Source organism: Elephas maximus, chromosome 8, assembly GCF_024166365.1.
Source record: "Elephas maximus indicus isolate mEleMax1 chromosome 8, mEleMax1 primary haplotype, whole genome shotgun sequence".
Classification (NCBI taxonomy): domain Eukaryota; kingdom Metazoa; phylum Chordata; class Mammalia; order Proboscidea; family Elephantidae; genus Elephas; species Elephas maximus.
The window spans coordinates 64,318,186-64,390,274 of record NC_064826.1 but is presented as its reverse complement, the minus strand read 5'-3'; the positions used below and the strand labels follow the sequence as shown (position 1 = coordinate 64,390,274).

At 38.6% G+C, this 72,089-nt stretch overlaps 1 protein-coding gene across 1 annotated transcript; it reads right to left on the bottom strand.

Moving 5' to 3' along the window:
• Positions 1-21,001: 21,001 nt before the first annotated feature.
• On the bottom strand, positions 21,002-57,851 carry COL1A2 (collagen type I alpha 2 chain). Its single transcript, XM_049893601.1, has 52 exons — positions 57,462-57,851; positions 54,902-54,912; positions 54,326-54,340; positions 53,620-53,655; positions 52,170-52,262; positions 50,864-50,917; positions 47,676-47,720; positions 47,518-47,571; positions 47,343-47,396; positions 46,982-47,035; positions 46,497-46,550; positions 45,919-45,972; positions 44,196-44,240; positions 43,852-43,905; positions 43,716-43,760; positions 43,253-43,306; positions 42,621-42,719; positions 42,449-42,493; positions 42,240-42,338; positions 41,752-41,805; positions 41,513-41,620; positions 41,085-41,138; positions 40,890-40,988; positions 39,919-39,972; positions 39,360-39,458; positions 38,713-38,766; positions 38,174-38,227; positions 37,970-38,023; positions 37,664-37,717; positions 36,662-36,706; positions 35,191-35,289; positions 33,867-33,974; positions 33,150-33,203; positions 32,160-32,213; positions 31,379-31,432; positions 31,226-31,279; positions 31,022-31,129; positions 30,604-30,657; positions 29,710-29,763; positions 28,542-28,703; positions 27,742-27,849; positions 26,965-27,072; positions 26,527-26,580; positions 26,334-26,441; positions 26,134-26,187; positions 25,640-25,747; positions 25,103-25,156; positions 24,869-24,976; positions 24,281-24,539; positions 23,654-23,838; positions 22,717-22,959; positions 21,002-21,999 (listed from the first exon to the last, which is right to left on the bottom strand). Exons 1-52 carry the CDS (start codon positions 57,529-57,531, stop codon positions 21,853-21,855), a joined length of 4,101 nt encoding a protein of 1,366 aa, XP_049749558.1. The 5' UTR covers positions 57,532-57,851; the 3' UTR covers positions 21,002-21,852.
• Between the last annotated feature and the right edge of the window lie 14,238 nt (positions 57,852-72,089).

The window sequence follows — 72,089 nt, the reverse complement described above, 5'->3', positions numbered from 1 at the left end:
TGTCTCCCTGAATCTGGATTGGGGGTAGTTACTATGAAGAGTCACCACACTTTCCTTAGAAACCCATTCTCTTTCAGCTACTATGGCTTTGTTTCTTGGTCAGCTTTCTTGTCTTTGTACTTTTATTTGCCTAAGAAGTTATCCTAGAGGGAGTATTCACTCAGATGAGCTTCCTGTGGGACTGTCTCTGCATTGCTGAACCCTGAGTCAAGCTCACCTTACATCGCCCTCCCCCATGTTCAGTAGTCTCTAGCACAGTGGAAAAGAAATGGTGGGAAATGGGAAATAACAAATTGTAGGTAGCCAAGGGGTCAGGAATTTATGGTCAGCAAGAGGCAGCTGGATTGGACGGGGTGGATTCAAAGCCTTGCAGTGTCTAGGAGAGTGCATGTGGTTTGCACGTGAACAAACTATAACTTTGCTGCTAACCATACTGTTTAATATTTTAAATTTCCCTGCACTTTGAAGGTTCTTCTTCTCAGGTGACTTCGCTATTTAGTTCATTTTAAATTACCAGTACTGGAAACAGCATGGTTTACACCATCAAAAATGCCACATTTATACCATACTTGCTTTGGGGATTGAGTACGGAATGAGATCAAAACTTAATTATTAGTGAAAGCACCAAAAGCTGCTTTCATGATCAGATGAAATCACACCGAGTTTTGTGCTTAAAAAACCAATTACTTTGATTTTTATTATGTTCATATTTACTTCTAAAACAGGAGATAAGGGCAGTGTCGGAGTGTTGTTTACAAACACTTCCCCAAATGGAGTCTCCTGCCCTTATACCCAGCCTTCTACTACACTGGCTGCCTTTAACTGTAACAGCTCAGCTGTGTGTTGTGGAGGCTTCGCTAACACTTCAAATCTGCTGTTTTCCAGTCACAACTACATTCCCTGGTACTTACTGTTTTGCTTTTTAGCAATAGTCATAATTCATGTAATTATAGGAAATTTGTTTGTAGAAAAATTTTAGTCCTATCTGGAAATATTTAAAACACTGTTCAGGGGTGGGTGGCGGGGCGGGGGGCACATATGAGGAATATGTTTTAACTTGTAGCTTTTATTTTCACCAAATCCACACTGAGGCTAGCTAGTACTGTTCCACATAAAATGTTGTGTGGCATTCTCATTTGTGATTATTACTGCAGCTTTCTTTTTCCTTTGTAACGACAGAACTAAAGCAGCAGCTGCTGGAGTTACGGTTGTCAGACATTTTAGGTAGTTTTCTCCTTTGCGTGAAACAGTTCTGTTGACAATACCAAGCTGTGTATATGTGGAGGTTGCCACCCGCTGGTGACTATAGAACATTTCCATTTTAATGAGGACGAAAACGTATTTGTTTTCAGAGTATATAATTTATACAGTTAGGTTCTTTAAAAAATATATTTCAAGTCCTACTAGAAGAATAAAAAAACTCACTATTTTGAAACAATGTAAAGCTCCACAAGAAGGCTAAAAAACATCATTATGAAACCATTCAAAAATCTTTATTTACATCTCTTGTAGCCTCTACAAAAGAGGAAAAAAAAACCCAGACTTGGAATTAAATATGCCACAGTGTTATTGCTGGTTGCTGCTGAGTACAAGATTAAGAGCAAGTAAAATAATTTTTGTTGCTTCTTTACACTTTTATTTAGTTCCTTTTTTTTCTACAAATAGCTTGTCTTGCTCAAAAAAGAATATAAATATGAAGAGGAAAAATAAATATATACATGTATATGTCTACAAATCAGTTGAAATATAGGTCTTCAATAATGGCAATTTATGGAGTGTTAAAAAAAAACCAAAACCCAAAAAACCCTAAATCACTGACAGATTTAACTAAACAAATACAAAAGGAACAAAAGCCGGAAGATTGAACTGCAGCTTTCATCACTCTGCTAGCACAAATTTTAAATTCAAATGTATACAGAGGAATGTATTCTGTGATAAAGATGCCATTTCAAATCCACGTGTAAGGATGCTTGGTTACCTCACATCATATACTAAACACATTCCAAATGTGACAAACTAAAACTATAAAATAAAATCAAATTTAAAATATAGGAATGAGTATTTAACCTAAGCAAAAATGCAAGAAAAAAAAAAAAAGACAAAGGAAAATGTTGAAAACGTCCATGTATCAAAAACCACTCCAAAAGCAAATGATAAATTGGGAAAAAATATTTATAACACTTAGAACAGACAAAATAAATAACACGATGTTTTAAATGGCCTATAAGCATTTAAAAAAAAACTAACCTCATGACTCCTTAAAGGATTGCAAAATTTAAAAACAATGGAAATTTTAGCTATAGAATGGGCCAAAACTTTGAAAAAATTATTATATTCAATGTTGTCAAGGGTACCCATATTATAGGCCTATTCTGCTGTTTGGAATTATTCCTTAAGGTATTTAATAACACAGAAAAATGCTAATATCAAATACAGATTAAAGATAGGATCTCAATAATAATGCAATTTTATCTATATCTATCCAGAAGGGTATTGTTCCAAAGTTTTAATAGTGTTTATCTGCATTACTAAGGTTATAGGTGATAATTTGTTTCTTTATTTATTTTTGTATTTTTTAACTTTTTGAAAATAAAAAATTGCAAATGTATAAAATGCTCATTACAAATCCCTTTAAAATAGTGTACAAAATAATAATGCAGTTTGATTACTATTTTAATAAAAGTAAAAGCATGTGTGTATACACATTTATCTATATATTTTAATTCATATCTGTAGATTAAAATATTTTTTAGAGTTTTAATAGCGATAATTTGCAGTACTATGATTATAGGCAGTTTTCATTTGTGTAATTATTTTACTATCGATAAGAAAAAACGTGCCTGATATATATGTATATATTCAGATCATCTTTAGGCACATATTTAATGACTTGGAAAAGTGTTCATGAAAAATTTAATTGAAAAGAGGAAAAAGTACAATGTAACATGTGCAGTTTGTTCACAATTTAACAGAAATAAAAATGCACATCTATTTCATTCACATATGTATAAAATTGATTAAAAAGCTTGGAAGGCACATCCTAAAGTTTTAATTGTGATTATCTCTAGTACTATGCATATTTGTTGTTGTTGTTGTTAGGTGCCATTGAGTCAATTCTAACTCATAGCAACCCAGTCATGATAGAAAACACTGCCTGGTCCTGTGCAATCCTCACAATTGTTGCTATGTTTGAGTCCATTTTTGCAGCCCCTGTGTCAATCCATCTCGTTGAGGGTCTCTCTCTTTTTCGCTGACCCTCTACCAAGCATGATGTCCTTCTCAAGGATGGGTCCCTCCTGATAACATGTCCAAAGTACATGAGACAAAGTCTCACCATCCTGGCTTCTAAGGAGCATTCTAGCTGTACTTCTTCCAAGACAGATTTGTTCATTCTTCTGGCAGTCTATGGTATATTCACTATTCTTTGCCAACACTATAATTCAAAGTCATCGGTTCTTCTTCAGTCTTCCTTATTTGTTGTCCAGCTTTCAAATGCATATGAGGTGATTGAAAATACCAGGGCTTGGGTCAGGTACATCTTAGATATAGTTGATAATTTTCTTCTTTTATTCAGTTCTAACTTTTAAACTTGGTATATAAGTGGTTTTTTCTTTTTTTTTTTTTCTCTTTTCTACTTCTATATTTTAAAAACTCATAGAATATTTCTCAATCTATGAAATTTTTTAATGGAGTAAGATACAAAATTATAAAAAAAGAAACAAAACCAAAAAGAATATACAAAACAAAATCAGTTTATTTTGGTTGTAGTGGTAGTTTCATAATGTCAAAACTTATCAAGTTGTATACTTTAAATATGTGCACCTTATTGTGTGTCCTTATACATCAATAAAGTGGTTAAAAATATATATATAGTCTAAAACTGTTGCCCAATAAAAAAAAAACTCTCATCTTTTCTTTCTAAAAGAGAAAAATGTATACTTAAAAAATAGTTGTTCACTTTTTTGCTAGCTCAGTGCTCATTTCATTTAAAATATTATAAAACTTTTCTTTGTTGGCATCTGGCCTGGTAATGAATCTACATTTTAAACCAGTTTACACAAATTCTCTGCAGGAGTGGGGAAGTGGAATGGTGGGATAGAATATTTCTACTTGTCAAGATATGTTATTCTGTAAAAGGAAATGGATATCATGCCCAAGGAGCTAACTGCGTTTGGAAACATTCAACTACTTTTTTTTTTAATCAAAAGAAGATGACTTCTTATGATTAACAGATTTAAGCAAGCAAGCATGCATAATGTAAGTTTTCAAAAGGAAACCACTTACTCAGATATTAGAGTCTCTTATTAACACATTCTGTACTTCAGCAGTAATTTTATTGATTATGTGAACTGTTAAATAGTCTACCTGCAATGCAAATGTAACTTTAAAGTAAAAAACCTGACATCAATTTATTTTCCTCAAGGAATTTCAGAACTAGATGAAATAAAACCCTTGATTTGAGGCAGCCAGTCTTTTCTGACAAAGCTTTCAAATATCCGGCATGTTAAAAAAATGTGTCACTAAGTACATGAAAGATGATACTAGACAAAGAATGACACTGTCTCAATCATTTTTTAATAAAGGAAAATATACAGCTCTCCTGTGTAGCTGCACACTGCCTGACTGGCAGACAATACTAATATGTGCTCAGAGATATAATGATGTATCTGCTAGTCTGGGCTGTGTGGAGACCTCTTGCACAGAGGCTCGCATATGACAGCTGGCTGTGTAGTCCGTTCTGCCTCACTTGCAAGGCTCACACTCTAAAATCCAAGCAGCTCATTTTTAAATAATAATGCATGGCACAGGCCTAAAGGGTGAATAAAAATGATCATCCCCGAGGCAGGTGATGAGTTGATTATAATAAAAAGTGCTTAATTATTTATTGGCAGTTGCTTTAAAAATTACTCAATCTGGTTTTGCTGGGGAGTGGGGGTATAAACTGTGAGATGGGAGAGAAAAGCTAGAAAGGTGAAATAGTCAGGGGACACTGGGGTTGAGGGTTTCATATACCACACAGATACCTTTTGCCTTTACCCTGTAAGCGCTGTGGAAACACAGAAATCTTTGAACAGGAGATTGAACGGTCAGGTTTGTGTTTTAGAAGGGTGATTGGTTATGGTGTGCAAGACAGATTTGAGGGGAACAGGAAAGGAGGCAGGTAGTATTTAAGACGAAAGACTATGAAGGCCTGACAAGTGAAAGTACAGGGAGAAAAGAGGGAAGGAAGTCCCAAAATATTTAGAAGGTAAAGCATATAGGAAAAACATTGAGGAGAATTTGATAATTGATTGGTTATGGGGGGCAGAAGTAAAGAATTGTGTTTTCTGCTTTGTATAACTAGGTCGATAGTCATGCCCTTAACTGATAGAGAAATCTCAGGTGCTGATGCAGATTAGAAGGGAGGTGTAAGTGGCTGACGGACCTACTTTCCTAGTGGATATATGCAGTCACAGAAATTTTACAAGAGACATTGTATGGACAACCACACAATAAACAATGGCAGTAAAATTACAAACAAAGCTCTCTAACTAAATCACAAAAGGCCAGGAAAACATGAAAACCTTTCTATGAAGCTGAGGTCAGGGATGTGGACAAAGACGGAACAATTAGAATGCATGAATTGCATTTGTTATGTTGCAAGGAGAATGGTTTTACTTGCTGTAATAATGAGCTCTGCTACAATGGGCATTCTCCTTGTACCTCACCTATTCATTGATTAGAATGAGGTTCTGTTTTTTCCTCTTCCAAAGTAAATACACAATAAGATCAAATAAATTTTGATGGTAGCCAACAGATGGTGAGGGGCTCAATCTCAGGACCATCTGATCTTTTGCTTTTCAGTCCTTTCCCGCTGCTCTTTCTACTTAATTACCTTCCCCTCACTTCCTAATCCCTTCCATGTAATTCTACACCAAGATTGGGTCTAGCACTCTCTATTAATTTTCCACAGCCTACACTGCTTTCTGATAAGACAGTCTGTCTTTGTAGCTGTGCTGCTAATGGATCTAAACAGTCTGTTTTTAGCAGAACATTTCCATTCTACTTGAACCAGGTCTTTGCTCAATTTACTAATTCAGTTTAATGCTGAGAATTTAAAACTCACTCTTACAATTTAATCTCATTTCACATCTGACACAATGAATCAACCAGCAGTGATTTTACATAACCAAAGAACTGTTTTAACTGACCTGTGTTTTAAATTCTTCTCATACGAGGCATTTATATTTTCCCATCATTAAAACAGACTTAATAGAGTAATATATGTTTCACTAAGAAATTTCCTTTATTGCATGAATGCATGTACACGTTTTTACGAATAAAGTAGAGAAAGTATTGCTTACTGAGGTGGACTAATAGAATTTTGTTGATTGAAAAATCCCAAGTTACGGATGTGTTCTCATGTTTCTATTGTGTTTAGCAGTAGCTTGTTTAACCAAGCAATTGTTCTTTTGATCCAGAAATTGTACACCAACAACTTCATATTTAATCTTAAAAATAAATACCACCTACGTTGTGTGAGTGCCACTTAAAAATAACCACTATATGGGCATCTTCTTACACTGACGTGTTTCTAACGGCAAAAATACATTATTTTCTTTTTCTTACAACATGATCTAAACTTCAGCCAACTACGAAGGTGCTCAATCATGGAAACAGCTACCTATTCTAATGCTGAAAGAAAAACTGTGTTGAAATTGGGATATTTGGTCTCTAACCTGAAGATTTTCAAGGGAACATGGACTATAGGAGATTTTTGCGTCATGTGCTGATTTAAAAACCTAACTCTGTGTGAGATGCAACTCCACTGTAATCCTTTTCTTTATTTTAGTATATAGTGATCATTTTTCCCCGTAAGATTAAGTATTCCTTGAGAATATGGTTTTTAATGATTGAGTTGCAATCTTTCCTATAATGTGCCATATCTGTTGTAACCAACCTAGTATTATTAGACATTTGGTTAATTTCTAATGTTTTGTTATAAATAAGGCAAGGGATGACAGTCGTTGGACCTGAGGTATGATGTGAGGGTCAGGTGGCGTTATTTTTGCACATGTATTTACTGCTGCTGTGGTTTCTCCTTCACAGGCTTTACCATTCTCGTGCTGATACGGTAGAGGAAGGAGAGGGAAGTTAACTTTATATTAAGTACTTAGGGATTGCCTTCAGTGGAAGAGAAGGCAGGAAAGCATGCATTTTTAAAACAACCTTTTCGTGTTTTGGCAGACTGCTTTCTGTGGCGTCTCCTGTTCAGAGGGTTGGGTTGGTGCTCAGTCGTGTGAGACAATTTAAAGAGTGTATTTGCTGTGGCTGTTTTCAGAGCTGTGGTGTCCTGGTTCCTTCTGGCAGCATCCTGCTGCAAATAGCTGTGGAATTTTCCGAAGTTAGAAGACTTCTGTGATCCATGTGTTTGTCCTTCAGACCTGCATAGCTCTCCCTCCAAGCTTAGGTTGCCCTGGACAGCTGCACTGAAGGGCAAATATGCGCTTGGACTAGGACTTGAGCAGTGGAAGGAAAACCAGGGCCACACAGCTTTCTGAGAAACTAAACTTGGTTCCTCCTTGTTCAGAAGTCTTTAGAAAAATCAATGGTTCATTTCCTAGGATACATTTCTACATGTGGAATAATAACTTGTCAAAAGGGTAAACATTTTAAGGCCTTTGATATTACCAATAAATTGCTTTCCAGAAACGTTGTACCAATTTATACTCCTATCAACTGTATAGAAGCCCTGATGGTGCAGTGCTTAAGCGCTCAGCTTCCAACTCAAAGGTTGGCAGTTCTAATCCACCAGCTGCTCCTTAGAAACCCTGTGGGGCAGTTCTACTCTGTCCTATAGGGTCTCTATGGGTCAGAATCCACTCCATGGCAACAGGTTTCTTTGGTTTATCGACTGCATATGAGCGAACTTTTCACTAAACCCTCACTGACACTATATACTATTATATTTAAAGAAGCACAGCCATAGATGAGTCGAAGTTTTACCTTGTATTTCTTTAGTTACTAGTGGAGTTAGACATATTTTGGATGCTTAATGGTTTTTTGTCTTTTAATTTTTATTTGTATTTTTACCTCTCCAGCCCACCCCTTCTTTGGTACAAGCATCTTATTTATTTTGGTGTTTAAAAGGGCTCTTTGTATTTTATATTCTATGTCCTTATTTGTAGACAAAATGCTCAAACCATATAAAGTATGTATTTTTCAGGAGAAAAAAGTGATGGGAAGAGGGTGAGAAGGGTAAATAGGTAGAAGACATACAAGATATTTGGGTGAAATTAAGTTTCCATTTTATTCAGAAGGTTATGACTTTTGGGGTATAGGTTGTAAGGGATATGCTACTTACTGCCTTTCATGCCCGTGCCCCCTTTTAAAGTTGCCCCACTTATAGCTTCTGGTGCCTAGGAGGCCACGTTTTATACCCCACAGCTCCGGTGACCGCAGTTGATGGGACACCCTCTTTAAGGTCACCTGCTAATAGGCTGCCCAGGGATTTGTGAATTGCCCCAGCACCTATCTCAGGAACCAGAACAGCAAGAAAAGGAAACAATATTGCCAATTAATAGCAGAAATGAAAGAACAAACATGCAGAATGTGAATAACCCAAACTCCTACTCCTGATACCCTTGTCGCCACCTTAACGAGAGTGTCACATTCCTGCTTTAGCAAGGCTTCACCTGTTTCCCTCATGCTTGTTATTCCTCTCTGTACGCCCCAGCCTCTTGAGCTTGCTTGAGTGTATCCGTTATTTGCAACTAAAAGAAACAAGGTGGTTCTAATGAAAAGTACCTCTAATACAGATTTTAAAGTATTTTAGTTAATACGACTCTATACATCTCCCAGCAGAGCCATTTTTATAGTTAGTTCTTCCACTCGACCATTTGTTCAACATAAAATCACTGAGCATACAGTACCAGAATAGGTGGCGAAGGGGATGCAGAGATGAATCAGATTATCATCTAGAAGAATATAGCTCAATCACACTTTTCTACATAGCTTGTCTTTCATTATTGCAGATTGCCAGATCAATGATGACCAACTAGTTGCTAGGCAACATGAAAGACAGGCATATAGAGCTGGCGCAGCTTCATTCTGACAGGAATTCTTCTTTGAAATGTTTGTCAAGAACTGTGAAGGATCTCATTTTTTTTCTACTTGGAAGTTCAGATGGTAACCTGCCACAGTTTCACAGATGCTGGCAGAAGACAGGCTACTCCCAGGTCAGTGAAAAAGGACTTTTTTCCTCATGGGACAGCAGCAGCATGAGCTTCAGGTTTCATTCAGTTCTCTCTGCCCCCAAATCCCATGGGGCAGCGCAGAGTGACCCAGGTGGATATGTCACAGGTGAGGAACACCAAGCATAGGGAACTCAGATCTTTTTAAATGGGCTGCAAGCAAACCTGCCTTGGAAGGAGACATTACCTTTAAAATACCAGGCAAACTTGATGCTGTGGAGTAGATTCCGACTCGTAGCGACCCTATAGGAAAGAGTAGAACTGCCCCATAGGGTTCCCAAGGAGCAGTCACTGGATTTGAACTGCCAACCTTTTGGTTTGCAGCTGAACTCTTAACTGCTATGACACGGGGCAGTAAAAAAAAAAAAATCTGCTCTCTGCTTTGGAGGGCAACGCTATCTTTCTCTTCCAAGGCTGTTCACTATCACTATACAAACATCCTTGAAAAGATAGCCCAGAACAAAGGCAACAGTGCCTCTGCTTTCAACACAGGCAGAAACACCAGAAACCCAACAATCTCCTTTCTTGAAGTACTTTTTTAAAAACTGTCAAATTTTTGGCTCTTATTTCTATTTACTAAGTATCACTGATTGTCTGGTATCTTTTCTGTCATATCTGGTTTGCTAGGTGTATTAAGTAAAAAAAAAAAAAAAAAAGGTAAAATTTGTTTTTGTTTTACGTGAAAGAAACCAACTTTTTCTACCTTTAGCAAAAAAGAAAGTTATTGGAAGGATAATAGATTATTTCATAAATTCAAGAACAATCAAAAGTCTAGTACCACCTAGGACCTCTTTTACAGAAGTTCATGGCTGTCTCTAGAGTGCTGTTATTAGCATGTCTCAACTTCAGTGGCTCCCAATCTCTGTTTCTCTCCACTCCGAGTTTCCAATTCTCAAAAGAGAGGAGTTGAATGGCCCAGCTTGGCTAAAACACTTACTCCAAGATTTTCAGTTATTCCCAGGAGGGAAGGACCATGAAAAAACAGACCTAGAAAATCTCAGCTATTCCCAAAGAAATGGAGGGATAATTTCTTGGGAGGCTTAGGTACCTTCCCAATTGCTTTCGACTATACCCACGTTTGTTTAGATTGATATTTCATTGCTCATAAGAAAAATACAGTTAGTCTTTTAAAAACTATTTCATTTTAGCTTTTTTGTTATCAGTTAGGTACAGTTCTGCTTTATGTGCCATTTTCTTGGCCATTTCTACTCATTACCCACATGTTGTGGAATCATTTTGTGAACTTATCTAAGCTAATTTGGTGATTGAACAGTTTTTGGTATAAGTAGGCTTTGGTGGTTGAAGACAGATGGGTTTATTCTTTTCATGTCAATCTTGCAACTAAGTGGTATGATACAAGTAGGGCAAGGCTTAGACCAAACTTTGTTAATGTTAAATATTTATTAGCTAGCCGTATGTCTTCAAGGCCACCATTTAAACAGCGAGAAAATTATTTTTAACCTCTTTTATGCTAATTAACACATTCTCTGATGTAGATTGCAATAATGCCATTTGAAATGCCCAAGTAGTTACCTCTAAAGCTGTGGGTTTAGCTTATTAGGGTGTTTCCAAGGTTGCTTAATCAGCCCTGAAGTATGGACTAAAGTTAACTTATTTCTCACATACACATACATACAGGAGCTCTCCTGTGGAAGTATTTTTAGAGTAAATTACCAGAGACAATATAATAGGTCAGAGTTTAGGCATTTAGTCATGCACTCATGCTAATTCCCATACTTCTTTGTAATTAATATTCCTCCTGACTAGATTAATTGGGTTTGCAATAAGTAATCACATTTATAATACTGCAACTGTTCCCAAATTAATTGCTTGCATGTTCAATGAGCCATTACATGTTCTTTTTTAAAGCAGTTTAGAGAACCCACGATTTTAAAGCAGTAGTCCTAAACATTTTGATTACATGGGCACAGACTCCTCCAAAAATATGTCAAGAATATGATGAAAGCAATAAACCAGTGGTCCCACACCTTGAAAATACATTAGCATTACCTCAAGTACTAATTAAAAATGCAGATTTCAATTAGCAGTTTTGATCAGTAAGTACTGTGTAGGGTCTGGAAAAACTTGGAGAAGTACTGCACACCCTCTCCCTAGAAAAATGTGCATGCCCATGTATTCCCCACTTGGCCAATGATTTAGGGAAGGGTTTAGGAACCCTGTGGCTTTAGTCTAGCACAAGTTTCTCAAGACTGGCTGTATATTAGAATCACCAGGGGAGTTTTTAAACAATATTTTAAATCAATTAAATTGTAATATAAGTGGCATAGGGTGGCTAAACTATTTGTGGGTTTTTTCCAACCCAAAATGGAGACTAGAGATTTTCCTCATCGTATCAAGCTGTTTTACTGAATTAGGCTCACTAGACAGATACCTAGGAAAAGTGATAATAAAAAGAAGTCCAGCAACCCTATAAATTCTACAAAATACACAGATTCATTTGACTCTGTTGAGAAGGCACATCATTTTTGGCATTGACTGGTCTTTCTTCAAAGGTTCAAAGGATTTAGTGGACTTTGTACTTTGTTTGATAGATAGCCCTTCCAAGTTTGAAAGAAGGAACGCAAGGCTCTTTTTATAATTCATGGCGGCAAGGTGACTGTGTATTGTGATAAGAAAGTCTAAGAAAACATGTGAAGCTTAAAACTATCCATAGTACATTATATTTTAATAGCGAGCCCAGCAGTAACTAAAAGTGGCTATTCATTATGAATAACCCAGAGAAATGGTTAAAGGGACAATTTTCTAAGTGTTATCTGATGCAGCTCCTTTTGATTAGGAACAAATTTTATCATGCTGCACAGAGGCGGTAGATAGAAACTTTAATTTAGCTGCATTGATAAAGTTTTAGAAATGATTTTATATTTCTGCATTATAAAGGAAAGCAGACCTATAATCAATGATAGAAGAACCATTTTGGAAATAACTGTAATCAAAGCTTCTCCTACGTTTCTTTGAAGTGGATCCACTTATAATATTACTCATATAGACATTCAAAGAGCTGGCAATAATAGGTGATTTCATGATGTTTAATTTAAAACCCTTGAGTAAATTCATATAGACCAAGGAATTTCCACAAGGACATGAATTTAATAATTATGATCATTTCTTGTGCTGATAACTCTTGAGTTAGGATTTCTACTGCTACAGACAAAGTTTTAGAAAATCGAACTTTAAAAATTAAGCATCGAACTTTGGCTGATTCAACATGTATGAGCTATAGTGGATTCCTGAAAAAGAACTGGCTTCCAAGAAAGCAAAATGGTCATTTCTAAGCTCAGAAAGCTTTCCCTCCAAATTAGAATACACTTAAGAGCATAGGGTTGCTATGAGTTGGAATTGACTCCATGGCAATGGGCTTGGTTGTTTGTTTGTTTGTTTGTTTTTAATAGCATAAGGGAGAGACCAGCTAAATGCAAATTTGTTCTTTTTGTCAGACGTTTTACTTTGTTATACAGTTAAGATGTAATTGTTAGTTTTCTTTTGTAAAAAATTGAAAGTATTTTTGGACTTTTGATAAAAGCTGGATACTTTTTTATCAGGTCATGGAGAAAGAGGCAAATTAGAGGGCTTGGAAGTTTGCTGGAATCTATCTGTGGTAGTCAATAAAACACAGGTAAACATCCTTCTGGTATTCTCTGCTTTCAGCCAGGATCCATCTGACATCAGCAATGATATCCCTGGTTCCACGTCCTCTTCTGAAACCAGCCTGAATTTCTGGCAGTTTCCTGTTGATATACTGCTGCAGCCGTTTTTGAATGATCTTCAGCAAAATTTTGCTTGTGTGTGATATTAATGATATTGTTCTATAATTTCTGCATTCAGTTGGATCACCTTTCTTGGGAACAGGCATAAGTATGGATCTTTTCCAGTCAGTTGGCCAGGAAGCTGTCTTCCAAATTTCTTGACATAGACGAGTGAGCACCTCTGGTGCTACATCCATTTGTTGAAACATCTCAGTTGATATTGCATCAATTCCTGGAGCCTTGTTTTTCACCAATGCCTTCAGAGTAGCTTGGACTTCTTCCTTCGGTACCGTCGGTTCCTGATCATATGCTATCTCTTGAAATGGTTGAACATCGACTAATTCTTTTTGGTATAGTGACTCTGTGTATTCTTTCCATCTTTTTTTTGCATCTTGCATCATTTAATATTTTCCCCCATTGAATCCTTCACTATTGCAACTCAAGGCTTGAATTTCTTTCAGCTTGAGAAACGCCGAGTGTGTTCTTCCCTTTTGGTTTTCTATCTCCAGCTCTTTGCACACGTCACTATAATACTTTGTCTTTTCGAGCCATCCTTTGAAATTTTCTGTTCAGTTCTTTTACTTCATCGTTTCTTGCTTTTGCTTTAGCTGCTCTATGTTCATGAGCAAGTTTAAGAGTCTCCTCTGGCATCCGTCTTGGTTTTTTTCTTTCTTTCCTGTCTTTTCAATGGCCTCTTGCTTTCTTCATGTGTGATGTCCTTGATGTCATTCCACAACTCGTCTGGTCTTCAATCACTAGTGTTCAGTGCATCCAACCCATTCTTGAGATGGTCTCTAAATTCAGGCATTCGACTGTGTGGATCATAACAAATTATGGATAACATTGTGAAGAAAGGGAATTCCAGAACACTTAATTGTGCTTAGGAGGAACCTGTACGTAGATCAAGAGGCAATTGTTCGGAGAGAACAAGGGGATATTGATTGGTTTAAAGTCAAGAAAGGTGTGCGTCAGGGTTGTATCCTTCCACCATACCTATTCAATCTGTATGCGGAGCAAATAATCTGAGAAGCTGGATTATATGAAGAAGAACCATGCGTCACAATTGAAGGAGGATTCATTAACAACCTGCATTATGCAGATGACACAGCCTTGCTTGTTGAAACTGAAAAGGACTTGAAGCACTTACTAATGAAGATCAAAGACCACAGACTGCAGTATGGCTTGCACCTCAACATAAAGAAAACAAAAATCCTCATGAATGGACCGATAAGCAACATCATGAGAAACAGAGAAAAGATTGAAGTTGTCAAGGATTTCATTTTACTTGGATCCACAATCAGCAGCCATAGAAGCAGCAGTCAAGAAATCAAATGACGCATTGCATTGGGTAAATCTTCTGCAAAGGACCTTTTTAAAGTGTTGAAAAGCAGGGATGTCACCTGGAAGACTAAGGTGCGCCTGACCCAAGCCATGGTATTTGCAATCGTATCATATGCATGTGAAAGCTGGGCAGTGAATAAGGAAGACCGAAGAAGAAATGAAGCCTTGGAATTGTGGTATTGGTGAAGAATATTGAATATACATACCATGGACTGCCAAAAGAATGAACAAATCTCTTTTGGAAGAAGTACAACCAGAATGCTCCTTAGAAGCGAAGATAGCGAGACTGCGTCTTCCACACTTTGGACATGTTGTTAGGAGGGATCAGTCCCTGGAGAAGGACATCATGCTTGGCAAAGTACAGGGTCAGCAGAAAAGAGGAAGACCCTCAAAGAGGTGGATTGACACAGTGGCTACAACAATGAGCTCAAGCATAGCAACGATTCTAAGGATGGTGCAGGACTGGGCAGTGTTTCATTCTGTTGTACATAGGGTTGCTATGAGTTGGAACCTACTCGATGGCGCCTAACAACAACAACAACAATCTGTGGTAGGAGAAATTGGAAGCGTAATGGAATTGTAGATGTTCTCTCATTCCAGGCCACTGAGAGTGGGAGAGCTAGAACTTGTAAGAAGGTGGTTGGTTCCCTTGGCAATGGAGTAGTAAAGGAGTTAAAAGGTTTTTAGGGAAGATCTAGGAAGTCCTGGTGGTGCAAAGGTTACCGCTTGACTATTGACTGAAAGTTGGCAATTCCAACCCACCCAGCAGCTCCTTGGGAGAAAGAAGTGGCAATTTGCTCCTGTAAAGATTACAGCCTAGAAAACCCTATGGGACCATTCTGTTCTGTCACCTGAGGTCATTATGAGTCAGAATCTATTCCATGGCACACCACAACTGGGAGTATCGAGCCTTTGGGGATAAGGATCATGCCGGTTTTCATTTCCTGAGTGCCTACTCCCCACCAACCTTATAAGTTGCTATACATTCCTATCCTTGATCCTAATAAGAGTCCTTCGGGTAGTGTTATTATTATCCCCATTTTACAGATGAGGAAATGGTGGAGATAGGATTCAAACCCAGAAAGCTCAGCTCCTGTCCTTTCTGTCACATCCTATTGTTTCTCTTCCATATATTCCTGCAAAGTGGCCACCCACTCTTTGCTTAAGTCCTGAAAGGTTACTCACTGCATTTTGGGACAACATTTGTAGTGTTGGAATGCTCTAGTCATCCAAAAGGCCATTCTTCTTTTAAGCTTATGTTTGCTTCCTTTGATGTCCATTTACCAACTCCATGGGAGACATATTAAGGATAGATCAGAGAGGCTAAATAAAAAAGGAAGCACTAAGAACATGAAGGTAGACCTCTGTGGAAGCTGATGAAAAGTCTACAGGTCGTAGACAGAGAATAAGGAGGAGAAGCTGTTCTATTTTCTAAATTTGAGTTTTTATTCTCTGAGAGTGTGCTTGTGGTAGAGGTCTGGGGTGTTCCATTATCCAGCCAGTAGGGGGAGCACTGAGCTTGAAGTGCTGCCCTCTAGGGATAGAAAGGGTATTCGCTCAGCACAATGGTTAATGAGTAGGTGTTCTTGTCCTGCCTGGCGTTAAGGAATTTCATATTTGTTTTGTTGTTTCTGATTTTGTTCACCCTGTTTATAGTCAATTAAGCCATGGAATACCAAAAACAGTGCTGCGCTAGGGAAAAAAAACCACTTTGGTGGTAAAATGCATCTGTGTTTAGAATTTCTTTAAGTATGCTGTCAATTTTAGTCCTCCGAATGCCTTATTAGATTCCAACTAAAAAAAAGGATTGTTAATTCTGTCCAAAATTACTCTTATACTTTGCACTTAGAATAACAGCTGCTTGAGCAGCCGGATGAAGTGATAGTTGGTTCTGTGAGGTGATCGAAGGGTCTCTGGAAGACATGTTCAAAAGACATGTCCTTATGATTCCAAGACTTGCAATCCCTTTTAGGTTAAAGCTTCTCTTTAAAATAACTGAATTACGCATATTTTACCTAAAAGGAATAACTCATTAATGCCAACCAATCACCACTGAGTCGATTCTGACTCATGGAGACCCCATGTTTGTCAGAGTAAAACTGTGCTCCATAGGGCTTTCACTGGCTGATTTTTTGGAAGTAGGTTGCCAGGTCTTTCTTTTGAGGTGCCTCTGAGTGAACTCAAACTGCCAACCTATTGGTTAGCAGCCGAGCATGTTAACCATTTGTGCCACCCAGGGACTCTAGCTCATTAGTAGATCTCCATTATTGAGGTCTATTAACCTGAAAAGGTTCTGCGGACAGGTGCATTTCAATGGTGCAAAATACAGGGCTGGGTCATAAGGTGACTTGACGAGCCTTGCTAAATCATAGGGCAGATGGTCCAAAACCAGGAAGAGGAAGAATCAAAAACATATCTTTGTCCATCACTTTCTTTCATCTCGGTTGGTGCTGATTAGTTCCTTTAAATCTTAGGATAGCAGAAATGTTGTGTTCTGAGGCCCAAGATGAGCTATGAAAGTCATAGTTTAGAAAAATCCAGGGATTACTGAAGCAAATAATATTTCTTTTATGCAGTGGTTCATACATCAGTTTTGGTCATGAATCCTTTGGAATATCTGAAGAAGGTTGTGAACCCTTTTCCAAGAAATAGACACACAAAACTGACACACACACACAAAATTTAACATGCTATTTCTGGAGTTCATTGATTTTCTGCTTCCTCGAAACACATCTTGAACCCTTGCTGAGAGCAGTAATCTCTAAAATGGAGGTGCATCTACCTCAGGGGGCTGTTCAAAATGATCCACTGGTATATGAGAGCTTCTATTTATGCTTATTTTCTGTCTTTTTAATTTTTTATTTCTACATATGTTTCATATTACACAAAATATGTTAGTAGTATAGTATAGGCATAATGTTTATACATAAAATTAGTTGTAAGAGCTCACATTTTTACTGATAGGGAGGCACAACTGAAAAATTAATAGACTACCAATTAGAGAGTGGTGCTTATCACATTTAAATTCTAGGCTTGCCTCTTCCTAAGCTGCAGAGCCAGTCACAGGAAATTAAATCAAGAGGTGACTGTCAGTGGTTGGAAATTTTGGGCCTAATAATGATGACAAGTAACATTTGTCCACACTTTTCTAAGTACTTCCATACGTGCTTCATTTGGTCCTCCCAGCAGTTCTGTGAGATAGGTAGAGCAGGTATGTGGATGGAAATTGGTAGGTACATTAGGTATGAGAATGGGAATTGATAGGTACAGTAGGTATTGGAACGGAAATTGATAGGTACAGTGGATATACAAATGGAAGTTTCTGAAAGAGGATAATGTTAACCAAATTCTCAGATAACTTATGAGACTTTCCCAGGGGCCCTTAGCTAGTCAGTGGTAGAGCTGGTGCTCATAACCTTGGCTGCTGACCACAAATTATGTGCTCATTTCACTGGACTGCAGGGACAAGTCAATAATTATGGGCTGTCTATGGCCCCATTGCAGCAGTTACTGATGCTCCCCCAGGATTCTGAGTTGTAGAATCCCTGGCTGATCCAAGTACAGGGATAGAAAACATATTTTAGCTTCTTGATCAGAGGGCCAGGGAGCTGAGCTAACAATTCAGCATTAGCTCTCTCCTGTTGGTACTGTAATACCAACATATTTCAAAACAGATAGAGGGCTCTGGAAGGATTTAGATACATCTATGTACAAAAAAGATTTACAATAGGTTATTAAATGGGAGTTCTGAGGCTGGCTTCTCGGGAAGTGCCAACTACTCTTTCTCCCAAATTTCCCCTGGTGCCACTGTCAAAGACAAAGTACTCATCTAGATAGATTGTTGTTCTGATCCAAAATGACATTTCCAACTTTTCTTGTATATAATCCAATTTCTGGACTTCCTTTTCAGTAATATTAAGTGGAATAGCATAAAAAAGTCTTTTGACAGTAAAGATAATAAATGTGTTCAGCATTGCTCAGGTGTCTGTGCTCTTGGCCAGTGCATTAGCTTTATTGATTTTAGAATTTTAAATGACCCTTTTTACCAGACTTGATTAATATCTCCGCCCCAGACCTTGGCTACCTGCTCCTTCCCTCTCACAGTGCAACCTTCTTCTCTTTGACACTTGCACAAGTAAGAGGCGGCTGACCTTCACACGACCATGGGTCAGGAAATGTTGGCAGGAGTGCCCCCTTGGGCCTGGTGATTAGCCTCCAAAAAGGGGGCTGGTCCTGAAAGGGTCAAGCCTAGGTACATTGCTCTTTGTCCACTTCTCTGGCGCCGGTCCTGGGAATACACACGGTGGAACCTCCGGGTTCGGTAAGTACCAGATGGTTCTGATATGTGGCTTTCAGAGGAGAAGCTTTTAGCTAAGTAGAGGGTTTGTAGGGTTTGTAGAAGTGAGATCTCTGCTAAGACACGGCCAGCTCAACCCAAAAAAGCACTGTTACTGCATGAGACTAAGGTTAATTTTTGTGATATTTCCTCTAATTAATCGATGTTGTCCTTGCTATCCTCAGAGAACACTTCGTTGAAAATTCTGTTCAGACATTATTGTATGCTGTCTCTGCAAAGGAAATGTGAGATCCTTGAGGATTATGTCTGCTTAGCAGCTTTGTACACCCCTCCCCAGTGTCCAGTAGAGTGGCTGGCACATGTGGGTGATGACCCTTTGCCTGGGCTTGTCCTCTTTCAAGAAATGGGTAGGTAGGAGGATGACCATCCTTTCCCTGGAGATGACCACTCCTCAGTGAGGATTGTTTTCACTTGTTGACAGCTTATTTCTTTTCATATTTTAAAAGTAAATTTGTTGTAAATATAAAAGTAATATAGCTACATCACTACAAATTTGGAAAATTTATGTATAAAAATCATTCCTACCTGACCATCTCATCACTATACTAATGTACTATACTAATGTAACTATCCTGGGAATTTAAAAAAAAAAAAAAAGTATTTCCCTAGTGTTTTCTTATATGCATGTTTAATACAGTTATAATGATTGAATAGTATATTTTAAATATAATGTAATATTCCATCCTAAGCATTTTTTTCCTTTTGTTCAATTATCCTCATAAATGTTATTGGAATTCCATAATTTATTTCATTAGTTTTCTGTTGTTATCTATTAGCTATACCATAATTTGTTTCCTCATTTTTATCAATTAGCCATACTGTAACTTATTTCCTCATTGTTATCTATTGGGTATATCATTATTTATTTAACTATGTCTCTGTTATCACGCAGCATTGATTAAGTGACTATTAGCTTAGGAAGTACTATGGGGCAGTTCTACTCTGTCCTATAGGGTCACTATGAGTCGGAATCGATTTGACGGCACTGGGTGACCGGGTTAGCTTAGGAAATCTGTCGACTTGGATTCAATCTGACAAAGGGCATTATTATTCTCTGGCATAATGTTTGGCCCATCATTGGTACTCCATAAATGGTGGTTTTCTTCTTTCTTCTTTTTTTCCCTTCTTTATACCAACCTATGGTTGAGTCTTGTACTGTGAGCCTGGAAGCAGAGTTTATATTTAACCCAGAGATTTTGAACTGCTTATCATGAAATTAACCCTGGCCATTACAGTTTACTAATTGTAGGGACCACAGTACTAGAGTTATGATCCCTGAAGTTAGTTTTCTTTATACCGTTTGTTTTTTTCTTGTCAGACACAGAATGTTAGAGCTACAGAGACCTTTGGGAATTGCCCTATCCAGTGGTCTCCCAATTGGTGCACATTAGCATTTCTCAGGGTGCTTAAAAATACTGATTCTTACTAAATCCAAGTCTTTTGGTTGAGAACTGGGCATCTTTAGGTATCCCAATGTTCTGATTCAGGTGGTAAAAGGACTGTAACTTGTGGCTACTACTGGGTTAGTAGACCTGGGTAATTTTTTAGAGTTAATGTTAGATTTTCATCATGTTCATTTTTTTGCTTTCAAAACTAATTGAATCTTGAGATGACTTATAACAGGAGACAAATATTACAATCACAGTTATGTTCTGCAGCAGGAAATAAATGCTAAATGAATCTGAACATTTTACTTGACACATTGCTATGTGTAAGTGTATTAAAGATGTCATTGAAAGTTGCAGGGGAGGAAAACGAACTTGATTTGGCAGGTGGGTGTTCATGGTACTATTATCCCCAACTGTCTGCTCTGATTGACAGCACACACATTACCTCTTAACAGGCAGTGTACTCAGCTGCATCAGATTCAAGCGTATGGCATTTTTACTGAATATTTGAAACTGTTTTAGTTAATAGTATTAATTGTACATAGACCAACTTTCATCGACTGTTTCAAAGTACTTCACGGATAACAAACCAAAATGTTGCTTAAGTATTATATATATTTGAGTAGGGCAAGTATTTAATAGTGTAGAGAAGGAATTGTCCCCATGTTATAGATATGGGTACTGACATTCAGAAAGGGGAAGTGCTCAAGGTCACTGAGCTGTAAGGAGCAGGGTCAGAATTGGAGCTCAGATCTCCTGGGTCCTTGCTCGCTCTGCTCTTTCTACTCTACCAAACTGCCCTTTTTACATGGTTAATGTCTAAGAAGAAGCACTGGGACTAAGGCTGGTAGAGCTGCTATAATGCATATCTATATGCATAGAGCATTTAAACAAGGAATTTTACTCAATATTTTCTTTTGGAAAACCAGACATGCTTTATTTCATTTTTTTCCACAATTTATTTAAACATCTCACATATACAAAATAGGTACAATTTTTTTTCTGCTTGTTCGAGAAACAAGGCTTCTTGGGAACCATGAGAGAGGATGGAAATGAGACTGGCAAAGAACAAATGCTGAATTTAAAGGAGAGGACAACATTGGGCAAATGATCCACATACTTTTAACTGGGGATAAGATGGAAAATACTGATGTTAAACCAAATGGGGGAAAAAACACAACTACAATACAACTCAATACAGAGAAGTATTTCTTCTCAAATTCTTCTAGCACCATCGACATTCTTCAAGTATCTGAAATACTATTAATTAGCACCTTTGTATCATGAACAAAACAAAACAAGTACCTCAGTTCATCTCTGTGTAGGTCAGCACCTAGTGACGTGGATCACACTCGCAGGAAAATGTTTTGAGGTAGTTTAAACCTTTGGAGGTTTGGGTTTTAAACTTCCCTCTGTGGAAGATATTCAAAAGCCACAAGTGGTGCAAATGTTCATGGTTTTTATTTAATTTTTAAAATTTTCACTTTGGTTTTCTTACAAAGGTTGACATTTTCCACAACAGGTGCAAGAGTGTTGAAAAATTTTCAGATCTTTTGGGGAGAGGGCAAAGGGGAGGGAGTTTATTAAATCGTATTGCACAATGCTCTTATCAACCCTTCTTCTCTTTTTGCCCACAATTTAAGCAAGTAGATGTGCAGGAGAAATGGAAGGATTCAGTTTTCAGGTAAAAGAGAGGCAGAAATGGCAAAGAGAGAAAGTTTTTTTTTTTTTTCAGATTTCTTTTTTTGTTTAATTTAGTTTGAGTTCATTTATTTGAAACAGACTGGGCCAATGTCCAAACCGAATTCTTGGTCAGCGCCACCGATGTCCAAAGGTGCAATATCAAGGATGGGCAGGCGAGATGGCTTATTTGTTTTGTATTCGATGATTGTCTTTCCCCATTCATTTGTCTTTCTCTGTTTAAAAGAGAAGAAAAGCAATACATAAAGCAACACCATTTCTAAAGCTAATAACAGCTGAGGCTTAAATTTTAAAAGCACCACTTTTGGCCTGTCAGTGTCGTTCTGAAAATGTGTGTTCCAGAGTAACATGTTCATCTTTGAAACTGCAGCACCAAGGGCATCTTTTGAGGGAGGGCTCTCCAACTAGCCTAATAGTTTTTAAATGTTTCAACACACATTCCAAGTGATTTATTTCTAAAATATCCTTTTCAGGATTTGTGTGTGTGAGAGAGAGTTACGTGAGCATGCAATACTGCTATTAGTGAATTTTAATTTTTTTTCAATCTAAAGCATATTACGAGAAAGCAATGTTAAAATGTTAGCTATGATGATAAGTGAAGGAAAACATACAGGACTATAAGTTATAGCTTGGACCCTTTTAACCTAATTTTAAATTTTAAGTTATGAGTATACATCATTATTTAGTAGCTCATGTTAAACATAAACAACTAATGCATGGACATGGTATATATGAAAAAGTATTTCAGAAAGCAAGGTCTAATGAGAATACTCTGGATTTACTGCTAAAGTTTAAATAAATACGTACCTGAAAAAAAAGATTGAGTAAGTTAGGCTCCCATTCATTTGTTCACTTAACAGTCAAGCTGTAACTGCCACCTCCCCACACACTTTCCAAAATAAATGCTTTTCCCATATTTCAGTAATACTTACAGAGCAGCCATCTACAAGAACAGTGTAAGTGAACCTGCTGTTGCCCTCAGCAACAAGTTCAACGTCATTGGAGCCTTGCAGAATGACAGCCTTTTTAAGGTTGCCAGTCTCCTCATCCATGTATGCAATGCTGTTCTTGCAGTGGTAGGTGATGTTTTGAGAGGCATGGTTGGCCAGCAGGCGCATGAAGGCAAGTTGGGTAGCCATGTCTTTGGTGGTCACTCCTTCTTCATTATATTCAATCTACAGAGAACAAGATGGGAATTCCAGTTGATTAAAGGACTGGGGCATTGATCAGATATTAGGAGTCAAACCAAAAAAAAAAAAAAACACCTCAGCGCAACACTTATAGTCTGATGTAGGAGGGAATAATAGACTCAGATCTGAACCTTAGGAAAATGAGTTTTTTTAAGGAAATGCAATTCACTTGTCTTTGAAGCATCAGTTGCCTAGAATGGACATGAAATGATCAGGCTGAGCTGAGTCAAGGCCATCTGTGAAATAAACCTGCTTCAGTTAAGTCTTTATGTGTATGTTTCTTCTTTAGAATAAAAGAGCAAGGAGATAGAGATTCTGACATCTTTATTTTTCTGTAATTCAATAAAGCTGGTGACAAGGATTGATTAAAAAATTTAGAAAAGTTGCTCATGTTCAGAAAATGCATATGCATGTGTGTGGGGGCATTGGCTGGCTAGGGCTCCTTCACACCAAATGACATTAGCTTCTCCAATGATGATCAATTAAGTCAAATCTGAATAATAATTTTGAATTTTATGGATGTATCCAATCAATCCATCTTGTCCAATCCAGGACAGAACTGGAATCCAAGAAATGAGCAGGATTTTGTTTAACGAGCCCATTTTGGTAAACAAGAAAAATAAACAATCCTAAGAAAATATTAATTAGTAGAAGAAGAAGTGTTTGTAGGACTTCTCACCTGGGTACCACCATTGATAGTTTCTCCAAACCAGATGTGCTTCTTGGCCTTGGAGCTCCTGTACCAGTTCTTGGCTGGGATGTTTTCAGGTTGGGCTCGGATGCAGGTTTCGCCAGTAGAGAAATCACAGTACACTTTGATGGCATCCATAGTGCATCCTTGGTTGGGGTCAATCCAGTAGTAGCCTTTTAAGAAAATAAGACCCATATAATAAAAACTCTCACTGAGCAGAGGGTGTGTTCTAGTAATTACTACCCAAAGGTTGACTCTAACAAGTAACATTTTTAATTGTACTGTTATACTGTCTACTCCACATTTAACAGGAAAAGGGTTGCTATTTTCAAGATTTGGCAGTTTTCTCCTCTCTTCTCCCCAAAAAATCAAATCAGGGTGCAGATTATTATGGAAAGGGCAAAACTATATATTAAGAGATGCTTGAGAATAGGGGCTGCTTGGGAGAAGACAATGATGCTTCATTAATTATGTATGATTTTGCATAACAAAATTTTTACCCAAATACAAATTTAACTCTAAAACTAAATGCTAATAAGTCTCCATCAGTGGGAACTGATTTTGAAAAGCCCAGCTTGTGAAGAGGGTCAGTCTGATTTGGACACCCCGACCTACCGCTGCTCCACTCTGGGTGGCTGAGTCTCAAGTCACGGCAAGTGCGAGCCGGGTTCTTCTTAGAGCCTTCAGGAGTAAGAAGGGTCTCAATCTGGTTGTTGAGAGATTTCAGAGTGGCATCAACTTCATAATCCTTGGGTCTGAGAGAAGGTGGTGAGCGAGGCTGGTCAGCCCTGTAGAAGTCTCCGTCATAACCAAAGTCATAACCACCACCGCTTGGGCCAGGAGGTCCAGGAGGACCAGGGGGACCAGGAGGACCCTGCAGCGATAAAAGTGAGAAAAGAGAGGCTTTTTATTTCTCAGAATGAGAGACATCATTGACAGCTGGCTTTCAACTGAGCTTCATACAAAAGCATGCTCTAATAAGTAAAAAAGAATCAAATTCATGTAAGTAAGTAACTTGCTCCCAGGTACACTTGCAGGTATGGGCTTAAAAGTACCATTGCATATAGACCATTTTTACATATTTTAGAAAACATACTGAAGTTTGACTGGTTTAATGTGCTTTCACAATTGTCTAGCTTTAGTCTGAAGAAACTATTTTTCAGGTGAGTGATGCTCTTTATTATTTCCCAGAATCATACTTACGCTAGGACCTTGGCTACCCTGAGAGCCACGGACGCCAGCAGGTCCAACCGCACCAGCATGTCCAGGGCGACCATCTTTGCCCACAGGGCCAGAGGGACCAGCAGGACCCTAGGGAAGAATGACACCAAGTCTGTGTGAGCCAGAAAAACATCTGCAACAGAGCAGAAGGCTGGGGTTCCCTGCCCACCTTAAAACCTCTATTTCAGAAATACACTATCTCTGAGGTTGACTTACCCTAGGACCAGCAGGACCCACAGAGCCAGGAGAACCTTGATCGCCATGTTGACCCTTTAAAGAGAGAATAGGAAAATCACATTTTCAGAACACATGTCAATACTAAGACTTTTTTGTTTTTTCAAATTTAATGGCAAAACTTTAGTTTCAATGGACTCTGGACTGAGAAAATTGAAAACGTAAAGTGGGGCTCTTTTCTCCCATTATATCTATTATATTCAATTATTTTTTTTCTACAAGCTATTTCAGCAGTGCAGATTTAGTAATTCTTCTAATTATACTTATTTAAAGTGGGGTTGAAGGACATTGTTGCCAGGAGATTTTAATATACGTATAGTTCCATCTCCCTTAACCTTTACCTTTTCGTGGTGGGATGAAAGAAAGAGTGTTATCCGAGAGATGAAATTAGCCAGAGAATGGAAAATGGATGTGATGTAGGATGTTTTAGAACAATAGCAGTGAAAGTTTGAGGGAGATAATTCTGAGTTGAAGGCCGTTAAGACTGGTATACATGTCGGATGGCCACATTTTACTTACAGCAAGACCAGGAAGACCCTGCAATCCATTGTGTCCCTTAAAGCCAGGAAGACCTCTGGGCCCCTTGTCACCAGCCTCTCCCTTATCACCTCGAGCACCTTGTGGACCCTATAAAGAAAGAGAAGGGCCAATAGAACATTTGCTTTTTTTGTTTTTAAGGGCACTCACTTCTCCATAGATGCTGCTTAATCAGTTTACAAACGTAACTCAAGACATGCAAAGAAATAAAAGCCATGTGGGTGCTACTCCCATCTCGAACGATCTTCCCTTAATCTGCTTTAGTTGAGCTATCTGTAAAGTGGGTAGGTGTTTGTGCTTACTGAATACAAATAAAGCGAAAAGACAAAATATATCATGCTTTTTGTAGCAATTCTCAACATAGACTAAAAACAACAAGTATAAAGTCTAGCCTACGTATTATTTATTTTATTAAGGGATGGTGCAAACTACTCTCTAAATGTTATTTTGTAAAGAAATCTTCACCATGTACGTACACTAGGACCTCTTGGACCAATAGCACCAACAGGACCAACAGAACCAGCAGGACCCTATGAATTGGAAAAGAAAAGTACAAATACATCAGTCAAGCCCAAGATTCCCCACCATACCCCCACAAGTCCCCAAGAGTGGGGACGTGCAGGAAGTGATGCCAATGAAGATAAGAGTGCTAAGGGGCTCGGATTTACGAACTTACAGGTTCACCACGGTTTCCATGTTTGCCAGCGGGACCCAAGGGGCCCTGAGGACCAGGTGCACCTGCAGTGCCAACAGGACCAGCATTGCCAGGGTAACCACGCTCTCCCTACCAAAGACAGAATGAAGCTTAGCCTTGACCTGGGCTGTATTTTAATCACTTTTAAATTAAAGAGACAAAGAGTTATACTGACCTTGTGTCCAGGGAGGCCGTCACGGCCAGGGGGACCATCACTTCCAGGGTTGCCCTGTGAAGACACCATGCATGTTAAGGTATTTGGCGAGGTCTTGTTGTTCACTAGCTCCTGTGTTTTGGCTACTTTGCCTTCATCACTTCCAGTGCTCATTAGTGAACCCCCTTTCAGACTGTTAAAAACTAGGAACGAAACTTGCTAATGTAGATTTTTTGAAGAGGTGTTTTTAATATTTTGGCCAAATTTTGAAGCATGCTAGTTAAAGTCCCTGTCCCCAGCCCAAGTAATTTTTTCATATTTTCAATACTAGGAGTGGTCAGTACATGTAGATATTGTGGAGAAACAGATCATTGGAATAAAAGAATGTCAGGACATAAAGTTACACACATATAAGAAATACTGCTCTGTTTTTTTTTACAGATCAAGTGTTGGACTCACATCACGACCAGCTTCACCGGGAGCACCATTGACGCCAGGGCTACCTACAGCACCAGGGGGACCACGGGCACCAGGAGGGCCTGCGATGCCGAGAGGACCAGGTTCACCCTAAAGAGAGAGAGAAGATAAAATATGTGTCTCATTGAAGTGAGTGCTAACCTCACCCTCCAAAAACAATCCCAGCCAGGAGATTCCAATTTGAAGTGAGAAGGTAAATCGAACATAAGTGGGCCACAAAATCAAAAGAAGTACATTAATGATCCAAGCTCCCCTCCCATATACTTAGGTGGTCAGCTTTATGTAGTTACAGAATATTACTCTGTATAAGTTGAGCCTAGTTTTGCTCAATATCTCAAGTGAAATGAATTCATAAAGTTGATGGAGTTTATGGAGATGAGATGGTTTCTAGTTGCTGTCACATATGAGGTTTAATGGAATGATTCAGAACTTCCAGAGTTTCCTTCTTCCTGCAGGATAAATGATGCTAGCATTTCATATTGCAGAGGAGTAAATGCAATTAGAGCTTATATCATTCTTAAGCATGTAAAAAGAACAAAATCATTCTGCATAATGTTAAGCTGTGTCTTTGTAGAGTGTGTCTAAGTAAGGTAGTATTAAAGCTTCTTAGATAAGTGACATGTGATCTGTATAAAGAAAATGTGATGAATAAAAAAATCTTAAGTGGAGTTATTCAGTGATCAATCTGTCACATCTGAAGTGGCAGCTTTTAAAATCTTTGTTATGTTAATAAGACAGAGAATGGTGTCAAACACTCACCACAGCTCCAGCAACACCTGGTAGACCACGTTCTCCTCTCGAGCCTGGGAGACCCAGAATACCAGGAGGACCAAGAATACCTTGAGGACCTGGGGTACCAGGAGGTCCCTGAACAAGAGGAAAAATAGTGAATATTTTTGGTAAAGAGTCTAGGTGATAACACAAGACTGACTTGAAGATTGTGAGACTGAGCTGTCCTCAGTACAGGAAATGGCTAGGGGCCTGATATTAGAAGGGCATATTCTTGGATATCTTTTCTCTAGTGATGACAATGAGCTTACATCTTGGCATGTATATTTTTTTTTACCTCATACAAAATTAAAAAATATGTAGTTAAAGATGAGGAAGTCATCTGGGGTGGGAGAGTAGAGTTTTCATACTATCTATTTTGACTTTGACCTCTAACCGAACCAGGTCTAATAAAGTTAAGTTTTAGAATAGCAACAAAACTGGGTAATGCATGTTAGGGGAATTGCCAGCTTACTCAGACCAGTGGATTTACAGTAGAATGGCCACAATAGGATTCTGTTGTAATTCCAGTACCAGTAAGGTGCTGTGAACAGTTTACAGGCACATTTTGATAAAACAGTGAGTCCTCTCATTCATTGTCATCCTTGTCTAATGCCTTCAGATCATCTGAGAAAGCTATGACAGACACCTCAGTATCTGCTGGACAGATTTCCTGGCTCAACTGAGCTCTAATTGAGAGCCCAACAAATATATGCACCTGAAGAGGTGGGTAAAGGCTTTATTTTTCCTCAACATGAAGTATTAATAAAAAGGAGTTTGAAATCACTTACAGCAGTACCAGGCTCTCCAGAGGAACCCTTCTCACCAGCAAAGCCAGGGGGGCCAGATGCACCTGTTTCTCCAGTTCGGCCAACTGGACCTTGGTCACCACGAGGACCACGAAGGCCTTCTTTACCAGCAGCACCAGGGGGACCAGGAGGGCCAGTAATACCCTGTGAGCAAATGTACGAGGTTATTTAAACCACTGCTGTCGAGTCGATTCCGACTCATAGTGATCCTACACTTTTGCTAATCATCATGGACCTAGAAGAGAGCAGCAGAGGCTCTAGATACTGAGAGGCAAATAGTGTGATGCAACAAAATAATGTCCTGGCTATGTGGGGGAAATGTTTAGACTTTATAGCATTCTTTCCTATAGACCTATCTCCCTTCTCCTGAAGCTGTGAGAAGCAAATGATTGAAGCAGAGTCTGTGGCAAAATTCTGTGAGGAAAAGCAGTGTCCTCCCATTGGCACCCTGGTATACTGGAATCAGGACTATATAGAGTTATAATGGTTAGTTGTAAATGAACGGAACTTTGGGTTTCAGAGGACTCTGCCCCAATTTCTTTTTGAAGAAAGTCAGTACTCGTATTTTGTTCATAACTGAAGAATCTCAACTAAGTTTAATTAAATGTCTACAGGGAACGAAGATTTTTCTCGTTTGACCCTGTAAAAGGATTCCAAGAAACCAACATCTTTGCTATTTTCTTTCCCTGAAACCTTAACTGGAAGACTTAATCCTTGGGAATTAATTAAATTCTCTTGAGTCCTGACAGGAGAGTTTGAATCAGAATTAAATTAGAGGCCAAACCACTTTTAAATTCAGGAACAATTATACCTTAACAATAGAGGCAGAATGTTGGCCATAAAGGGTAATTAGATATAGAAATATCTGATATATGACTAAAACTGTTCTGGATTTTTTACTTTTAACAAAGACCTTAAAAGGGGACTGGTGTTTGTATGAAAAAAAAAAAAAGCCTCTTAAATTGATATTATAAAGCAAAATTTGTGATGGTTTTGTTTTAATGGTTCAAAAACACTGATTTCAGACCAGGAAAGTAATAGTAAACATCAGTAACATGTTTTCATAGAGACTTTCTTATCAGTTTTATACCAGATGCCAGGTCTTTTGGCTCTAATTAACGGACACATAGGTTTGAAGTCATTTACTTACAGCAGGTCCAGGAGGACCGGTCCGTCCAGCAGCACCAGGGAAACCAGTAGCACCCTAAGAATCAAGCACATTACAATTGCACAGTCAACACCAACTCCAAGGTTTAAGTAAGATGGGCATTTCTCTTTTGGAAAATCTCCCATACATGTGACCAGGAATGGACTAAGCAGTATATGATGTAGGCAGCTTCCTATAAGGTATTATTCAACCAGGACTTAAAGGCTCTTCTTTTTACATCTTCCCTACTAGCAAGCCACTGTTGCGATGCCCAGATTTTGCCTTTCAGCTTAGATGGTCCTTTTTAAATGCTAATACATTTGATGGTTATAAGGGTAAGAAGATGACACACTACCATTACTACACATTAATGTATATATATTAATAACTATCGTAGCTCAGTGCTAAGGGAATGGATAATGAACAGAGGAAGGCATACAAAAGACCTAGACATTAAATGCTGTCTAGTGAGAGAGGAACTCAAAGGAGATCAATCCAGGGGAGCTCTGGGCCTCTAGGGAGTCAGTGTGAGAGCACTGGAAGCCAGGGGGAAGGACTTGGTCAGGCAAAAGAAGAGGGGGCACCAACAAAAGGAAAAAGGGCCCCAAAGAGGTATTTTATTTATTTCACAATTTGACAAGCTGGGGTCAATCTTGGTTATTACGTCAAATGAGGTGGTAGCAACATACACTGCATTCAGACCCAGCTGGGATTAAATCAACATCCCATGTACCTGGCCTTTAACTTCAATATCAGAATTGCTCTGAGGAGAATGAACTTGAATCTCCAGAGTCTCCTTATCACAGTCCAGATTTACCAAAAATTTCAAAACTTTCATGTTGTCGCTGATGGATTTTGGAGAAAGGAAAGTGCTCAGAGTCCATTCTAAATACTCACAGGGGGGCCACCATCACCACGACTTCCAGCAGGACCAGGGGGACCATTTGGACCCTAAATGGAAACAAAATGATAGGGTCAAGTCACAAAACAGAAAATTCTTATAAATGCTACATTGATCTTCAAATTGATCATTCACCTATCTCTTAGAAGCAAATAAGCATATTCAGAAGTTAAAAATGATTTTCTGTACCATATAAAATAAATGTCAATTTCCTTATGGGGTTGCCAAAGAATTAAAATAAGACAGTATTTATAAAACCTAAATTAATTTTAAGTATTAATTCTTATTTTTTGTCATCTTGTATCTAGTATATTCTCTGGCATACAGTAGACACTTGACGGACTTATGTTGAATTTTAAGATCACATGAGTAACTAACTGTAGGCTATGTTGACCACCGGTGAATTCAACTTACAGCTGGACCAGCAGCTCCAACTGGGCCAGTGGGGCCAACAGGACCATTTTCGCCCTTAGGACCTTTGGTTCCTCTCTCTCCTTTAGCACCAGCTTGGCCAGCAGCACCCTGTTGGAAAGGAACAGTTATAGTTATGGTATTCTGAATCACCCTACTCCCCAAATTAGGATGTTTTCAGATTAACTTTCATTACATGATACTCACAGCAGGACCAGCAAATCCGTTGGGACCAGCAGGACCAACCTCACCACGTTCACCCTGGATGGGAGATGCAATTTAAAAATGTCTCAGTAATGCTTACTGATGTCTAAAAGTAGTGAGGTATGAATGTTGAAAATTACCCAAGTATCTACTTACAGGGCTACCACGAGGGCCAGCAGGACCAGCAGAACCAGCAGGACCAGCTTCACCCTATAAAGGGACCAGAGAAGAGTTTGTTAACGTGCTCTAGATGCTCAGAGGGGCAGGAGGGAGAGAGGCCAGTAGTTCACAGTGAGCTGTTGCCAGAGTTTGCAGTTGCCTCAGGAAAAAAAAAAAAAAAAATTTTTTTTTTTCAGGAAAGAAGAGTAATGCGCATCTCGCAGAGTAAAATGAAGTGGATTCTTACGCCTCTTAATGTTATATTCATTTTGGGGGCTGAAGGTGTATTCCTCGTACACTTGCTAAAACACTACCCACAATACCAGGAGGAGGACATTTTAATTTTTAGATGGACACAGGGCTGATCTATTTGCTGCAATCTTTTCAATACAATAAATAAGGTCTATTTTAAGTGGACTGTTCAATGTGAAATGGGCACAATATGTATTTTATTGATTTTTTACAATTGAAAGCTTTGAGAAGGCTCAGTGCATTAGGATATTGTTAATGGGCAACAGAGAAAGACTTTAAAACAAATGATAGGGATTAAAGTATAGACCAGATAACTGGCACATCTATAGGAAGGGAAAGAGAACTTTAAACATGCAGTATTTGTTTCCTGTGGCCCCATCACAACAGCTAGGTTTTTTAAATAAGAGGGCTTTATACCAAGCCATAAAAATGAATTGCTGGGGCTCTTTGGAACTAGGGAAGGCAGGAAATTTTAGCTATGGCTATTGGCTCAGAGAGTTGCAACTTGGTCAAAATGGATGCTTACCCGGTCACCAGTGGCTCCAGCAGGACCCGGGGCACCTACAGCACCAGGAGCACCCTGGAACCAAAAAGGAAACACGTCTTACTAATCACACCTCCATACTACCATCAAAAGTAAACTTACTCATTCCCTTCCCTGAGCTTATACAGTGGCTGAGCACTTTTTCTGCACACTTTGGTTAGATATGAAGAAAACCTAGCTGGATTTTACCTCTAATTACCCAAACTATTAGAAGCTACCCTCAGGAGGAGGGTACCCCAATAAAAAGCTTATGGAAATGTGTAAGTCAAGGGCAGGTTAGAAATCTGGACGATCTGAACTCTCTGCTCTTATAAAATCCCCTGGAAAGCGGCAGAGAGGAGTTGTGTTTGGGATTGTTAGGGTTGTGAGATTCAGAGGAAGGACTATTAGGAACATGCCACAGTGAGTTATCGGGAATGGTCTGGATTGAGGCAGCCCTGGGGTAGAGGTGGGAAGAAAGAACCAGGGCAGTTTATGGCTTGGAAGAGCCATGACAACAACATTGTAGGTGGGATTATTACAGTTATGACATTATTTTTTGGCACCTACCATGGTGTTAAGAGCTAATATGTGGGGCTTCTCTTTGCAGCTCATCTTTGGGACTGCTCTTTGAGTGATAAATTTTCAGGGCATACATTTGAATAAGTAGGACCTTATTAGAGGTTATGGTTTCTTAAAATGTAAGAGATATGTATGTTTTTAAAACACTATTTGAACTTGTAGTTGGTATAGTTAACAATATGAAGAAAGAAAATTTAGGTGATGATTTTCCAAGGAATAACTTCTGTTGAGTTTTTATTTTGGAACATTTAAAATATTATTACTCATAGACCCAGAAAAGAATGGGCTATTATTTTACCGTGCTTGAACCATTCTTTTGTCAGTTCCATTTTGAAAAACTTCTCAAATCAAATTGAGTGAAATGTAGGAAAGATAATCTAAGTACCAACCAACAAACAAAATTTTACTCACACGAGCACCGTCTCTACCAGTGTTACCGGTATCACCTCTGAGACCAGTTTCACCCTGAAAGTATAAAGCAAGAGCAACTTTTTGTTTTCTGACCAAATTTTTGAATAAGAATTAATCTAAAGTGCTTTTATAGAAGATGCTGTAGTATCTTCAGTCATTTAAAATCTTTAGTAATGTCGCTATTCCCTACTAGAGGATGTTGAACGAGGAAAAAAAAAAAAAAGAAAAAAATAATTACAGATTATTACTAAACATTTTTTTTTTTTTAATTTCGATTCACTCCTCTGAAGCATAATCAAGCAAGGTATGAATTCGTGTGGACAGGACTATAAGGCAACATCACAATGGGCAGCAGTGCCTGATCACTCTTACGGCATAACTAATGCAGCAGCACGGTTGACAGCTGTTCAATATAGTTTCTTCCCATTAATTAGGGCAGGAAGAGGCATTATTGTTACTGGCATTAAAATGAGCCTCATGTATTACTCAACACCATCTGTTTGCGTGAAATTCCATGGTAGCAAGGAATTTTGCCAGCTTAGTGACTTTAGAAATGCGTAGGTGCTAGGTGGCGGAGGGAAATATATACAGATAAATCTCAAAATGTTGCCATGCCACCTGCCAAGAAATGTAAAAAAAAACTGGGGCACCCTTGTGCAGACTTCTTTGCTAGAGTTCATCGACACTATGTATTAGGGGCCAGCACTGAAAGGGTACCTTTTCTCCCTTGCCTCCAGGTATGCCAGCAGCACCCCTCTCTCCGGGGAGTCCACCAGGACCAGATGGACCAGCAGTGCCTGGAGCACCGACTACACCAGGTTCACCCTTGAATCAAAGACATGTGAAATCAATTATTTCAGTGGCGAAAGAAGAAAGTGGAGAATCAAACACTTCAAAGAATTCCAATTTAAGGATTTAATAGGCTGTATTCTTGCCTAGAGACACAAAGGAGGGTTTTGAATTGAGGGAGAATATAACAGAGGGAGATGCTATTAATGACACAGTGGGTCAAGAGAAGAGGTAGTGAGAGTGAGTGGCTGTGATTCCCCTATAACTTGCTCTCAGTCTTTTTAAGTAAGACAGGCATGGAAAAGGAGGGGATAGGACAATGGGAGGCAGAGAATGAAAAATGTTTACCCATAAATTTGTTCAAGGATAAGTGTCTTAGCCCAGACAGGAAACATGGAAAGAGGCCCCATCAATTGGGGAAATGTGTGTGTTTTAATCTCAAAGTGACTATAGCTTCCATTTTTATATAAAACCATACAATTTCAAGCGCTTAAAACCTGTTGACTAGCTTCTGAGCTAAATCCCTTTGAAAGTTCTTCTGCTGCCTCACAGAACCATGTTTCCCTTCCTATTTCCTCTCTCCCTCTTTTAATTTTTTTCCCAATAATATCCCTCTACATACGAAAATAGCTTTTTGCAGCTAATTTTTACATTCCTCAGACCCTGGAGGTAATAATCAGAAGTAATATGAGTTTGTTTGTTGTGGTAATCTCTTTTTCAGAAATGTAAAACTCCATTAAAATATAAAGCACAGATTCTGTTTTGGAACACAAGTTTTCAGGATGTTTTTGGGTTGAATGTACTGTACAGTTAATTTTTATCATCATAAATTCTCTTATTATTAAAGTTATATAAATTTTTAAAACTAAAATTTAACATTTAAGTTTAAGACTACTTTATGAAACTCTATGGCGTGGGAGGTTGGAAGGTAATTTTGTGCTCTAAAATAATGTCCAAATGTGTATGATGTTTTTAGACTATAACAAAAGTAAAAACTATGAAAAGAAACAGGAGAAAAAATACTAATTCATTTATGTTTATAGAACACTGTGATAACTTTCTCTTCCCTCCCCCACAGTTTTCCTCTGGAATAGTTGAAGTCCGCTGGAATCAACTTGTCATTTACTGAAATGGAAATTATTATAGAATTGGAAATAAATACAAATCTGAAAAACAATTCTTCTACTGTAAAGAATATACTTATTCAAGGGTAGAATGGACCAAACCAGCAATATATAACAAAGTTTTTTACCTTATTTCCATCAGGCCCTGGGGGTCCAGAAGGACCACGGCTTCCAATAGGACCAGTAGGACCAGCAGCACCACTCTGACCTGGGGGACCACGTTCCCCCTGAAATAAAGGGGTTAGGAGGAACGTTACAAAATTCATCACTTTCAGGGATACTGTATTCCACACCAGAGTTCACACTTGTTAAGCTTTTGAGTCTGTTTCTGCCTGTAATTGTTTTTGTTTCTGATTTCATCACATAAAATGAAGGGATAGGATGAGATAATCTCTAAAGTCTCATTCAGCTTTAATGTTCTGTGACTATAACTATACAATTTTTGCGTGTAGAGTATAGTATTCAAACTTTGGATCCATTTCCTTTTTTTTGTCTTTTACTATGATAGATCTGTGGATAAAAATAGATGTCAGTTATGCATAGTATTCAAAGAGAAAGACTGTGTTATTTTAGCTGAATAGCAACGTCAGTTCTAGACAAGATTAGTATTCTTATATCTATGACCCCTTTTCATGATCACATGCAATAATGATGTAACAGACATAATATTCAAGAGTATATGTGAGTATGTATATACATATATAAATATGTGTATGTGTGTGTATATATCTAGGCTCTCTATATGTATAATTCCAAATTTGCATCTAACTATCACTATGACATAGAATTTATGGCACAGAATACTTAACACATTGGTCTATATTGCAACTGTTTCAAAGGACCTTGCTATAACCTGGTTCTATGATATTGACACTAAATTTGTTTGGGCTTCCTAGATATTTGGAAACTCGTCACATACTTCAAGGGCAAACTAATCATTCCAGGTATTCTAATGACCATAGACAAAATAAATATATTTAATGTATTTTTCTTTATAAGATCAGACTCATGATTTCAGCTTTAGACTGTGAACATCAACACACATTGTAAAAACTGACTTTAGGTCTTAGTAAGATATTACTTTTCCTTGGCTTAGACTGAGCCACTGTCATAAATATGTCATAAAAAACCAACCAAACCCGTTGATATCGAGTTGTTTCCGACTCATAGAGACCCTATAGGACAGGGCAGAACTGCCGCATAGGGTTTCCAAGGCTGTAAATCTTTACAGAAACAGACCGCTACATCTTTCTCCCACGGAGCCCTCCAACCTTTCGGTTAGCAGCCAACAGCTTTAAGCACTGCACAACCAGGGCTCCTTAAATATATCATACCTGTCTATAGCAATCACCGACTATAATACACATATTAGTTCATCTAAATTTCTTATATCCACGTGGTTTTTTAAATAGGAAATATGAGCAATTAAACAAAGAAGTCTTCTATCTATTTAGAAATCTAACACTCTCTACAGATTACATTTTGACTACAGAGGAGTACCAGCAACTTACTGCAAGATCATTAGTGGCTTTAAGGAGAAAGAGCTGCTTCTTTTAAAAACACACAGCCAGAAGTTTATGAAAGTTAAATACCACTTACTCTTGGGCCAGCAGGACCAGGGAGACCAAATTCACCAGGGATACCCTAGGCAAAACAGGAGAAGAAATAAAATGCAAGCTCACGTAGATTATGATATTTAAAAAGGTTCTGAAAGAGTGAAATAGAGTTGGATAGGTTTTGTCTACATGGTAACACAAATACACTGGCTCTTAAGAACGAGAGAACTTTCAGTTGTATATGGAAGATACAAACAGTGAGAATTCCACTGATACCAGAGATATACCTATTCCAGGCCTGGTATCAGCAAATATAAATTTCCCATTATTCAGTTTAGTGCTTTTAAAAAGTGACAAAATGGACTATGTCCTTTGATAATACAATAATTAATAATGAACAATATCAGACATTGCATACTTTGTAGCTATATAACAGACTGCCTTCTTAATAGAAATTATCATATTCTGCACATTACCTAGTTAATTGTATACCCAAGTGTATCTCCTTTATCACTGACCAGCTGTCCTCTTAATGTGCCCCATTGTTGACAAAGGAGACCAGGCCACAGAATGTAACTGAATTGAGGCACATTCATCACAATTACAGAGAAAATGACTCAGAGCTCATGCTCTGATTATGGGATAGCGGTGTCATGTCTGAATGCCAAGAAAAACATTAAAAGCAATTTTTCAGTCTCTAGTTTGATGGAAAATTAGTGCATTTATTTTTTCTGTATGGGGAAGGAAATAATTCGTATTTTAATATTACCAAGAATAATACAAAAAGTAAGGCCATTAAATGAAATATTCACTGATAGGTTTTTCTTTCATAATGTGTGTTTCATTCAGTCCTTAAAACATGAAACAAGTAACTCGGCACATTCTTTCCATTAGCTCCAACATATGTAGAGCACTATCATTAACATAAGAAATACGAAATTTCCTTTTGCATGTTATAATTGCACTCCAATAGGGTATAACTTTTAAAGTAAACAAGGGGAAGTTACTAAGTTTAGGTGAACTTACTATCACTTGTTTTACTCACCCTTTCTCCTGGTTTGCCAGCTTCACCAGCTGTACCTGAGGGGCCAGGCAGACCCTAGATGAAAGAAATACAAATCTCAATTTTATGGCTCTATTCATAGGATTTGCTAATAACTGGGCTTTGGGGAGAGCTATCTAATATGAACATGATCACTGTTTTGTGTAATTAAAGCATTACACAAAAGTTTGCACTGAAAAAATATATCCTTTATTGTTTTAGTTCTGAGATCATGTTCTGCCTGGTGAGGGTAGAGTGGAATTGTGATTTGCAGCTGAATAATCTGACCAAAGGTAGTATTTGACTTACCTGGAAGCCTGGAGGACCAGCAGGACCCTGTTCACCCTTTCCACCTTGGACACCCTGAAAGTGACAGGAAAGTATAAATAGAGATGTATATACCACTATTGCCATCTACTTACATAAATTGTGGACTGGAAAAAGGAGATGGTCATTTTGAGGAACTTGATACATTTTGGCGCAGGAAAGAACAAGAGTGGGAGATATACTCACTTGTAGTCCAGGAGGTCCCTGAGCACCATTGTTTCCATCAGGACCTGGAGCACCCTAAAAATATTTAACAGAGAGGCTCATGGTTACCGGGGAGCCAGGCAGTGTAAGATGCGTCAAAGCCTCATGCATTACTTCCTTAAAACAAGCTTGTCATTTTAGCATCACTTTAACTCATTGTGGGTTCCTTGCCAAGGCACAAATATTGTCTGCTAGCTTTTGATATGGCTCAAGGGAAGTCAATGGATGGAGGGCAGTTTCTAAAACCCAGAGAACGATACTAACACATCCATACTCTTTTAATCACAAGATGAATAACGCTTCTGAAAATATTTTTGATTTAACATATATTCTGACTTGTTATAGCTCACTGCCTTATAAATGTGGTTTTAAAAAATAAAAGGGATTTCGTGATGGTAAAAAGACACTTGGGGGTGCCGTCCTGGAAAGAAAGTGACGGAATGATATCAGATGGCCTCAATTTCTGTGTGTTTTTTAGATGAATACTATGTGAGTAGACGTGTACAAAAGTTAGCACCTACCCGAGGGCCAGCAAGACCAGCATGACCTTTATCACCATTTTTGCCAGGATCGCCCTATAATAAAGAAGCAAAAAATAATAATAACCTTGCGTACTTAACGTTAAATTAACTGTGACAAGTTTGAACCAAAATTTCTTTCTTGCTTTTTGTTTTTTTGTAATTCCTAGTCCTTCAGTTGTGTTTTCTAAGGCATGGCCCGTTATTTGAGCAGCCCCCAGATACGACAAGGAAGATATAGCAATTACACCTGTGCCTGCAGAAGCATACTATTCAGGAGATGGATTTTTAGCAGGTATAAAATGGTATGTTGTTGTGTTGTGTCGTGGTATGCTGTCAAGTCGATTCCAACTCATACTGAGCTATAGAACAGAGCAGAACTGCCCCACAGGGTTTCCAAGGAGCAGCTGGTGGATTCGAACTGTCAACCTTTTGGTTAGCAGTCAAGTTCTTAACCACTGTGCCACCAGGGCTCCTATAAAATGGTATATTAGAGGTAAACTTTTAACGTGGTATGTAGACTACGGTTTCCCTGTGTTAAAAGAAACCCACCTCGAGGTACACGGGACTGAGGCAGGAGGGAAATATTAGAGTGTTGGTGAAATGAGGTAACAAAATGCTGAGGGAGAGGAGGTTGTGGTGGTCCTTACAGCGGGGCCTTTGGGTCCGGGGAATCCAATGTTACCAGGCTCTCCTCTTGCTCCAGCAGGGCCAATTGGGCCAGGCCTACCGTCAATACCAGGGAGACCCTGAAACCAGAGTTTAAAGATAGTCAACATCAACACAGCCTCACAAACTCAGGCTCATGGTGCTGCCATGTGATGAAACAGAACAGTTTTCTGAATGCATACAGCTTCTTGTATAAAGCATTAATAAACTGTGGATCCCTTTGGTTTTTCTAAATAGGATGTCAGTGCACACACAGCCAGTTCAGTCTCATAAGTACACAATTTCCCTCTTTCTTCTCTCTTTCCATGCCCTTGTCACCAGCTTCAATTTTCTCTGCCATGTTTTTCTTTTTCCTTCTTTCCTTTCAGCCCTGCATTCATTTGTACTACATAATTACAATCTATTACTTTGCATTCCCAGATGATGTATGTGGCCGATATTTATTTTCAATGTATTCATGTATCAATCAGCCACAAAACAGACTTGATAAGGGTGCAATAAGTGTCCTTGAAAATATAATGGAAAATGAGAAATACTTACCGCAGGACCTTCTTTACCAGCTGGGCCAACATTTCCAGGGGAACCAGGAAGACCCTATAAGACAAATGAGGATGTTTTCATATTGGCATTTTAATTCATATACTCGAGGCTGAAATTAATTGAAATCTCAGAAGAGCACCTTTTTCCCCGTTTTTGTTTGTTGTCGAGGATAAATCAGTAGGATATTAGACAGTAGCTGGGAGGTGTGAAAAAAGCTCTAAAATATTTCTTATTTCTATTTTTTTGTGCCTTTTAATGAATTTTAGTGCAAGATCTGTTTATAGTTATCTCAAAAAACTTGTAAGCAACATACTCTATGGGCCAAATGTACCATGTTATTTACCTCACAACAGAAAAACTAATACTTCTAGTAAAATTTTCAAAGTGAATTTTTTTATTGCTATATTTTGGTGTCTATATTACTTGTTTATGGTACAATTACAGTTGATATTCATCCATAAGAAATAACGGAGACAAAAAAATTACTCTATTGCTGTGGATTAGACTGTCTACAGATCTAAAGGTCATTTCTCCATAGCTAGTGTGATGCTGAATACATTATAGCATTTTCTGATCGCTGGAAAAATGATTTCACTTATGAGTCTAATAAACTAATAATGTATAGTCGTAATACATTTCCTGAACACCTTATATAAACTCACAAATTAAGATAAAAGATTCATGATGCTAGAAGAGCCAACATAATTTGGAAATATTAAAATAGACCTATTCTGAAAATCTCATAGCCACTGCATCGTTAGTAACAAACAGAAAATTTATGAACTAGCCAAATACGTAAATATATCCACCAAGCTTTGATAAAGTTAAATAAAAAATGTAGCCATCAGCAAGTCTACTAACAAATTTACTTTGATATTTTTTATTATCTTCAAATATTAACCAACCCTTAAAAAAAAAAAAAAAGGAAACAGTGCCAGGTGTGAGGTGCTCAGAATCAATCTGAAACTTACTCGGGGTCCCATGACACCAGGCTCTCCGGGGCGACCAGAATCTCCGCTGGGGCCTCGGACACCAGCAGGGCCAGATGCACCACGACTACCAGGAGGGCCCTATTAAAAAAAGGAGTGAAGGTGCTAAAGCTAATAACATACCCACCGCCAGAAGCATCAAGTCCCTTTCTGTGAAGCGAGTGATGGACAATTTACCATGACACCAGCTCTGCCATCAGCTCCAGGAAGACCACGAGAACCAGGACCACCCTGCAAGAAAGGACATGAAACGGATGAGAATTAGAGACAGCCGTTGAATCAGATAAGGTAGAGTTGATTAAAATATGACATGCATGTCAGAAATCTTGATCCCCCTAAGGAATCCCCCTAAGAAATAAGCCAAAACACTTCACCCAAATACCAAAGGAATGTGTGGATAAGCATTCTATAAAAGTAGGTCAACACTGTTTCCAGACTAATTTTATAACATACCAAACAGACAGTTACTGATTTAATACAGCAGATGGGAAACAGATGGTTCCTTAGTCTAGAAAAGGCACTCAGTAATTTTGACCAATTCTAAATGAAGGGGTTCCATCATCTGCTTCTGCTGTATCTGGGTGTTAGGAGCATTTGGAACTTACTCTCAGCCCAGGAGGTCCTGCAGGGCCAGCAGATCCGGCTTCACCATTGGAGCCTCTCTTTCCTTCTTCACCACTGGGACCAGGAGGACCTTGGGGGCCAGCAGAGCCCTGTTTAATGAAAAAATAAAATAAAATAAACACAGAGAGGAAGTAGAAAGAATTAATTTTAATACCATATCTAGCTAAACAAACTGGATTAAAAAATAACTCCATAAAACTGTGGTTATAGAATTACTTACAGGTTCACCCTTGCTACCGCTCTCTCCTTTGGAACCAGCTGGACCAGGCTCACCCTAGGATCCAATACAAAACAGTGGTCAAATGACAAACATTTGTCAAAACTCTCTGGCAAACAAATCTCTTGGAGATATTGATAGATCAAGCAAGGAGAAACTCAGGGCCTCTAAGACATATGCCTAGATTACATTTAAATGACCTGCTAGGGGATGGTTTTGGTTGAAAGCACAAGACTGATATTGTGGAACTTTGCATCATTTACCTTTGGATAATGTTCTCAGATAGCAGGGGGTATATGTCCTTGTGTGTGTATGGGGGGGTGGGTGGAATGCACCCACATATACATGCATTTATATAAGAAACACAAAAAGAAAATGCTGAAGGAGGAAAAATAGCAATAATAAAACTACAAGAGGAAGACTAGATGGTGGTGAGATGACGGCAGAGCCGGTATTTCAGGATGATGAAAATCACAGCTGTGACCACTTACAACAAGTCCTCTGGCACCAGTAGCACCGGCAGCACCAACAGGGCCAGGAATACCACGGGGTCCAGGGAGGCCAGGAGCGCCAGCAACACCGGGAAGGCCCTATGAAGAAAAACATAGCATCCATCATGAGGCAACTGGTTGTCAAGGCAACTGTCATTTAAATGCCTTTAAAACCACATCAGCACATTTCAGCCACCCCATATACTCACAGCAGCACCCTTAGCACCAGCAAGGCCATTGGCTCCAGGGTTACCCTATGAGGAAAAGAAAAGGAGGAAGGATATTAGTTGATAGAAATATTTCTGTTCTCTGACCCCACCTTCGTCTTTCTGTTTTTGCTTTCTTCCACTTCATGAGGTTAAAGAATTAACAGCTACTTACAGGAGGTCCAACGGGGCCAGAAACACCTGGAAGACCAGCTTCGCCACGAGGGCCGGCAGGACCAGAAGGACCAGGGTTACCAACAGGTCCAATTTCACCCTAAAAGAGAAAACGACACTGAGAAATTACCCAGTAGTAATGAAACAGCTTATCTCTGTTTTTAGAATACCAGGTCTTATGAAATTTCTTCGGGATTGCGATCGTCTCCCTCATCTGGTTTGGTGCCACATGATCTGGGTTTGATTTCCTATTTTCCTAGCCTGTTTCTACCTTCGTGGGTACCGTTGCCATGTTTTACCCTACCTCTGTTTCTGGGGTACATATGAGACAGGAAGAGACTCTGAGTCTCAGGCAGCCAGTCCCAATTAGTTTGGTAGTACATTCCAGAAGGCGCCCATGGAATGAATTTCCATGTTACCATCTACACTGAGCTCACAGTGCTCAGTGCAGAGAGATGGCCTACAACAAGCTGAGGGTGTAAAAACTAGTCATTCTATATCCACTTTGAAGAGAGGGGCTAGTTAAGGTAACTCTTCTGTAATTACTTTTCTATCCACAAACACAATTACAATATTTCACATCATAATAAAACATCTACCAAAGGCAGTGACAATGATCAGCAGTGTCTTTACCTTGGGACCAGGGGCACCAGGGAAGCCTGGAGGGCCAGCAGAACCAATGGGACCCTGAAATCAATGCAGAAACCCAAAGGTGGTAAGAAATTTCCTCTCCATAAATTAACAACACAACAACAACAACAACAATGACAATAATAACAACAATGGCAGGGGATTGAAGTGACTTAAAGTGGCTTGGTCATATTAAATATTGGCTAAGGGAAAAATGACAGATAGTCTTGTTACTAGGATCTTATCAAAAGCAAGACGCTCGGGGTACCCATGGTAGGGTAGATTTTACTTTGTACATCAGTCAGAAGGCCGGGGGATAGGACTTATAAATGGAATCCTTCAGAAGACCTCACAGAACACTTCGTTAGTGTCTGAAATGATGTATTTTGTAGGAAATAGATAAAGAGGATAGTTCTCATTCCATGCTCTCTCAATTCCTCCCTAATTCTCCAGTGTCAAAACTTACAGCAGGACCCACAGGACCCACACTTCCATCACTTCCACGGGCACCCTATGTAACAAACAAAGAGGAAGAGTCAGATGAAGAGTTAAATGGCAGCTACTAGAACATTTTTAAAAGGAATAAAAATGGAAGTACTTACAGCTGGACCAGGGCCACCGACACGTCCTCTCTCACCAGGAAGCCCACGGGCTCCCTAGAAGCAGAAACATTTTCAATAAAATCCAGAATGCCAGTTTTGAAAAAGTTACAGACATCATTTGGTTTGTCCAATTTCCAATATGTGCTAGCGTCCACTAGAAATAAATAGGTCTCATTCTGATTCCAACTAAAAGGTAATGGATTTCAATTAAGTATGCAGAAGACTATTCAAAAAATATTAAAGAATGTAATGCCAAGGGAAATGGTAATTAGCAAAAACATTAAAAAAGTTCCAGCTTGCAGAGTGTACATATTCTGTTTTTCAATAAAATAATCAACACTTACTATTTGACCTGGAGTTCCATTTTCACCAGGAGCACCAGGTTCGCCCTACACGGAAAAGAAGGATTGAGGTTTTTGTTCATTATATATATTGATTTTTTTCTCACTGCATCATTTTTTACCCTATTATTACAATTTGAACTATTCATATATTTTCTAACATCTCTTACATGTATAAACTGTTTGTCAACTATGCCAAATGCATACATAAAAAAAAAAACAGCTAAAATACGGATTATTATTTAGATAATACCAAATATCTAGGTACTAGGGAGATGTGGAGGAAACCCTGGTGGCGTAGTGGTTAAGTGCTACAGCTGCTAACCAAAGGGTCAGCAGTTCGAATCCACCAGGTGCTCCTTGGAAACTCTATGAGGCAGTTCTACTCTGTCCTATAGGGTCGCTATGAGTTGGAATCGACTCGAAAGCACTGGGGTTTGGGGAGGGGGATGTGGTGATTTCATTGTTACTACGTCCTCCCCAGTTTTCCCTCAGATTTGGCAAATCATTTAGAATGAGGCTTATGTATTAGAAATGATATAAAAGTAGATGGCAAAGGATAAATTGCATTCAGTAGTACCATATTTGCCCTCTTTAAAGTGATGTTGAACCCTCAACATTTTTATTTTTATAAAACATGCATAAAAATATTTTTCAGAGCTGTCATATTTACTGTCTCTACATTGTTTTCTTGAAGGAAAAAACTGGTGTTGGGGGGTAGTATACACTGTGGCACATGTAAAAGAACTTCCCTTCAAGATGATCTGATTTTGATACAGAAGAGACATGGTTTGAGAGACCATTGGAGGGCCCTTTGTTTCTAGTATTCTTTGGAATGAGCACCGGAACAAGAGCCAGGGATTTTAGCCTATGCCCTTCTAACTACTAGATGTGTGGTGTCAGGCAGGTCACTAGTCTTCTCTAAGCCTCGGTCTTCCTCATCTGCAAAATGAGGGAGTCTCCAAGGCCCCTTGCAGCTCTAACATTTTATGGTGCCGTGATTAGTAGTCTGAGCTGTTATATTAAGCTCCTGGGAGAACGAGTTTGACCTTATCCATTTGCGTGGCAGCTGGAAAGTTAGAACAGATATTCCATATTCATGTTCATTTCTGGTCCCGCTAGTATTCGTTACTCATTAATTTGTAATTACGTTGGTATTCACTTTAATATCACATTATCTCCTTAATAGGAAAGAGAACATTTTATAGTTGGAAATGCTGTCATAGAAGAGCCTAGCCAAGAGATAACACACTTCTGAGACTTTAATTACCTAATTAAAATTTTTTTGAGTGTGCACAGATAAATCACGGGAAAGAGGTTGAAAAGAGTATTGTGACATGAATGTACCCACCTAATTAATGCATGGCAGAGGAGAATCTACAGTTTAAAATAACACATCATGTTCTAATATGTGACTATGTGTTTATTTACTTTTATTTTGGCTGCAGAGATCGAATAAAATTACAGAAGGAGGAAAGGAAATGGAGGGAGAAACTATTGGTATTATTTTGAACGTCAGTTGTTTACCAGATATTGAATTAAACAAATAGTAATTGGCCTTTTGCCACAGAATCTTGTTGTCCTCACTACTGAGAGATTTGTAATGTAGAAGAGGAAATAAGATACGTTTTAGAATATGGGTAGTCCTCAGCAAACATATACTTTTTGGTGGTGTGGTGTGTGGGCATCTCAATTAATTGTTTTAAAAACAATGTTCCTAATTTACCTTCACACCTGGAGCACCAGGCTGTCCCTTCAATCCATCCAGACCATTGTGTCCCTGAAAGGCAAATCCTTATTATTAACATGCTATTCCACTATACGTTGGGTCAAATCAAACATTTTATAGCTTTGCAATTAATCTCTTCTGTGGTGGAGCTCATGACTGCCTCAGTGTAATGGACTCACAGCATTCCAGCTCCAGGTGAACTAGCTCGGTTGCCCTAGGTAAGTTCTTAACCTCTCTGCCCTTGGGAAGGTAAGGATATAAGACGAGATGTTCTTTCGCGTTTCATCCATCTTTAATAATTTTACAGTTTTAAGGTGGTTGTAAATACCGATTAAGTCCTATGCGTTCTATACAGGTTCCTCGGTAGGGATTACTCATTTCGAGGTAGCTCTGAACAGACTGGAAAATGGCTCCCACTTTACTTTAAAAAGATTGTACTATTTCACCCTCTCCCCACTCTAGCAAACTCCAGGAATTTGCAGGCAAGTATGTATCACCTAGAAGTTTAAATACAGTTGAGTTTTTCCCTAAAAATAATTAGCATTTTCTCTTATCTGGGTAAAGAATGTGCTCACCCGAATGCCCTTGAAGCCAGGCAGTCCAGGGGTTCCAGGGAAACCACGAGCACCCTTAGAAAGAAACACAGAAGAAGATGAATAACACTTTCATTATAAATGAAAAGACAATGATTGCTCCTCTCCAAAGCTTTTCTTCTCATCAGTTTAAGCTTGGAATAGAAACGTAGTATGTCTTTAAGCACAGAGGAGCAAGTTAATATGTCCTCAGGTGAGTAACTGAACTATGGTATTGTGGAAAACGTAATTTATTTGCTTCTAGTATGCATGCTGTCATTAATATTGCATTATTTTCATTAATAAAAACTGTATGCATTCTCTACTAGGCTCCTTTTATCTATCAAACACCTTCAATTAGTGTTCTAACATGCATGACGTCTATGTTGCTACATAGACTGATTCTAGGTTTAGCAACTATCTTATACCTTTGAGCCCTCTAATGTTTGGACCATATAAAGTGTCTTTGGACTTGATAAAAGCCTCACCTGTGGTCCAACAACTCCTCTCTCACCAGGTCGTCCAGGTTTTCCAGGGTGACCCTAAAACATGAAGGCATCATAGGATAAACCTTTTCTTGATAAGCTATCAGATAAAAGTGGGGCATCTTGAATTTTTACAATAAGAGAAAAGGCATCACATAAAAACCGGGATCCAAATATACATTTAATTAACAATAATATTTCCTTAAAAACAACTAAGCTAGTTAATATTTCATTACAACAATATTTTCCATATGGGGAGAGTTACGTCAGGCTTATTCAGCTTATTAATTTGAATCTAGAAATTCTCGTTTGAGGCAAGAATATTTAAATGATGTTTTGGAAGGGCTTAGGAATAAATACTTACATCCTCACCAGCCTTGCCAGGAGGGCCAGCTGGACCACGAGAACCTGCAGGACCCTAAGAAATGGAAGACCTATCATTTAGTTAAGACTATATTTTAAAAAAAAAAAAAAAATTTTTTTTATATTAATATACATCTTTAAAAATATTTATCACAAATGGAAAACAATGTACTCACAGTTTGACCAGGTTCACCAGGCTCACCAGGAGGCCCTTGGAAACCTGGAGAACCCTAAGAGGGGGAAAAAAAAAAGTATATATATATAAAATGCCACACTCCAAGGCTTTACTTAATTCTCTTTTTACATAGGAGAGACACAAGCTTTTGGTACTTACAGGTGGTCCAGTTGCACCTGGAGGGCCTCTAGGTCCCATTAAACCCTGTAAAGAAGATAGGCATAGTTAGCACTGATACGTTGTCATGGCTTTGGTTAGGGTTAGCAGGACTAGCTTAGCAGGGCCATAGACATCCTGTGATAGACAGATGAACAGACCTGCCCTGGTTTTATTTCATAGTTTTTGTTCCTCCCAAGGAAGCATTCAAGGACCCAACTTCCCTCCACTCTTTCTCTTCTTTTGCTTCTCCTTCTCTGCTAACCCAAATCAGTAGAGCTCAAGGAGAACTGGATGGGGGCAGCTAGAGGTTCCCTAAAGTTGTGCCCAACTGAGCATACTGAGAGTGTTCTACTGTGATGAAGTGAATCTGTCTTCACACAAGTACAGAATATACAACTGCCTTCCATGCAGCTGATGAAGCATTTCCATTCTCCTGACCATATGTCATTTCCCCATGCCATACTTAGCTAAGAAATTGATACTTTTATTGCCACAAGGGGCATAAATTGAAAAGATCAAAAGTCTTTCTTAATGCTTAGAGGGAGGTCTGTTATAACCTTATAGCTCTTCTAAGGGCTGTTGGTGACTGATGAAAATGTCAAAGAAAAGTGGTGAAGGGAAAAGAAAATATTATTGAAACGGCACTCTAGAAGAGTCTGTTACATGATATTTTGAAAACCTAGCCTAATGGCAACAGATTGTTTTCCCTTTCGTTCTTCATTCCGTAGCGTGCAAGTAAAGTAAGACAGAATAGTTACTAGTTTCTGAGCTAAATATACATTCTTGATTCCCCTTTGTAGTAACCAATGTCTGCGTCAATTCCTCTGTGGCAGCCTGTCTTCACAATGCTGAAAATGGTTCACACCTAAGTCTAGAGTCACTTGTTCATGACACACCAACCATGGGGACTCTGGAGTCAGGCTTGTCCCACTGTATTAATGTCTATATTAAAATTATATGGATTTTATTTATAAAGCACATCATCTTAATTATAAATTTTACTTATTCGGTTTTAGAAATTGTCTCGGCCTTAAAAGAAACTGTTACTTTTCAATCAAAATAAACTTTTAGGTATACGTTAATAATAATTTTCTTTGACTCCATGAATTTTAAACTGTATTTATTCATTTTTCCATTTACTTGCAACAATTTCATTTATATAAAAGGTAGTTTATTTTGTGGAGGCTGTGAGACAGAAGATGATTACTCATTAATTCAGAGAAGAACCCTGTGGGGTTTTAGATTATTGATTTTCCAACGTAGAAAATTATTTTAATACTTTCCTGCAGCCTATCTTTCTTGTTTGCAAAACACCTATGTGTTGACTATATATGTCTGTGCACGTGTGTGGATGTGCAAAGTTAAATTATATTTCACTGATACTTAATAGTAAAATACTCTGCTTTATACTCCCCAGAGAGATGTACCAAAGTCAGGGGAATCTAAAATCCATATTAATTTTCCGAGCTTATGTGGGCTTTTTTAAAAAAACCATTTGCCAGTGTTTTACTCTTTTCCCCTTAGCTTTGTCTTAAGATATAGGTACTGCTTTAAAGCTGACTAATGTCCAGCATCAGCTGAAATGGCTAATTTTAAACGTTCAATATAAACAAAGCCAAAACAACAACAACAAACCCTAAAAACCCCAAAACTCTACTACTTTACTTCAGATATAAATGTTTTAAATTACCAGGAAAAATCAGGGATCGAAAGTTGTCAATTAAAGGTACATCATTTCTCAAGTGATAGTTTTAATTTACAGAAAATATTATCTCATCCTTGTAAGTATATTGGCTTACTGTGGACCAGTAGAACATCTTCTTTTGAAGACAGAGCACTGAATACATTGTGCAGGTAAAATTTATATTTTAAAGACTGTCTTAGCTTTGGGTAGATAAATACCTTTGCTTAGGGAAAACGTTGTTAAAACCACTGCGCATGTGCATGTGCATTTTGTCTATCTATAGTGTTTAGGAAACCCTGGTGGTGTAGTGGTTAAGTGCTTTGGCTGCTAACCAAAGGGTCAGCAGTTTGAATCCGCCAGGCGCTCCTTGGAAACTCTATGGGGCAGTTCTACTCTGTCCTACAGGGTCGCTATGAGTCGGAATTGACTCGATGGCACTGGGTTTAGGTTATTTTTTTTGGTTATAGTGTTTAATCAACCTAATATTTTTCCCTCCAGCAATTTTTCCCTCTATTCAAAAAAAAAAATTTTTTTTCATATATATCAGTATACATTTTGCATGCTCATATCAGCTTTTTTCTAACATATCAACCAATGCTTAGTATAAGATTTACTTCCTAAAGATTGGCCATCATCATCATAATCATATTGGGAACTTTTAAAAATGTTATTCAGATTACAGGATGTATTGCTTAATATTTATGCTGAATGACATAAATGCAAAGTTTTACTCCCGTTCTGTTCTGTACTTATTTATAATTAATAGGCTAAAAAAAGAATTTTTATCAAAACAGATAAAAAAATCTCCTATATTGTTGAGGGTGGGTCAGAATCTATAATATTCACGGCTGTATCCCAATCCATAATACAGTTCAGAGCCCATCAAAGGCACTGATACGTATTTGTTTAATAAATGAATGTTTTACTCAAGGACTAGATATATGAACCATGAAGTCTAATATTCAGACATCTTGCCTGATTGCTGGTCCCAGCTTTGTCATCAACCACCTGCATACCCTTGGGAAAAGGGGCTAATCTCAGGTTATACAATGAACAGGCTAAAGTGGATAGAACTTGTTGATCCTTTCCAATAAGTTCACGGAATTTAATAGCTATGTGTCTCTAAAAGTCATTTAAAATTCTAAGCAATGTTAAAGGATGTAAAAAATTAATTAGAGTGGTTACTCTTTTGACTTAAATGGACTTGCCTAAGTTACGGTTACCAGAGGCTATGTCATAGGCTATTTCTTGGACATAAATATATGCTTTAGATGTAATATCTTATTTGAATAAAAACATTTTATGAGGAAAGTTTGTTTAAAAAAAAAAAAAAGAACCCCCTAACTGTTAAAAGTTTTTGAATTTAAAAAAAAAAAATGCTGCTTTTATTTGATCTCAGTATTGAGGGTTAGCCTATGCAATTAATAAATGGCAATATAAAATTTAACATAATAGAATTGTCTATTTAATGCATTCTTTGACTAAGATAAAGAGATTAGCATACCATGGGTCCAGGGCCAAGTCCAACACCTTTTGCATCATACTGAGCAGCAAAGTTCTAGAGGGAGGAAAACACAAAACAATTTATATAGTTACCAGCCCTGTAGTTCGTTTTCTCATTCTATTTGTAGAGATACTTTGTTGTTGTTAAAAGAGAACAATGTTTTTGATATAAAGGTTTATAATTATTATTTTGGAATTATATATTGAGCTAAATTCCTACAAAGAGAAATATAAGTTCAAAGTTTACACCATAGCCGCCCTGAAGTAGGGGAGCTTCCCTACCTTATTTTTCAAAGCCTTCTTCTCTCCTGCTACCCTGTGCCTCTGCACCTCACTCTCTCTCTCCCCATGAGGAAGGGGAGCTTCCTAAACTTTCATAGTCAATAAATTAAGCTGCAATCAAGAGGATGATCTTACATTTCCACGAGTTCCCCTCTCTTCCAGGACAAAGCAAAATGACTAGGCAAACTTTTTTTTCTGGAGTTTCCAAAAGAATAGAGTTTCAAGTTTGGATAAAAATGTCCCTTGGAAGATTAAAATTAAAAAAAAAAATAGTTCACAGTAATAACTTTACTGTTAAAGATCTCTCTTATAGTGGCAGATCTATTAAAGAAGGTGCTTTTTAATGCACTCAGTAGATAAGCAATCATAATAAGACCTTTGAAGGAGAAAGGTCTTTTTTTACTGACATACAGTTGAGTATTAGAATCAGGCTTCTGATTCATAGTGCTAACCAATTAAGCAAATATGTTTTCCTTCCTGCAGTGAGGCCATTTGGCACTCATACCATTGTTAAAGACATAAAGCTAAAAGAAGATATTAATGAAAAAGGGAAATGTACTTTTCTCAAATTAGTTTCAAGAAAATTAAACCTAAAACTGCTTTGAATGTTGGTTCAGCAGACTTCAAGCCAAGGAGAATAAAAAGGGTTGGATGTTTGCAAAATTGCTTAAGATCAGGGATTTTACTTATTCAATCTAATCAAACTCTTTAACAATGCAACACCTCTTATTTGTGCCACACTGATAAAAAGTATTAAACCTCCAAATTAAATAATGATTGTCAAGGCTGCTGCTATCTTCAGTGAACACAAATACCAGTGCTATAATTGACAAGGGCTCACAAAGAAAACAGGCAAACCAGGCTCTTGAATGGAGAAACCAAAGAAATGAAATAAAAGATACTAATTTCCAAATAGCAGATTTCTTCCTTAACTGTTAAAAATAAGTTCCAAAATGAGCCTTCTTCCAATGGAGGTAAAAGAAACTAAAGTTAGCTAAAAGTTAACAATACTTAAGACACCTTACCCCGCCGAGACCAGGGGGGCCAGGAGGACCAGGTGGACCAGGAGGGCCTGGAATACCATCTTCACCATCTCTGCCTGGTGGGCCTGTTGGTCCCTGTTACATAAAAAATGAATAATTAAGTCAGGGCTAGACAGGCCCCATAAAAACATGTACAAGGAAAAGGAGACCTAAGAATGTAAATGGTAATATCAGTTGTTCAGAACTTTCAATGAGGCAAGGGGGTGAAACTTGGTTAAGATTAAATTATGACATGGGTCTATTTTAGGAGGATTAGTAACTGATGTGGGGAGAAGACAGAGGACAGGACAGTTCTCTTTGAGGAGTTTCTCACCCATTGAATATTAATTCATAATGGAGCTCCAGTATTCAAATAAAAATTAAAATTATAGCTAACATTTATGATTCTATGAACTTCATATGTTTAACTATGCAGTGTGATGTACTATGTACATTGATTGGCAGTTTCTGACAGTGATGAGCTTATTCAACTGGTGTGTTTTGCATGAATAGCAGACTAATTGATACGATAATTAATAATATCATTTTATCACAAGGATAGAAAACCGTGCAGATTTCCTACCATTAAGATGATTTATGTTGTTAAAAGAATTCATCAACATAATCCTACCTCTAATAACTTATTTCAGTGGAATAAATTTAAGGAATAAATGCAAAACCTGTCTGTACTTCCCAACAGATATGCTGTTGTTGTCGTTGTGTGCCGTCATAAATCTATAGGACAGAGTAGAACTACCCCTTAGGGTTTCCAAGGCTGTAATCTTTATGGAAGCAGATTGCTACATCTCTCTCCCTTGGAGCAGCTGGTGGGTTTGAACTGATGACCTTTCAGTTAGCAGCTGAGGGCTTAACCACAGTGCCACCAGGACACCTCCCAATCAATATAGATGTAGGCAAAAGTGTTATATAATGCAAAACTGTATACTTACAGATGTCAAGTAATCATAACAAGGAGATAAAAGAATACCATAAATAAAACATAAGTCTGATTTGTACATTTATGAATTTAGGCAGATAAACATGTTATTGACTATTATTTTACTATTATTCCCAAGCTGAAAAAAAAAATTTTTTTATATAAGAGATCTTACTTCAAATGCAAACAAAGCATGTTAAAATAAGAACTACGTAGTGATAACTGGGTACATTTCCATTATGTATGTGTGTATGTGTTGGGCAGGTCAAGTAAAACCAAAGACCACGCAACAAATGTGGTTGTTTTGTAACAGTTTTTCTTCTTTAAAGAATAAACTTGTCCTAAGAAGAATATTGATTATGTACAACAATGCTCATTCACATTTTCTGTATGGCATTATCTGCTTAAAAGGTGGTGCAATTATCTGGATACAAAATATTCTTATAAAATTGTGAGTTTCCTATAGTTTCTAGTATGTAGTTATTCAAGTTTAGGCCAAAGCCCTTTAATACATACCCTGTCTCCACGTGGTCCTCTGTCTCCAGGTGGGCCCTACAAGGAGGATGCAGATAGCACAATAAGAAATGTCTAAGGAATTTCCAGTGAACAAACAAACCATTCTTGATAATAATCTGTGGGTAAGAGTGATCTAGCCACAATGTTATTAGTATAGTACCTATAAAAATGGCACACTGCACTAGAAAAAACTATATTGTTTTTATTATAATTACAAGTATTTCTTAAAAGGGGCAGTCGGGAGGCTGCTATAGTCTCTAGCCATTAGTCCTATACTATAAATAGTATTTTCAGTACGGTGATTACCGTAGATAGAATGAGAATTTTGTTACATCTTTTTTCTTTTTTATGACAGTGTATTTAGTCAAAACCCTTTAAAATAAACTTCCTTTTACTACCTTTTATTAGCATAATACTCAGTCCATTACCAGAGTAAAAACAAAATCTTTTTTTCCCCTTTAGTATGTAAATCAGCAGTTTATGCAATACAGATGTAATTACAGATGACTCTGGAACATAATAAAACTTGGTTATCTTAAACATCAAAACTACTTTTCATTATGGTTTAGCTATTGCTGTATTAGTTTGAGCATAATATTGACAAATATTTTCCTGTTATAATCGCTTATAAATTTAGTTAAGTTGAAAATCATCTCTGATAATTTCATATTACTCAGATATTTATGAAGAAGTGTTGGACCCTTACCTTTCTCGTAGTTGCCTAGAAAAGAATAAGCAAAATGTTATTATGAGGAAAATTATATAGATATACATAAATGTCCCCCGTTTCTGTGTAGTATATTGTGCATTTACTATCATCTGAATTTAATATTCCAAAATAAAAATTTAAATGTAATAAAATGTTATATACAGAACCAAACTTATATACTTAACTGTTTATCATGCCTCAAATTTAATTCATGAGCTAAGAACTTGATCATGATACCCTTCCAAATGATTCCAAAGAAATGACAAGATCCTCTAGCTTAGTGAGGTCTTCTGCTCTGTCGTGGCTGATGCTAAAACTCAAACTCCTGCTGGAAGTATTTACTCTCTATTTCTGTGCGTTCTTATGAAGGTAGTCTTACTCAGTAGCCCCACCCATTTTGGAAATTAGGGTGGGTACTTTCTAAGGCTGCCAAAAGGGTTTTGATTATCACAACTCTTCGTGATTTTCTTCTGACTCCAGGTTGGTCAATACCAATGCATCACTCATTCTCCCCAGAGAAGACATTACCGTGGCTAAAGAGATTAAAATAATAATAATAATAATTTTACTCACCTCTTGTAAAGCTGTAAAGAAAAGTGGAAAGTGGAAAATAATCATTAAAGATTGCAATAATATTACATCGACCAATAGCAGTAATTGGCAAATAGACACACTAGTTCATAAATTGACTTACCTAATTAAAGGGCCAATTATATTTTTTTATTAAGACTATTCTAATGATTCGGAAGTTATGCAGGTCAAAAGTATGACAGGGAACAGCAGGGAGATTTGTTTGCAATATTAATATGTAAATATATTTTGAATTAAATTGTTAATTATTTACTATTTTATAAATGCTTTTAAATATTTATGTGTCTGAAGGATATTGCTAACGCTTAGTAATTAAGTTGGTAAATTGCACAGATGAATTGCTGAGAGTAAGGCAAGACTAGCAGATTGATGAGGAAATAATTTTTAATGTACAGTTTAGATCATTTTTAGTACTTAAAAATCTAAAAAGGAGAAAATTGAGGCAAGTATGGTACCTAAATATGACACTGAAATTACTTAGTACTTCACTGAGTTTGTACTATGCTTACCGTCCTTTTTCAAAAGGTTTAATTTGTAAATCATTAAGTATGAAAATGGATTAATTCAGACACGTGAATTTTTGCTTTAAATTCATACATTTAGATTAGGTAAGGTCATTTTGTCAATATGTACCACTTATGTTCCTGAGAATGGATTTGCTCTGTATAAATAGAAAAACTGTGTATGAAAGAATTTGAAAAATGGTAAAAAGAAACTAAAGTAAATGTATCTCCCCTTTGCCATAATTGCTGTCTTTAAAGATTGAATATCTCTCCTACTGTATAAAAATTATAGGTTAACATGGATACAAGTGTTGCCAATCTTGCAATAAGATGAATCACCCCTAAAAATTGCTTTAATTAGGTGGCCAAGAAGTATGTCATTTGGAGTGAAAAAAATCTGTTGCAACAGTCACAATCGGGAAAGTGGACCATATCCAGCACTGACATTTAAGGGCAATTAATGAGAATCACTTTTAAATAAGAAAAATTATGTTTACTTCATTGGGTACATCAGTAGGAAGCATAATTATGCTTGAACTTGATTAACAGAAGTCCTTATGACTTTGGAAATTTGCCTTTTAATTACTGAGAAATGAGCCATTTTGAAGAACGTGTGTTTGGTAACATTTATTCCAGACTTTGGTTGGCTGCTGATCAAAAGGTGAGGTTGCCCTTCGTACCTCCAAACTTCCTAGGTTTGTTTTCTTTTTTCCTCTCTGAGCCAACCCCTTCCTCCTACCCTCAGATCTCACAAAAAGTGAACGTTTTAAGGTAAATGTGTTAGATGTAATTACCCTATACAATAGCCCAATGGTGTGGATACTAAAAGTGCATGGGCCAGAGTGGGGGTAGGGGTGAGGGGAAACACAAAAAATGCAACAGTAATGACGTAATGATAGCTACTGTGGCATTGGGTGGAGCAAATTTTTTGGAGTGTTGGGTGTGGCCATGTCCCATCAAATCAGTACCTCTGCCTAGTAATTAGGCAGCCATTTTTCAAGACAAAAACAGAATCATTTCCTTTGTTCTTCCTTGAGAATAAATGTATGGTCATAACGCTTTGAGCTGAAAAGTGAAGTCAGTCTAATCCCCTTTCAGAAAAGGCCCAGTTGGGTTTGCCCAAGATTACATGGTAAATTAGTGGCAGTCTTGAAAAAATCACAGGTCTCTTGAGACTCAGACCAGTGTTGATATTTCTCAACTTGCTGGGTTCAGAGGGTCTGATTATCACTGGGGAGGTGTTGAGGGGATAACTCTCAGGCTCAACAAAGGCAGAGTAGATTTTAGTTAAGTAATGTTACCATTTCCATTACCAGGTAATGAGTTGAGAAGCTAATTTTACTTTTCAGAATGTATCAATTCCAAGCAGCACCCATTTTCCTTCCTAGGATACACTGACTAGCCATTGGGAAAGGCTCCAGTCAGAAATGCAGAGACTCTCTGGACAAACTCATAGAGTTTTTAATGGAGACTCCATTGGCAAAAGACCTGGTCCCTTGTGCTTTCATTTTCCTCCCTGCAGAGGGCGCCTTACAATATCATCATCATTATCCAGACAAGCCTTACAACGCCTAGAAGATAAAGACTCTTAGGAGTTGGGTTTTATATTAATAAATCAAAGGACTTTCTAAAGCAGGCCTCAAATTGACAAAGTGGGAATCAGTGAGATTATGGGGCCGGTTGGGCGGAGGCCCTGGACTTCCCTCATCCCATCAGTTGTTAATATCTCATCTTTAGGGAAAAGACTTTTGCTTTGGCTCCCTCTCAACTTCACTAACTCGAGGATCAGATCAAGTTACTCTCTCCCTTTGAGTTAAGAGAAAAAGCTCCCTAACTTTTGGCCGAGAGTTGAGCATTTTCTGTTTACATTTTTAAAGTAATGTCCGTGTTTCTCATCAATTCCTGTGTTTTTCCACATGCCAGAGCCTTCACTCCAAACTGTAGCTAGAACTTGGGTTTAGGTTTCCTGTCTCAGACCAGGGTGCCCACCCATCTAATCTCTCTCTCCCGTCTTCCCCAAATAAGCGGAAGGCACTTACATTGGCATGTTGCTAGGCACGAAGTTACTGCAAGCAGCAACAAAGTCCGCGTATCCACAAAGCTGAGCATGTCTACCACTTAGACATGCAGACTCCTTGTGTCGCAGAGCCCCTGGGTCACCGGCAGAGGTATCACCTGGCGGGCGCAGGCATGCAGTCGTGGCCAGTACCTCCAACTTAGCCGAAACCTCCTGCTGCCTTGGTGCTAAAATAATAAAGCCCGGATCTGCCCTATTTATACGGCAAACTTTTGCCTGGCCCGAGGGTGCCTCCAAAAGCGCCTCCACCAATGAGAGGGCTGGGGCTGGGGGCCCGGGCAGCCACAACTGGGAGGAGACTGCGGGGGCGCAGAGGAGGGAGAGAAGGGGGGAGGGACGTGGCCACGGGGCTGGCTTCTTAAATTGGTTCCATTCTTTTTGAGGACGTGGACACTTTTGAGGCTTTCGAGGGGAAACTCTGACTCGCTGTCTGCATACCTCCGCCCTCCCCTTCCACCCGCTCTCCCCCGCCCTTCCCAAGTTTGGAAACACTTTCGGACACGTCGAAGCCCTCTGCAGACACCGACGTGGGCTATCACCCCGCGAGTATGCAGACCTCTAGGCCGCCGGGCAGCGCGGAGGGGATCAAAGGAGGAGCTGTCCAGCCGTGCCTCACCTGGTGCCCTGGGTGACCGCGGGCAGCGTGGAGGGGCCTGGCGGACGCCGAGGGGCAGGGGAGGAGGGAGGGGAGCCCTGACAGCGTGGCGCGGGCCTACGCCACCCTCCCCGCCCCCTCCACCCCGCCCCCTCCCCAGCCCAGCTTTTCTCCAGCTTTGGGGCGTGGTGCGCCCACTTTTTCAGCAGCAACGTTCTCTCTCTCTCTCTTCTGGCTCTGGGAGAGAGTGAGAGGGGATCCCGTCTGTGGAGAGTTGGTTTGGAGTCCGAGGACGCCTACTGTTGGGGGTGGGGAGAGGGGAGCAGGCTAGCAGTGGCGTGGCACCCTGCAGGAGGGGAGGATGTGATGGTTTGCACTAGCCTAGCCTAAGCCATCAGCGGAGTCTTTTGCCCTCTTCGCTGGCCTTTGCTGAGGCTGATTCTAAACCGAGGCTTTGGAGATTGGCTGGCTCAGCGAAATGATCGCAACTGACCTGGAAGCCAGGACCTCTCCTCCGTGGTCTCTTCTGAGAGTGCGGTGGAGAGTCTGCTGCTCTCCCTTCATTTCCTCAGTACCTCCGTCGTTTTCTCCACAGACTCCTTGTCTGGATTTACCAGCTACACCTGGAGCCTGGGCCAGGGTAATCCTCCAGTGAACCCCCTAATTACTCTTGACCTTACTGTCCACTCACAGACACCACTATTACAGCCAACGCCCGAGCACCTCCCGGCCTTGGTCTCAGCTTCTCTCCTCACCTGGGAGAAAACACCCAGTTCATCTACAGGGGCTTCTGTTTCTAGGCTGAGGTTTCCCGCAGTCTTTTCTGTTAACGTGGCAAGAAGTACCTCCACCCACGTGGATGTTAACCCTTTCCAAACACCCAGCCTTTCTTTGTCCTTGGGCCACCACCCCCACTCTCCATCAGGGAAGGAGGATTCAGGACCTTGACTGGAAAGTAGTGGAGGTGAGAGGCCAGGGGCCCTGAGAATTGTGAAATACTGAATGTAGTCAACTTCAGTGAATGGTCCGTTCCCAAACCTTCCTCTTGGAATGTCATTCCAGGCCTGGGGAAATGGCCAACCGTCCCTAGGCTGTGCCTTTGCTTCCCTAGTAACCCTTGAGGCAGTGGTGGGCAAGTCAAGTGCCATCCTATTCCCAAGGTAAACGCAAAAGGAGCATCTTTAGGTCAAGTCTGTCTCCCATGAAAGAGGACCTACAAGAAACTACAGTGGGCTGTACTTTCTTGCCTATTCTTTTCTCCTCTTTCCTCCACCCTCCTTTTTTGCTTTAAGGAAGAAAAATTTCTGCCTAAATGAACTCCATCAGCAGCTGCTATAAAACAAAGGGATTGAGTATTCTTAAACTGTTACCTCTGAGCATAAAATAAATAAATAAACAAAAAGATTAATGAGAGAAAAAAGCGAATAACCAAAACTATAAGAAACTCATCTTTTTTTTTTTTTTTTCTAATTAAGGGCACCACCTTGGGAAATAACTTTGAAGACATTGAAATATCTGAGCGTGAAAGAATTTTAAAGGGTGGTCAGTCCTAGGAGGGTGTTTACCAGGAGGAATCCACAGTCAAGTTTGTTTCTGACTAGGCAACAACATTTGAAATTTTATAGGTTCTGGCAACATCCCAAAAGACCTGAGGCTTAATTGTATAACCCAAGGCCATTTCTTCCCTCTTTCCGAAGCATCGCTGTTAAAGAATGATCCGAAAACTTTAAAAGTGAAAATCACTTTTATCAGGAGAGAAGAACTTTAAAATTACATAGCCAAATCCTTTTTCTGCATTAACCAGATGACTGAGCAATAATTTTTTTTTTAAATCATTTTTACCACTCTGCTGAATTGCCTTAGCAGAGCATCGTTCCGTGCCTCTTTCCTATTTTTCTGAAAGAGATTAATTCTCAACAAAATGACTCAGGTATGTAAGGAAACAGATTTACGAAAGAGCCCCTCCAAATAATGGAGTGAGGTTATCTGATAATGCCTTCTGGTCAAAGCCTCCAAATAGTAGGACTTGCAATAGTTGCCCCAGATCTGGAAGGTTTAATTGTGGGTTTTGTCGTTGTCAAAATAGTTTAAAAAATGTAGAAGTTTTTTGGAAATGTGATTATAATTGTTCCTTTTAGCATAAAAAGAACCTCAGCTAAGTTTTTGAGAATTAAAGAAATAAAATCAAGCACCTATTTAGAAACTTAAAGGAAAAGTATCTCTGCTAAAGGTAGCAGAGTGAGCTGATAACTTTAAAAGCATTCCTAGAAACTGATGCGATTACCAAATGCTGCTGGGCTCCCTCCCTGCTGATGTGGCACGTCTGGAAGTCAGCCTTTGGTGGGAGGCCCTGGATCTGGACTGAACAATGAAAATGGAGGAATCCAAAGGGGAGGTTTTTTTTTTTTAAAGTGGGAGGCAGATTCTAACTCCAGAAGTTGTTAAAGATAATTTTGACCTTCCCTTTCTCTTACTGATCACTCACTGGGGAAAATAATGATTTAAGTGTTTGTTTTAAAGAAGGAATTCTTTTTTTTTTTTCCCTAAGGAGGAATGCTTTAACGCTGTCACTTAGATATCTGTTAAAGATTTTGTGCTTCTGAACAATGAGAAGTTTTTTGTGTGGATGGGGGTGGGGCTGGGAAGAGAGCTAACCCACAGCCAGAACTGAGTGTCTTGGTGAATGTTGATGGTCTGTGTATATGTGTAGGACGTGTGGGAGTAGTGGCTAAGTAGGAGAGGAAAAGGGTAAGGGAGTAGGGTGGGGTGGAGGTTGAGAGTGGAGGGATGAAAGATGGGAGATCAAAGACTTCTACACTTAGCTGCCAGACAGTGAACACCTGGGGTCCTATTCCCAAGTCACTTTCTGATGAGGGAAAGAAAAAAAAAAAAAAATACTATCTCTTTAGCTCCCTTCAACCATTAGATTATTGAATGTGGCCATACCTTAAGGGAATGGTGGAGAGTATGAAAAAGGAATGCAGCACAGCTTTATAATGCCATGTTGTCTTAGACTCATTTCTTTCTGTTCTTTCATCAAAGTAAACTTCTGGCTAACATCTCTTTCAAACAATTATTGAGGATTCACTTTGTGGAAAGCACCAATACTACACCATCTCATTCTAGTTTTAGTTCTGAGTTGGTTGTCAAATAATTGCTAAGAAGGTGTTCACTGACAATGAGTTGGTAGCTGAAAAGTTTTGAGGCCTGACTTCTCTCTGGGATATTTGTTTGGAAGACAAGGAGATTCCTGCCCTTCATCATACCAATTGAGATATTCAGTTTCCCTTGGTTATTTAACTAAGACCAGATGTATACTCACTCAAGTAATATTTAGTGTTTACTAGGCACTGTACTAGTTAGTAAGCATATAAATGTGCAAGAGAATGAGATGGGCATTGGCCTCAGGGGCTTATAGTCTAATGGGGTATAGAAGAGAGTGTGGCAGGTGCTGCAATGTGGAAGTGGAGGGGTGGGAGAAAGGGAGTACAGGGTACGTATGTGTTTATGGAAGATTTAGGATAAATTCCTAATCTAGATTTAGATGGATGGAAGACTCCTTGGAGAATGGAAAATCCTTGTGCAAGCCTTAAGGAGGAAGAAGAGGAGAGGAATGATCTAGGCACAGAGGCATTAGAAAATTTGGCAACCTGGGGAATGGAAAGCAATTCAACATGGTGGGAGTGTGGAGGGCTAGGGAAGGGGGAAGAGAGAAGAAGAAGCTAGAGATGAGACTGGTGAATTTAACAGGAACAAGACCGAAAAGGACCTTTTCAACTGTTTTACGGTGTTTGTGTTTTATTAGCCGTGCTATGGGGAGTGTTTAAATGATTTTAAACAGAGAAACTATTTTGTCAGAGAATGCTTCTGGAAGGGTGTCATTAGCTGCAGTGTGGAGAGATGATTACAAGGGGAACACGGTAGAGACAAACTAGTTAGGAGTTTATAGCAGTAATGCTGAGGGAAAATGGTGGTCACCTGAACTAGGGTGGTGGTGGTGAAGTTCAAGAGAAGTTGACGGGCTTTAGGAATATTTTGAAGGTAGGAGAAGAAGATTCTGATGTTTGGTTGTGGGGAGTGAAGGAGAGGGAGAACTTGAGGACTGCTACCAGGTTTCTGGCTTTGGCAACTGGCTGGATGGAGGTCTTATCCACTGAGTTGGGGAATGTTTGAGGAGGAGAAGTTTTGAGTGGCAGAAGGGAAGATAAAGAGGTCAGTTCTGGGCATGCTCAGTTCTGGGTAGTTGTGGACCATCCAAGTTGATAGGTCTTGCCAAAAATTAGAAGTTATAGTCACAAAAAGCCCAAAACATATATTTTGCCTAAGTTAGGGATAAAGGAGTAATCAGATTACTGATGTCGTGGGAGTGGTTGAAATCCCCCAGGTTGTATGTGTGCATGGAAGTAGACAATTATAAAATGTAGGAGGAAACCCTAAAGAGCCCTAGGATTTAAGGAGTAGACAGAAGAGGAAACTATCAAGGTGAATGAGAAAGAACAACCACATTGAATGGAGGAGAAATCATATTCTGTTCATCATGAAGGCAAGGGACTAGATTGTTTGGAAGACAGGGCATAGGTTTTTGGGTGCTGAAAATTTAGATGCTTTTTCTGAGAGGTCAAATAAAGGCTCGAAAGATTACTTAAATTAGCAACTTGGAGATAATTGGTGACCTTGGTGAAAGAGGTTTGGATGGAATAGACTCCAGCTGACAGGGAGCTGAAGATTGGGAGGTAAGAAAATAAACAGATCTAGAGTAATTTTAGTCAGAACAGTAGTGGGGAGAGAGCTAGGGTATGGTTTAAGAATGACGTTAGGGTTAGTATGGGGAGAATTATGCATATTTAAAATAAGACAGTCTGAAGCAGATGTTTAATTTTAACACCAAACCCCATTTAATTAAAAATAAAGTCTTCCATTGAAATGTTTCTCTACATCTTTAGATTTCCTACATTATGCCCTTTCTTCATTTTGCTTTTGTTATTGAAACAAAGAGCGTTTAAGTGATTGCAGATTTTTTTAAAACTTGGTAGTGAATGATCAATTTTTTTTTCGGGAGTGCCCTTTAAAATGTGTAGACAGTTGATTTATCTCATATTTTGTGAATCCTAATTCATTTTTCAGGTTTAGAAATATAAATAAACAACTACTTTACTTACGCACAGTTCTGAATATTCTTGTGTACAAATTGTATGGACATAGTTGTTTTGTGGTGTCTTGTTATTGACTATTCCAGGCCCCATAATTTAGAGAATGTACTGGAAACCCTGGTGGTGTAGTGGTTAAGTACCACAGCTGCTAACCAAAAGGTCGACAGTTCAAATCTGCCAGGCGCTCCTTGGAAACTCTATGGGGCAGTTCTACTCTGTCCTATAGGGTCGCCATGAGTTGGAATCGACTCGACGGCAGTGGGTTTTGGTTTTTGGTTATTAGGGCACACAAATTTCAGCTCTCAATTAAGTCCACCTTTTTCTTTGAGAAGAGACTGATTACATTTCTTCAACCAGTTCCAAATCCATCCTTAAACTGAAGAGCACCAAAATGCTGATGCATTCCAAAAGTCCACTCTGGCTCATTAGAACTTTGATTGGCTTGCTTTATGGACTCAAATTTTTCAATTCTTTTCAAGTGACTGGAAGAAATAAGCAGACTTTTATTTCAGCAGCAAGGGAGATTCTGAATGTTGATAATTGATTCATCTATTAAGTAGAATTGATATACATACCCTTTTGGCTTATATGTTACATAAAAGAAAAAGAATTATAAAGACAATTCTATGTGATAACATTTTTAGAATTAATATTAATTTATTTTTCATTTCATTTAAAAAATAACTAGCAAATTAAATTAATGGTATTACTGATGAACTGTTTAATAAGTTTAAAATTTTATTTTGACCTTTGGGATTCTCAATTTCTAAAGATAATCTTCCAGTTAGTTAATGTGACATCATAACTACATATCATATAGGGTCGCTCTGGGTAAGAATCGACTCCATGGCAATGGGTTTTATATTGTGCTAAATACTGTGTTAGGAATTTTACATAAATTACCTTAAACCTCCAACAATCTTAATCTAAACCCTGGAGATGTATTTTTTCCAATTTTACAAGTAAGAAAACTGAGGCTCAGAGAGGTAAAATGAGGCTTCCCAGATGTCTTATAATGGGTCAAGTTGCATCTTTTCAAAATGCCTTGTACTTCGAATATCTAGTATCTACCACAAAGGTGAGTGATTGATCAATTAAAGGAGTTTATTGTTTTTTGACTGGCTTAATTTGAATGTGAAGCCTTCTGTAGCAGAGACAATACCTTTTGGTGTTCGCTTCTCCCCTAGAGCCCAGCACGGTGCCTACTGAATAATAGGTGCTTAACAAATAATTTGGTCAATAAATGAAAGCTGATTTGGCATGATATGACTGGTTATTATAGAGCTTAAATGTAAATAATGGCTATTTTCTTCATTGATAGTTTAGTATTTAACCCACTCATTATTAATTTTTTTATTGACAGAGGTGACTAGTACATGAAATTTACTTGAATAATAAGTGGATGTATTTTAGCCAATTCACCCAAGTGTCACCTAATCATTACCCATTTTATTTTACTAGGTCAAGCTTATGAAGAAAAAATTGTTGGAAGAATATTAAAAAATCTAATTTTATGAATTATAAAGTCACGAAATTTTAGAGTTGGAAGGCAATTTAGTTATCCAAATCATAAATACATGGAATCAGGATTTGTTTTTCTATCATATTCCTAATGACTGGCAAGTTCCTGATATATAACAGGTGTTCAGTAAGTATTAGTTGCATGAATTAATATATTTTATAAATGAGAAAACATGTACAGAGAAGTTATATGACTAACCAGCTTATGGTAGACCTGTTACCAGAAGACTGCCCTCCTGACTCTCTTTTGTTTAAATTAAAAAAATATCTAGCATGTGTCTGGAATATTTTGCAATATTTAACCTTTACAACAATCTGAAGAGTAGTTATTATTTTACAGAGGAGGAAACAGAGTCTCAACAAAGTTAGAGGTTTTCTCTAGATCAGTGTTTCTCAAAGTGGAGTCTCTGGCCCAGTGACACCACTATAACTTAAGAATTTGTTGTTGTTGTTAGGTGCCGTTGAGTCAATTCCAACTCATAGTGACCCTATGTACAACTGAACAAAACACCTCCTGATCCTGCCCCATCCTCACAATTATTGCTATACTTGAGTCCATTGTTGCAGCCACTATGTCAATCCATCTCCTTGATAGTCTTCGTCTTATTTTGCTGACCATCCACCTTACCAAGCATGACTTCCTTCTCCAGGGACTGGTCCCTCCTGATAACCTGTCCATAGTATGTAAGTTCAAGTCTTACCAGCCTTGCTTCTAATGTGCTTTCTGGCTGTACTTCCAAGACAGAGATTTGTTCATTCTTCTGGCAGCCCAGGGTATATTCAATATTCTTCACCCACACAGTAATTCAAATGCATCAGTTCTTCTTAGGTCTTCCTCATTCATTCTTTAGCTTTCGTATGCATATGAGGCTATTGAAAACACCATAATTTGGGTCAGGCACACCTTAGTCCTTAAAGTGACATCTTTGCTTTTTAACACTTTAAAGAGAGTGTTTGCAGCAGATTTGCCCAATGCAATGAGTCATCTGATTTCTTCACTATTGCTTCCATGGGCATTGATTATGGATCCAAATAAAATGAAACCCTTGACAACTTCAACCATTTCTCCATTTATCATTATGTTGCTTATTGTTGTGAGAATTTTTGAATTCTTTATGAGGTGTAATCCATACTGAAGGCTGTGGTCTTTGATCTTCATCAGTAAGTACTTCAAGTCCTCTTCACTTTCAGCAAGCAAGGTTGTGTCATCTGCATAACACAGGTTGTTAATGAGTCTTCCTCCAATGCTGATGCTGCATTCTTCTTCATTTAGTCCAGTTTCTTAGATTATTTCCTCGCATACAGATTGAATAAGTATGGTGAAAGGATACAACCCTGACGCACACCTTTCCTGACTTTAAACCATCCAGTATCCCCTTGTTCAGTTGAAACAACTACTTCTTGGGCTGAGTAAAAGATTCCTCTTGAGCACAATTAAGTGTTCTGGAATTCCCATTCTTCACAATGATATTTATAATTTCTTATCATCCACACAATGGAATGCCTTTGCATAGTCAATAAAACACAGGTAAACATCTTTCTGGTATTCTCTGCTTTCAGCCAGGATCTATCTGATGTCAGCAATGATATCCCTGGCTCCATGTCCTCTTCTGAATCTGGCTTGAATTTCTGGCAGTTCCTTGTCAATATACTGCTGTAACCACTTTTGAATGATCTTCACCAAAATTTTACATGTGCGTGATATTAGTGATATTGCTCGAGAATTTCTGCATTCTGTTGGATCTCCTTTCTTTAGAATGTGTACAAATATGGATCTCTTCCAGTCAGTTGGCCAAGTTGCTGTCTTCCAAATTTCTTAGCGTAGAAGCGTGAGTACCTTCAGAGCTGCATCTATTTATTGAAACATCTCAGTTGGTATTCCATCAATTTCTGGAGCCTTGTTTTTCACCAGTGCCTTCAGTGTAGCTTAGACCTCTTCCTTGGACCATCAGTTCTTGATCCTCCTGAAATGGTTGAATGTCGACCAATTCTTTTTGGTACAGTGATTCTGTGTATTCCTTCCATCTTCTTTTGATGCTTCCTGCATCATTCAATATTTTGTCCATAGAATCCATCAAAATTGTAAGTCGAGGCTTGAATTTTTCTTCAGTTCCTTCAGCTTGAGAAATACTGAGCCCGTTCTTTCCTTTTGGTTTTCTATCTCCAGGTCTTTGCATATTTCATTATAATACTTTGCTTTCTTGAGTTGCCCTTTGAAAACTGTTCAGCTCTTTTACTTCATCATTTCTTCCCGTCACTTTAGCTACTCAGCATTCAAGAGCAAGTTTCAGAGCCTCTTCTGACATCCTATTTGGTCTTTTCTCACTATCCTACTGCAACCATTTTTGAATTATCTTCAACATAATTTTACTTGCATGTGAGTTCTACTCTGTCCTATAGGGTCGCTATGAGTCGGAACTGACTCGACGGCACTGGGTTAGGTGGTATTAATGACTTAGGTAACATAATTTTCACAGTGGGAAAACATGTGCTGGAGGATATACACTAACTCTTCAAGATAATTGAGTGTGATTTTCCCAGTGGTTAGAACCTGGTGCTAATGATATCTAGGTTGTAGCCTCAGTTCCTCTATGGACCAATTAATTTCTCTGTGTTACCCAAAACCCACTGTTGTCAAGTTGACTCTAACTCATAGCAACCGTATAGGACAGAGTAGAACGGCTCCATGGGGTTTCCAAGACTCTAATCTTTACAGAAGCAGACTGCCACATCTTTCTCCTGTGGAGCCCCTGGTGGGTTCTAACTGTCAACCTTTTGGTTAGTAGCTGGGGGCTTAACCACTGTGTCACCCCAGTTCATCTCCCTGTTATAGTACCTTGAAGTTCACCACTCTTAGGAACTGTAGTATAATTCCCTTGGTAATTAAACAGATAATGTGAGGCAAGAAAGATTCATTGTTTACTGCAAATCCATTACTCATTCAAAATACCGCAAAGGCCCAGATGATGTTTTGAAACATTTTATTTATATATTGACGTCACAGATATATACTTTTTGCTCTAGTGCCTATGTCAGGTTTTGATACTTAAAAAAAAATGGCACCTCAGAGTCTTAAAGAATAGACTTTCCTTCTGAAGTACCCAAGAGAGTAAGAGAATAGGTCTTCCTAATCAGAACTTCTTAGAAGCAAGGATGGCATGACTTCATCTCAAATACTTCAGACACGTTGTCAGGAGGGATCAGTCCCTGGAGAAGGACATCATGCTTGGTAAAGTAGCGGGCCACCAAAAAAGAGGAAGACCATCAATGAAATGGATTGACCCAGTGGCTGCAACGATGGGCTTAAGCATAACAATTGTGTGGATGCTGCAGGACCAGGCAGCAGTTCATTCTGTTGTGCATAGGGTTGCTGTGAGTCGGAACTGACTTGATGGCACCTAACAACAACAACATTCTGAACTTCAGAATGTGCAAAATGTTTGAATAAAATAATTATAGAAATATTGTTTGTTGCCTGTGAGTTCTTGCTGATTTTTCTGACAGAGACCTCTTTTTATAACTGTGACCTTTTATACACATCTGCAGACCCAGTCTTGCCCCAGACTCTGGAAATAAGCACCATCCGTGTAGAAGATGTATTTAAGAGGTTCCAGCTTCAGCATTTTCTAACTGCTGTTCATTGGATTTGACTCTGTTGCTTGGTTCTTTTTCCTCGGCTTTATGTTTTTGAAGCCAAACCTAAATTATATCCTCATTCTTAAAACCTATTTTCTATCTTATCCTCTTGCACCTGAGTTCCTGTAGTGATAATGTGCCTGATTCCTCCAGGACTGGTTTATTCACTTCATCCATCCATCCATCCGTCCGTCTGTCCGTCCGTCCATCCAACAAATCCACTACTGTCTGTGTATAGTATAATGTTAGAAACTGTGCCTGAGATGTGATCTTGGCAATCCTCTCTTTATTGCCATTTCCTTACACCCTAGAGGCTGAGTCCTGCAGCGAAACTTTGGTGCCCTACCACTATGTTCATGTTTTTTACTGTTGAAGATCTGCCTGCCTGGATTTCCAAGCGTGCTTCCCCAGGGTCCATATTCTGGTACTTGTTGCAACACCTGCATCCCTTCTTGTAGGACATTGCTAATGGCAGTCTGGTTTGGCTTAGCAAATGCTAGTTATCTCCATGCTTTCCTGCCTGATTCACTTCTGACTATTGCCAGCAGCTAAGTCACTTTTCTACTGAGCCTTTACCTAATCTCTACTTGTCTCTCAGACTCTCCATCTGAGAGAAGAGGATGGGTTTTTTCAAAATCCTCTGGCCACATCTTGTTCTAAATTGCACATTCAACGAACAATGATGAAGTTCTTATTATATGCCAGGTGGAGATGCTGGGGATAGATAGAGGGATAAGATATAGTTCCAATCTCAGGAGACTGTCACAAATACAGCAGATCCTTCCCAACTTTGAAGACAAGAAGATTTTTCAGTTTGAGGTACTAAAGATTTTAGGGGGAAAATAAATTTATAGAGGGACTATATGTGAGCCCTTATGAATCTTCTTTGTATATTCTCTAAAATAGTACCATCAAGACAGTATGCTAAATAAAAAGAGTATCAGTGACATTTTTCACATCTTAAATTGCTAATAATGGTTATGGTACAATTGCTTTCCGTTTACGATCTCTTGCTCGATAGAAATTTCTCTGGGTCTTCCCCGCCATTTCAATGAGATGCCTATAAATTTGCTTTGCTTTGCTGAAGATAATATCCATATGAAAAGATATTTTTCCTTGTATCTAGTTCTACATCCAAATGTGCAATTCCTTTTTGGTTTCATGATTTGGAATTGCTGACTTCTACGTCTTCAGTCCCAGAGATAACTCCCCAAAGCTCATGCCATCAGGCCCCTCTTACACAAATATCACTTCCCTCCTTCCTTGCAGCTGTAGGAGTGCCATTTTAAGGTCCTGGTTTACATCCCTCAGATTCCCTTATTTCCTAAAGCCTCAAGGCAAAACCTCTGTTACTGCCATGCCATCTGCTCTACTTTACTTTTTTATTCCCAGCACCCAGTTTCCCCTTTTTCTAATTATCCCCAACAGGAGTGACTCATAATTCTTATACTACTGGAACTAAAATTCTTTGGGTTGGGAAAAAGTATACAAACTGAAATCTGCATATACTGAAATCCCTTGTTTACTAAAATTTAATGTAGGAGTAATTCACTAATGGGGAGGGATTACTTTACCAAGCTTGAGAAATAATGCGTTTGCTCATTAAAACAAAGATATTTTGCATTTATGCCCTGAACAATGTGTTAGCAAGGTCTGGGGGAGTTCATAAGGACGATCACAGTAAAAAGTGACTGATTATGGTTGGGAAAGTTGAGGAAGTTGCTAAGAGAAGGAACACTGGAAGTGTATCTTAGAAAAATTCATCAGGCAAAAAGGAGAGGAAAATCCTTCCTAAGAAGATGATATAACTTGTGAAAAGGCAGGTGACGTTTATCATAATCTGTACTTAAATACTTTATGTTATAATAATCTCTCTCTAGAATGCTGGCTCAAAACCCAGGGTGATTTTGGCTCCCAGATGACATTTGGCAGTATCTGGAGGCATTTTTGACTGTCATGACTAGAGGGTGCTGCTATTGACGTCTAGTGGGTAGAGACCAGGGATACTGCTAAACATCTTACAGTGCACAAGACAGTTCCCTGCAATAAACAAGTACCCACTACAGTCAAGTCAGTTCCTACCCACAGCAACCCTGTAGGACACAGTAGAATTGCCCCATAGGGTTTCCATGGCTGTAATCTTTACAGAAGCAGATTGCCACTTCTTTTTCCCTCCGAGTGGCTGGTGGGTTAGAACTTCTGACCTTTAGGTTAGCAGACGAGCACTTAACCACTGTGTTACCAGAGCTCCTTAAGAAAGAATTATTCACTTCAAATGTCAATAGTGCCACTGTTCTAGAAGAAAAGTCTCTTGAGGGCTGGAAACTTGTCTATCTTATTCACTGCTGTGTCTCCAGGACCTAACATGGTTCCAGGCAGAGCTGGTACTCACTTAACATTCATTGAATGAATGCAGGCAGGAAAGAGAAGGTATGTTTGGAGAAGGTCAATATATAATCAAAGTTAGAAGTTAGGATATGAGTAAGGGACAGTGGAAAATAAGGCTGGCAATATGAAACAGGAAATTATGATGGGCAATGTGCACCATATTAATAAGTCTTCCTTTAATATGTAGTCCATACAGGCCATCGGAGAGTTTAGGCACAAGAGTGATACTGCCTGATTTATGTTTTAGTAAGGTAACCAAGCAGCAGTGGAATGAGCATGGGGGCTGGGGATTCACTTAGAAAGACATCACGATAGTGCAGGACAACGACGAGAACCTAACCCGAGGCAGGAGCAGTGAAGATAAAGAGAAGGGGACTGATATGAAAGATTTTTAGGATTTAGAATTGTTAGGGCATGGTGAGCACTTACATGCGAAATATAGATAAGAGGTTTCTGACTTACGCTACTAAGTGGGTATTGGTATCATTATTTTGGCTGGGGAATACAGGAGCAGAAGCAGTGTCTCTGTGTGTGTACAGTTGGCCTTTGAATATTTATTCAAACATTAATTTATATCATTACTCTCAATAGACTTTTGAGAGTACCAACTAATGAGACAAGATATCAAGATAAATATTTCCTGTCCTTCAGAATCTCACAGTCTCATGAGAGGGAAAGACCAGTGAAAATACAACAAATCAATGAACCATCTGTAATTGTCTAAAATAATACAAAACTCAAGCATAAGAAACCATCTGGATAAAGCCTCAGCAGCAATCAAAGACCATGGCAGGCACAGGGAACTAGAAAGGATTTAGAGACCACTTGTTCTATTATTGCAGACCTGATTACTGCACTTTAGATGAGGCATAATGGAGTTATTATTCCAGAAAGACAAAGTAGTTCCATCAACGTCTTGTGGCCAGTCAATGGCAAAGGTCTGAAACAGAACACAGTTCATCAGTTCCTGGAAATTTAATCTTTTCTTTCTATAGGCTTCATCTCCAAAATATTTACAGAAAGTAAAGCCAGAAAAGGACAGTGATAACTAGAAGAATTATAAATAGGAAAAAAAAAGTTTTATAAAGAAGAGTAAAAACTCATGATATGAGTGAAAATTGTAGGACTTTTAATGTTTTAGATTCACTTCTCCAAGAAAATTAAGGAACGTCTACTACAAAAGTTTTTTTTTTAAATAAAAATAAGCTAACAGATTTACTATAGGGAACAATAAGGAACTGACACAATTAACTTAAGGTATTTCCCTAATGTTAAATGACTACATTTACATCTTTATTTT

Excerpts from the sequence above, each read along its gene's own strand:
- COL1A2 (XM_049893601.1), bottom strand. The coding sequence starts at position 57,531 with ATGCTCAGCTTTGTGGATACGCGGACTTTGTTGCTGCTTGCAGTAACT. Across the intron at positions 41,806-42,239 it reads CTGGTGCCAGAGGACTTGTT|GGTGAGCCTGGTCCAGCTGG; the intron begins GTAAGTGGTCAC and ends ATTGGATCCTAG. Across the intron at positions 33,975-35,190 it reads CAGGGCCTGATGGAAATAAG|GGTGAACCTGGTGTAGTCGG; the intron begins GTAAAAAACTTT and ends CTTTGATTCAAG.